The 72089-nt window shown below is 35.6% G+C and overlaps 4 protein-coding genes across 10 annotated transcripts; 1 reads left to right on the plus strand and 3 right to left on the minus strand.

Moving 5' to 3' along the window:
• Positions 1-436: 436 nt before the first annotated feature.
• On the minus strand, positions 437-1681 carry LOC132601283 (uncharacterized). The gene is made up of 2 exons (XM_060314382.1): positions 1185-1681; positions 437-977 (listed from the first exon to the last, which is right to left on the minus strand). The coding sequence occupies exons 1-2, from the start codon at positions 1679-1681 to the stop codon at positions 437-439; spliced, it is 1038 nt and encodes a 345-aa protein (XP_060170365.1).
• Positions 1682-15641: 13960 nt separating this feature from the next.
• Positions 15642-29735, minus strand: LOC132603135 (uncharacterized). 4 transcript variants are annotated; one of them, XM_060316048.1, is made up of 10 exons: positions 29458-29735; positions 27679-27746; positions 26664-26701; positions 26388-26537; positions 25125-25301; positions 24587-24799; positions 20105-21705; positions 17098-17160; positions 16732-16801; positions 15642-16372 (listed from the first exon to the last, which is right to left on the minus strand). In XM_060316048.1, the coding sequence occupies exons 1-10, from the start codon at positions 29649-29651 to the stop codon at positions 15725-15727; spliced, it is 3222 nt and encodes a 1073-aa protein (XP_060172031.1). In that variant the 5' UTR covers positions 29652-29735; the 3' UTR covers positions 15642-15724. The 4 variants fall into 4 exon arrangements, with proteins under 4 accessions (XP_060172031.1, XP_060172030.1, XP_060172032.1 ...); XM_060316047.1 differs by having other exon boundaries at positions 26388-26538; positions 26641-26701; XM_060316049.1 differs by having other exon boundaries at positions 26388-26538; positions 26641-26688; positions 29458-29483.
• Positions 29736-39516: 9781 nt separating this feature from the next.
• On the plus strand, positions 39517-45474 carry LOC132603137 (probable galactinol--sucrose galactosyltransferase 6). The gene is made up of 6 exons (XM_060316051.1): positions 39517-39732; positions 40981-41809; positions 42106-42595; positions 43585-43794; positions 43889-44023; positions 44484-45474. Exons 1-6 carry the CDS (start codon positions 39535-39537, stop codon positions 45172-45174), a joined length of 2553 nt encoding a protein of 850 aa, XP_060172034.1. The 5' UTR covers positions 39517-39534; the 3' UTR covers positions 45175-45474.
• Positions 45475-46021: 547 nt separating this feature from the next.
• LOC132603138 (uncharacterized) lies at positions 46022-52930 on the minus strand. Of its 4 annotated transcripts, XM_060316054.1 has the most exons (10): positions 52837-52854; positions 52251-52310; positions 51501-51760; positions 50582-50666; positions 50333-50459; positions 49505-49618; positions 47985-48183; positions 47854-47899; positions 46967-47042; positions 46022-46496 (listed from the first exon to the last, which is right to left on the minus strand). In XM_060316054.1, the coding sequence occupies exons 4-10, from the start codon at positions 50636-50638 to the stop codon at positions 46201-46203; spliced, it is 915 nt and encodes a 304-aa protein (XP_060172037.1). In that variant the 5' UTR covers positions 50639-50666; positions 51501-51760; positions 52251-52310; positions 52837-52854; the 3' UTR covers positions 46022-46200. The 4 variants fall into 4 exon arrangements, with proteins under 4 accessions (XP_060172037.1, XP_060172036.1, XP_060172039.1 ...); XM_060316053.1 differs by lacking the exon at positions 51501-51760 and having other exon boundaries at positions 52837-52930; XM_060316056.1 differs by lacking the exons at positions 50582-50666; positions 51501-51760 and having other exon boundaries at positions 52837-52894.
• Positions 52931-72089: the final 19159 nt, after the last annotated feature.

The following is a 72089-nucleotide window of genomic DNA, read 5'->3' on the forward strand; positions in this document are numbered from 1 at the left end:
ATTAACCTTCTAATTAGATTAATAAGATGCTCAGAAAAACCCATCTTCCTTAACACATGCATTAGGTATTTCCATGATACTCTATCATAAGCCTTGGCCATATCCAATTTTATAACAACATTTGCAGGCTTACCCCTTATTCTGATATCTGAGACTATCTCTTGAGTTAGTAAGATATTCTCAAATATACTCCTTCCTTTCACAAAGCCTGACTGATTTGAGGAGATTAAAGTAGGGAGAATACTTTCCAACCTGTCATGTAGAACCCTTGAAATCACCTTGTTGATGAAGTTAGATAAACTGATAGGCCTCATATCTGAGAAAGTATGTACTGTCTGTTTCTTAGGAATAAGAACCAGATTAGTATGAGTAATAGATTTAGGCAATTCTCTAGTATCAAAAAAGGCTAAAACTATAGCATGAACATCATTTCCAACTATATCCCACACTGCTGATAAAATAAGCCTGTAAACCCATCTGGACCACTAGCACTATCTCCACCTAATGCAAAAACTGCCCTTTTGACTTCATTCTTGGAGGGATAAGAACAAAGGGCAATATTTTGTTCATGTGTAACCATGGATAGGACATGCTGAAGAAGCTCATAGTCCACTGTATCTCCTTCCTGAGTGAACTGTTTTGTGAAAAAATTCACTGCTTCCTCTGAGATTTGATCTATTGAATCCAACCATACACCATTGCAATCCTGAATTCTTTTTAGTTGTAACTTTTTCCTCTTGCCATTCACATGATTATGGAAAAAGTTAGTGTTTCTGTCTCCTTCAGTGAACCAGGAAAAACCAGCTTTCTGCCTCCAATATTGTTCTTCAATGTTTAGATACTTTTTCAACTCTGTTTGTGCCTTCTGAAGCACAATTTTGTTGATTATGCTAGGATCTTCTTCAAATAGTTGCTCCTTCACCCTAACCACTTCCTCTCTGATAGATAATTGCTTGAAGATCTCTCCATAAGTGTATCTACTCCATTTGGATAAAACCCTCTTTAAATTCTACAATCTTTGCTTGAAAGCCAAGAAAGGAGTCCCCACAAATTCTGTCTGCCAGTGCTGCTTCACCATATCCTGAAATGACTCATGTTGTGTCCAAAAATTCAAAAATCTAAAAGGTTTCTTAAGACTGGCAGCTTCTTCACCACATGATAATAACAGGGGGGGATGGTCTGACCCTGTTCTTGTCAAATGTTCCACTTCAATATGTGGAAGAATTTCCTGAAATAGGAAGTTTACCACAATTCTGTCCAATCTTTTAAAAATACAGTCCTCTGCTGCCCTACCATTCCACCATGTATATGGACTTCCTTTAAAACCCATGTCAAATAAATCACAAGAATTTACACAGTATGCAAAATCTTCACATTCAACCAATGTGACAAGTAAGCCTCCCAATTTCTCCTCATCTGATAGAATAACATTAAAATCTCCCCCAACCATCCAAGGCAAATTCATAGAATTTGCTAATTGATACAGATTATCCCACAATACTAGCCTTTCTTCTTCATCACATTTAGCATAGACAAAAGTAGCAATAATGTCTTTCTCTATGTCTTGGTGATGGATCTTCAAAGTGATTTGTTGATCTTCATCCATTATTACTTCCCATTGGACTGTAGCATCCACAAAAACCCAAATCTTCCCATTCTTGTTTGAAATAGCAGCCTCCATGCCAAGTCTTCTTTTGTACTTTTGCAAGTGTCTACAATTCTGGAAAGGTTCCAATAGAGCAACTATGAAACACTTGAGTTGATTTTGTAAATTGATGAGTCCCTGAAATGCCTATTGAGTATTAACAGACCTAATATTCCAAATTAAGGCCTTAATCATCATTTACCCTTTGAAGAAGTTGTCCTCTTTGAAATTCTTTTGGTCTGTGGTATCTCTTGGATTTTATGTTTTTTTCCACTCTTAGCTAGAGCCTTAGGTGATAAACCAACTTCTCTAGCTACTTTATGGATGTTGTTGGCCCTGTCCTCCATTTCATTATCCTCCTCAATTTGTTGAACCCTCCCTGAAGCTTCTTGGATTTCTGTTTGAGAAACTTTATGAGCTACAATGTCTTGTAGATCAGCATTAGGATGTGGAATCCTGTTTTTTTCTGCTAACTGGCTCTGATTTATATTCTTTACTGCAGGCACCTGGTTCTTTTCAGCACTATCAATCAGCAGCTGTGATCCAGTGGGGGATGAAGACCTTTCTAGCACCTTTTCATTTAAATCAATCATTATATGCTCTTGTACTTCATCAACTATGCTTGTATGTATTTCCACTTCAGTGATTTTTTTACTAGATGCTTCATCATGATTATTAGTATTTAGTATGTCTTCTGCCTGACTGCTCTGTTGTATGTTAGCATCTGTATTGTCAGAATCACATGTTCTTACTGCCTCTGAATTACTGAACTCCTCCTCTATTTCCCCATATGGTGGCTTCTTTTCAGGTAGATTATCTCCTTTTGCCTTCAAACTATTTGTCTTTGCAGGCTGACCCTCTATACTATCTGATTCCTTGGAAGAAGATTCACATGTGGATACCTCATGTATGTTATCCACAACTTGTTATTTGCTCTCTATATCTGCCCCACTCTCCATAGGTAATTCCTCTTGTTCCTTCAGAATTGAAGGATCTTCTTGTGTAATTTTATCCTCTGTCTGTTCTTCTGAACCAGAACCTTCAAGGTCCTCCACTCTATCACCCCATTTATGTTGCTCATCCCCAGTCTCTGGTACTGTATCAAGGACTTTGCCAAAAGTATTTGCCACCCATATCTTTGTACCTTTTGTCTCCTGCTCTTGCCCTTGCTTCTCTGACTTTTTGCTTTCATTTTCATTTGATGCACTCCCTGATTTGTTGTTGGTGTTTCCAGAGTCTTTCTCTATTTCCTCATTATTTGCATCATGCTCTTCCTTGTTCTCCTCTAACCCCTCAGTAGTCAAAGCGTCAAACTTGTTCTAAGTTTGAATGGTTTTACTTGTCTGAGATCCATTTGTTTCAGTCTCCTTCCCTTTTTTTCTCTTCCGTAGCACTGTTTCTCCTGTCCTTCTTAGTATTCCAATTTTGTAAGTTTCCAACTACTTTCCCACTTGACAAAATTTTAACAGGTCTGTTAATCCTGTTTCTTTGCTGCTGGTTGGCTCTTTTATCTTGGACTTTAGCATTGGTTGTTGCATCAGTCTTGTTCCTCTCTACTGGAGCTTCTTCCTTGTGGTCATTTGTAGTCTCATTCTGCCTCTCCTCCTTATCAAACCTCAGTTCAGGATTCAAAATTCTACATTCCTTCTCTTCATGCCCTTGTAATCGATATTCAAAGCAGTATTTAGGTAAGTAATCATACGTAATAGGCACTGCTTCTGTTCTCTCCTTTCCAGTAGCTTCATTTAAAATAACCATCTGAACAGACTTAGGGAGTTCATCATTTAAGTCCACTAGCACCTTCACCCTAGCACAACTTGGGCGAGTTTTGTTAATAGTTGCCTGATCCAAGTGTAGAGGTTTGCCTACTGCTGAGGCTAGTGAAAAAAGAGACTCATTTACAAAGTATGTGGGTAAAAGATTGGGGAAAGAGATCCATGCCATAACTTTGGTAGTCTCTTCCTCAACTTTAAACGTCGGATCATATATTAAAGGTCTCATTTGATAATAATATCCATCTTTCGAGTTGATAAAATATGATCCTTTAGATGTGAGATTTATAAAATCTTCCATTAGAGAAAGTCGTATCAAAATATGTCGAAATCTCAAAACACCAATATTACATTCTCCCTTAATACCACACTGCGATGGTATTGCCTTTCTTAGTTCATCAATGTCCGGCCATCCATAAGAAAATTTTCCTACAACAACGTACTGCAACTTTTCAATAGCATTCATTCGAAAAAGTTCATCCTCTGTCCATTGAACTCTAGGAACCCCATTAACATAAGTGATAGGTTTCTGTTCAATTGGATCTACTTTAACAGTGTTTTGCATAATATCCTTCAATAAAACTGGTTTTTGAATAGTATCCTGGATAATTGCCAATTGGCTGGTGTTTTGATTATTCAACAAAGGAAAATCTGATGTGGAAGCAGTATTCAAAGGCTGAACAGTCCCCGGAGGAGGCTGGCCGCCGACCATCATGGCCATGTCGACGGCTACTGTTGCTAGGATAAGGGTTTTTAGTGCATGGGCTAGAGAGAATACGTTAGATTGGGCTTACCTTAGCAAATTAATTTGAAATGAGGGGAAAATCTTAAAAAAAGAAGGAAAAAATAAAATAAATGGCCTTCTAGCACATAGAGATGTGTCACATTACCTTGTATATGCCATAGTTATTTCAAATATGCACCATCTTCTTGGACACTTTTTTATTTGTATAAATCTCTTCAATGTTTCGCTTTACTGGAAATCACTTATTTTCTCAAATTTCTCTTTCTCAGTTCTTCAAACAGAAATACACATGCTAATTAAGTTACTTACGTACTTTCAAAAGTTTGAATCCTTTGGATCTTTCACCCTTAAACACCTAATATCAGATTTTGCTACTTTTATAGCAAATCAATTTAAAATGAGGGGAAAATCCTAAAAAGGAGGGAAAAAATGAATGTCTTGAGCTACCATTAATGCCCTCTCAAAGCTTTTCAAAATTTCCAACAATTTTCTCTCTCGTGTCCCTTCACTAAGAGACTATTTGGATTGGCTTATTGCAGGTGTTTTTAAGCCAAAATAGTTCTTAAGCACTTTTATAGTGTTCGGATAAAATTAAATAAAAATGCTTTAAGCACTATTTTTAAGTCAAACTAATAGAAATAAACCAAAAGCTATATGTTAGGATTCCTAATTTATAACTTATGTTTATAAGTGAGCTATTCGTAGTAATGCCCTTATTTTGGGGTGGTCTTTAATTTTGCCCATCAAAATGAAAGTATTGAACTTTTGCCCTTCGTTTAAAACCTCAGAATTCCGGGTTCGAACCCCTGCTCAGGCGAGAATTGCCTACAAACTCTCCCCATTGGGCATAGTTTGCCTGCAAAACTCTACCTTAAGGCAGAATTTGCAGGCAAATTATGCCTGATAGAGCAGAGTTTCCCTGCAAATATACCTTAAGGTAGAGTTTTGCAGGCAAGCTATACCCGATGGGGAGAGTTTGTAGGCAAGCTCGGCCTAGCGATTTTTTTTTAAATTCTCGCCTGAGCAGGGGTTCGAACCCGGAATCCTGAGGTTTTAGGCGAAGGGCAGAATTCTGCCTTAAGGTAGAGTTTTGAAGGCAAAATTCTGCCTTGCGAATCCAAGTTACACTTGGCGAAATTTTTAAAATTTTTTGACTGAGCGGGGGTTCAAATCGGGAATCTAAGAGTTTTAGGCGAAGAACAAAAATTAAAGACCAGCAATTTGAGGGGCAAAAATTAAAGACCAGTGCATTTGAAGGGCACTCCGCACAAAAAAATATTTATAAGTCATAAGTTATAAGCCCATCCGATGTAACGACCCTCCCGGTAGTTATGAGAAATGTAGAATCACCCCACCAAATAGAACCTTCCCAAGGGTAGAACGAGCTAATAGAAACTCTGTTGTATAACTCTAAGAACTGAAAATTCAACTTGTTTGTGATTGTTGTTTGATTTTGTTGAGTCCATCGGGGTGACGTAGGTAATTAGAACTCCGTTGGGAATTTCGAGGCCACGGGTGGGTTCGTATGATGTTTTTATGTCTATGTGCATGTTTTGTTTGCGTTTGTGAGGCCTCAGATAAAATGTTGGGTGATAGGATGAAAAACTGGGAAAAACTTCGAGCTTACTGCCCAATTTGTACCGCTACGGCGGGGTGTGTACCGCTACGATAACACCACTATAGCGGTGAACCTCTCGCCGCAAGCAGTCGGCCGCTGTTCGTCTGTCCGCCGTGGCGGGCAATGTCCCGCTATGGCGATGTCGCTATAGCGGAACATGGCCGCCATAGCAATGGTTGGATTTCTCTTGGTTCGCTATAGCGGGCACTTGGCCGTTATAGCGAGACTGCTGCAGCGGTAAATTGACAGCTGCAGTGGTCAACGGGGGGCAGAATACCTTGTTTTAAACGCTTAGTTCCACATTCTTTATTCATAAAACTCCAACACAGTTCCCCACAAACACCTAGGGTGAAATTCCAAGCTAGGGCAAGAATACTCTTGGGAGGTAAGTCTCATCTATCCCTTTCAATCATTCCATATCATCTTCATGATTATCATCCCTTTTATGGGTTTTCAAAGGTAAAATTAGTAATAGTAACCCTAGAAATTAATAAACCTTCTATACTTGATGGGCTATGATTGTTATCACTTATTTATCATCTAATGGCTTGGGTTAACTCCTCTTAATCATGAATTAAACCTTTAGAGCCATGAACTAAGTGAATTGAGACTTAGGGTTCCATAAAAATGGTGGCTTGACCATGGAAACTGCTTGTAATTGAAATGTTGATTAAATATTGTTATAGTTGCTGGTTAGTGATTACTAAGGCCCTTGTTAGGTTATTTTACACCTAGAAATCATCCATCCCTTGGAATGGGGCTAAAGGGAAGGGTGTCTTGCATTGATTTTGTGACTAGAATAATTGTGACTCATTGTGCATTCTAATTTCTAGACTTTGAGCGTTCTGAGGCTTTACGGAAGGGAAAAGCTGTAGCAGAGTGATTCGAGTTGTTCCAGCTCTACGTTTGAGGTAGGTTACGATCTACTTAAGTTAGACTTTCATTAGTTGATTGTATGTGTTGTGAATTCTGTAGGAGAAAGCATGTCTAGTCTTCATGCATGATATTGTGTGTTCGAACTCCTATATGTAAATGATTGAGTGACTGTGTAGGCTTCGTGCCCCTATTCGTGTGTTGAATCTACAGTTGATGTTGTTGTGATGAGAGGTTAATGTGATCTTCTCGGTGAAATTGTGATATGGGATGATGATTCGAGCATTGATAATGAGAGGGTAAGAAATACGGTTATGTATAGATATATGGAAAGGCACAAATGTGACCTAGATTATGGGCTCGTGGTCAGATGTTCGTTCCAGAATAAGTGGTACATGGACACCATGGGTCCCCTGCAGGTCATGACTACTGAGCAATGACATCAGTTAGCATGTGTGTACAGTGAGTATGGTTATTGTGGTACACTTGTTTCCTTTTACACCCCGTATCTTCGAAGAAGCACTTATCACATTTGAAACATAAGTACGTTGAGTTATGGTTAAGTAAAACCACTTTGGAATATAAGCAAGCATTATTAAGTATATTATGAGTGAAGGATGCATATAAGGTATACCGGAAGGTTTTATAAGGAAATGAGTGGAAGAAATGGAGTAGTACGACTTTGTAGAAAGGATGGGTAACGTTTCGTGTGAAAATTTTGGTCCAACTTGAGGGAAGAATATCTCTTAGCATATGAAGTGTTTTGAAGTGAAACAAAAGCCTAAAATGAATTTTGTCGAGTCTAGTTTCCAACGCAACAAACCGCTCGTCAATAGGACATCGGAGTAGAGAATTATGGACGTTACAAGTTCGGCTGGCAGAGCAGAAATGCGTGCTACAGTACTGCTACAGTACTGCTATAGTGACCCCCCGAATTTGAACCTTATAAAAGGGGCAAAACCCTATTTTTTTCCACCAAAAATCAGATTTTAGAGCTCAGCACATATAGGGGTTTTTTGGTCATAAAAAGTTAAGAGAATTGAGTGATTTTAGCTAATCAAGGCTCGGATAGTGCGTAGTTATGATCACGGTATTATTTTGCGTTGGATTCGGCTTGGATTCAAGGTGGAATCTTGAAGATATTATCGTTTTGACAAGAAAAAGATATGAATCTTTCTCTTTTGGTATTGTTTAACGCTTATTTACGAAGATAAAACCGTTAAATTATGGTGTAGCGAATTTGTGAAGGGAGAAATGGGATAAACACCATGTGAGGTGTTTTATGGAATACTTTGATGTTACCAATGATATTATAGATGTTGGTATTGTTGTTGTTGTTGTTGTTGGTTGTTGAATTGAGATTTCGGGCTACAGGGGAGATGCTGCCCGATTTTCGGCAGGATATAGAACAGTTTAACTTGAAAGCTTAGCACAAGTACACTACAATGAGTCTAACGATAATGCGAACCCTCTTGGATGTAGATTGCAAGACCGGAAATAAGTGGAAGAGCCGAGACGTGAATTTTCAGGTATGTTAAGGCTCGTCCCTTTCTTTCAAAGGCATGATTCCATAAATGTTTCCATAACCTTCCTACTTCCGAAAGTTAGACGTTCCTGATTCTTAATAAGTTTCTTATGATACCAAAGAAGAGATTTTTTCTATGATGATTATGATGATTTCATGTTTAAGGGTTCCAAACTTATGGTTTCAATGTGAATATGAATATGAGAATGTTGAACTATTTCTTGATCCTCAATTTTATTTATTGATAATGAATCCTTTTCAAAAGGTTCCAAAGTGTATAATTTGACGCTTTATGAGAATTATGATCATATTCTATGTCTTCCCTTGATGTTATTCTTCATTGATAGTCTCACCTCATAATGCTAGTGTAACACCCCGTAAACTTGAACTAGGTGTGAGTATGTAAATATCTAGTGTTAAGATGATATTTTATCTATATGAATCCATTCTTGATGAATTCGGGTGGAGGATGGTCGTTTTGAAGTCAAACCAACTAATGAAGTTCTTAAGGGCTCTTAAATTCGCCTAAATTTTGATAGGTCTGCCTTCTAGGCGATTTTCGTGAAAATCTGTTAAGAATTTGGAAAATATTCCTCAAATACAAGTTGTAGATCTTTGAAAGAGCTTTCCAACGGTATATTATGGGTCTTGAACGGAGCTATGTACAAAAAGTTATGACCGTTTTACTGAAGCCTGTCCGCACTGGAAATTTGGTCTGCGTTACGGACCGTCCCTTGGGGCCGTAACACAAGTTACGGACCGTCCCTTGGGGCCGTAACGTCCCAAAAATTTCCAGAATCTCACTGGAAATTTTCACCAAGTTACGGGCCGTAACACGTGTTACGGACCGTCCCTTTGGGCCGTAACTTGGCCCGTCAAGTACGTTTTTGGCTGATCTGACTTCGGGAGGCCATAACCCCGTTATTTATTGAGAATTTGGGAAACCTCAAAGAACGAAAGTTGTAGATAATTGAAATACCTTTCCAACCATAGGTCGTGGGACTCCATGTGACATCGGGATAAGGAGATATGAACGTTTTAAGACAGAAAGGTCAAGTTGTTGGCCCAACCCAATTCAAAACCGGGTCAGGCCCATTTCCCTTGGTATTTAAGGGAAATGTTCAGCCCTAGCAGCCACATTTCCCATACCAAACATTCAGAATTTTTAGAGAGAGAGATAGAGGATATTTAGAGAGAGAAAGTGGAGAATCGATCAAGTTCAAGGCCCCGAATCCCGAGGCTCGTGAAGGATAAAGTGTAGAACAAGTTGTTGCCGTCGTTCTAAGCTAAAAATTGAACTTGGGTGATGTTGTTTTCGTGGTATCTGCTCATATAAGGTATGCCTAAGATTTTAATGATGTTTTTATCCTTATCATTGATAGATTTGACGAGTTAGAATAGAGAAAATGACATTGGAAGTTCGGTTATAATTTTTGGATATCAATTGATTTGTGGGCTGTTTTGGTATGATTAAATGGATAGGATTAGTTGGATATTGATATATAATAACTATTGATATTGTTGATGTTGTTGATAAGTTGTTGTTCTTGAAATTGGGAGAATAAAGTGTATGAAGATATTGTATACAAAGCGTATACCGAGCTGTTTTGTGACGATATTTTGGGGGGCTGTTTTATATGATTTTCGTGGTTGTTTTGTGATGATATTGTGGGGACTGTTTGGTGGTTGTTATGAACTGTTTCGTGGGTTGGATTATCGTGGGATTGGATGTAGTTGTTGTTATTGTTATACTATGGATATACGGAAATAAAGAAGTGTATACAAGCATTGGCATATAAGGTATATTGGGCTGTTTTGGAAGTAATTTAAGTATGGATTAAATTTCAAGATTCTTTAATGAATGAAAGGAAAAGCAATCTTTTCATGTTCCTTGAACTCTCATTCATGTTTAAATGGTGGTTAATGTGTGTGAGGGGACAAACCCACATTTAACCTAGATTGTAACAAACCCTATATATGTATGTGATATTATGAACGTTTTCCTCTATAAGATATGTTTAATGATGATGGTTAAGGGTTGGTAATGATATTATCATTGATGATTTAAAACATGGAAACCTTTCGTAAAGAAGTTATACGTTTTCAAACATTGGTTGGAATAACTTATCCTTTCAATATGGCATAATGGTCCGTAATGATAATTTTACTATAAAGATGATTTCTTTTAAACAAGGTCATGCGTGCGTAGGGTCAAGCCCATATCGAACCTTACACGAACTATATTACTTTGTGGAACTCGCTTTTTCCCCATTATTGGATTATTGATCTTAATATTCTAAAGGTTGGACCTTCAACTTGTTTTGTTGTAAAATGGGTTTCTTAAACGTGAAATTGAATAAGATATTTGAATAAGATTCTCAATCGGTTGTAACTTGAAATGCCTCTATTTGAGATGATGACTTGAGAAGTGAGATTCGGCTCTAAGCCATGATTGATAATTTGGTAATATGACATGATTTGTATTTTGTTTGTGTTTTTGGGCCTGTATGGGAAAGTTGTGCTAGTTCAGAGGACGATTAGCCTCCGTGGTTTCCTAACCAGGGTATCGATTGATTGATTAATTTGCTTATGAGTGGCTTGCTTCATATCTTGTTTCCTGTGAGTGGCTTGTGGTGATATTGGATTCGTAAGTGAAATGTTTGGCATGATAAATGGTAAAAATTTAAGTTGATATGTCTTTCGTTGATCGATATGCGTAATGAACTTTAATGTTATTGATGGTATGACTGCTTTGAGACAATTGGTGAATCGGCTTCTATGTCGTGGACTTTATTGTTATGTTTATGCCTAGCCATTCGGGAAGATGAGTGGTCACCGAGGTTTTTATATTCCGGTGTGTTTGCCTTGCTATTCGGGAGGAAGAGTAGCCACTATGGATCCTAGTGTATTAATTGTCTTGCCATTCGGGAGGAAGAGTGGCCACTTCCGGGTTCGTTACCTGGGGTGCATTAATGGCCTTGCTATTCGGGAGGAAGAGTAGCCACCGTGAATCCATACTCCGGTGTATTGCGCAGTGTGCCTTGCTATTCGGGAGGAAGAGTAGCCACCGTGAATTCATATTTCAGTGTATTACGTAGTGTTGTTGATATTGATTTGGGCTTATACGGGCGGTTATGATATCCATCCTTATTATGGAACTAAGCATAATTGCAACTGGGATTTTGAAATGACTTGATAAACTGTTAAACAAATGATATATGTTCATGTGTGGTGCGCTATGCGCGATGTGATTGATTCTTGGGCCTGTGTTGGCATGTGTAATATTCGTAATATCTCATGGAACTGTTGTTGACAATCATGATCACTTGAAAGGCATAATTAAAAGTTGTAACTTAATAAAAGACTTCATAATCGGTTTTGATAATTCTTATGGAGATACATATGTTGAATACTTGTTTATATATTGATTAATGGATTTGTAAACTGTTTAATAAATGATATTGAGAATCACAAAGCGAAATGACTGTTTTATGCTATCTTTTTCAGAACTGATTTCTTTATATATTATTATATTTTATTTTCATAACACTTGTTGTCCCCGAGGCACTCACTGAGTACGAAAGTACTCAGGCATACCATTGTTGTTTTTGATGGTATGTTAGGTAACGAAGAAGAGCAGGTTCGTGATACTTTCGACGCTTAAGAGGACTTGCTACTGCTGTGGATTTGGTGATCCCACATTCTTGTTCATGGGACACTTCCTGTTTCGTTTATTATTCTGGATTTCCGGGCTGCGTCCCGAAGTTTGACGATTGTTATGTCTCTTAGAAGCTCCATAGATAGTTGTCAGAATTGTGGGTAGATTGTCAAAGTCTCGTACGACTTAATGGGTGTTTGCCACGTTTATGACTATGACTTATAAAGACTTCCGCTGATTTAATTCATGTGTTCATGATGTGTTGCATTTAATTTATAAATTGTTGGAGGCGAATGTTGAACCTGGCGGGTTCAAGTATCATTATTGTGTTGTTTAGGTTCTTCCGATGTTGTTCGTGACGTCGGATGCCGGTCACGTCTAGGGTGGGTTTTGGGGCGTGACAACTAGGTCCTTCAAGGTGAGACATGACGGTCACGATTATTCCATAATATAATCGGAGGTTACCGACCTTACGTCACTCTGATAGAGTCATAGCTTTTGATTGGGCTCTTATGCATGCTTATGTTATGATGATTACACCGCGCCTATACGGCCGGGCAGCACCACTACGGTGAGCGTAGTGGGCGGCTTATGGATGATTACACCGTGCCTATACGGCTGGGCAGCACCACTACGGTGGGCGTAGTGTGCGGCTTATGGATAATGATAGTAACATCGTGTCTATATGGCACGAGCAGCATCACTAGTGGGCGGCGTGAGATGATTACCTCGGACGCGGACTAATGATGTTATTTGATTTAAACAGCTTATGTATGTATGTGTAATACGTTTAAAAGGTAAAGGTGAGCATGCATGATTCCGCCTTAAGAGGCAAGCAATTACAGTTATACTTTCTTCCTATGTCTTCTATACTTCCTCATTATGTATCATACATTCCTTACATACTCAGTACATTACTCGTACTGACGTCCCTTCTTGTGGACGCTGCGTTCATGCCCGCAAGTTCAGAGAGCTAGCCAAGTGAGCCAGACCAGTAGGACCTCTTTCCAGTTCCAGCCAGCAAGCTCCATTTGGACCAGGGCTCTAGCCCTTTGGTATGCCTTTTGACATGTACATATATGGGTATGGCAGGGCCTTGTCCTGTCCTTTTTGTAGTCTATATTCCATAGAGGTCTGTAGACAGTGTATATATAGTGGGGGTCGTCAGGTGCTTTCAGTTGTCCCTTAATTTTGGGGAACAGTATATACGGCGACCAAGTTGGTCTGCATTGTCATCCTCTGCTAGTATGCTTACATATACATATCCATATGCATGTTTCGTGGAATTCTGAGATAAGATCTATCGTATAAATGCTACCGCGAACGGTACCAGTGGAATATCAGTCAAAGTAGGCCACCAAGTTGTTTAGTACAGAGTGGGAGTGAGTTTAAGGGTGCTCGATCAGTAGTGGTCGGGTGCTCGTCGCGGCTCATTGGTTTGGGTCGTGACATTTCCGTTGTGTGGTTTCCGTTGATTGAGTTCTTGATATTTTGGATGACTTGATTGGTGCTTATCCTTGGTTGACTTGTTGTGGTTTATTTATTTCCTGTCTGTTGGCTGGCTTGTTTATTCTATTGACTTTATGAGATATGCATGATACTAATCTTAGTCGGCCTATGATATCCACTGGTACATAGTGTTTGTACTGATACTACCTTGCTGCATTCTTTTGAGTGCAGATTGTGATACAGAGACTGCTACCTCCCTCACATCTAGCGTTGAGGCCGTTGCTAACAGATTTAGGGTGAGCTTCTATCCATGCCAGGCCGCTCGAAGATCTTCCTCTTATGATGTCTATTTCCTATTCTGGACATTATGGTTATTTGTTAGACAGATCTCATTCCTTAGACATGTTTTAGATTAGAATCCTTGTACGATGACTTTCGGATTTTGGGAAATTGTAATAGTTAGGACTTCCGCATTTACTTCATTATTTATGGTGTGACTTATATTGATTATCTTATGCTTGAATGGATAATAACTGATTGAATTGGTTAATATAAAGATAGACTTGAATGATAGATGACTTGTGTGTTGGTTCGCCCACTAGGAGTTAGTGTGGGTGCTAGTCATGGCGGATTGGGTCGTGACATCCAAACAGGCTCTAAGAAACTTTCTTGCACTATAGAGCTGCCATGGCCCATGGGGCATAATTTCACTGTTGACCAACTTTTCACTAGACAATTGTCACTTGCCATAGCAGCTAAATGCACTGGCATCCCCCAATCCTGAAATATGACATTTTCTTCAATTTTTTTGTTATTCCACATATTTAGACACTAATATACACTTTCAAACCATAGCATCAAATAAATGATGACTTTAATTCAACTATTTTACACCACGTGGGCCCTCTTTGGCTCATGAAGTAATGAATTTGAGCTTGTTGCCCTTGTAATTAATCCTTAAGACAACTAGAAAAATTATGGGCGCTATAACATCGAGCTTAAATATCTTAATGGTTTGCATGTAGGCATTGCAATTTCATCTAACTTCACCTCAATTTTATTCTTTTTATGTTAACTAAACTCACAGCACATATATCCAATTATACTTTTATTTGTTCTAAAACTCATACTCTCTGGAGTGTTTCTATATAGCATTTTTAGTTGAGCGCCACTTCATTGCACCAAAGTCACTATCTTTTAATAATAAAAATCACTCAAATTTGCTTAAATATTATAGAAAATGTCTCCTTTGATTTCTCTTATTGACTTTTAATGATATTTAAATAAAATTGAATGATTTTTTTGTTGCAAAAATATAGTTTAATGACTTTTTATGTCACTTAAATGATATTGAGAGGCATTTTCATTGCAAAATATAATTTAAAAACTGAGCGACTATCCATGAAATTAACCCTGTAATACTCCATTAAGTTGATCTTTCTGCTCTTCAATGGATCTTTCTCGTGCAAATTCGAATAATCTGACTATATGATTTGGAATACTTAGGTGCTTAAAGGTAAAATATAAATGAAACATTAATTAACTAATTAAAGAGGTTTGCGTACACTCTACCCTTCCCAGACCCCACTTGGTGGGATTATAATGGGTATGTTGTTCTCATTGTATAGAGGTTACAACTTACAAGTTAACAAACATATTACTTCATCGAAAAGTCTTTTATATTATGGAATTTGGTGTTTTGGACGTTTTGCTTTTTCTTTTTTTCCCCTAGACATTTTGGGTTCAAATGTTGTTCTTCTTAGAAATTGAAGATTTTATTTCACTAATCATACACAAGTGATAGGCATGAAACTTGAATTGATGAAATCTCCTATTTTGGTGTCAAGTTCAAGGAAAGAATTACTTGGCAATTTTAGTAGTAAATTTTCTGAAATTCTTTTAATTACTTATTTGACTGAGAATTAATTAGATCTTTTACTATTCTTGTTGTAATGTTAATACTTACTATCTTGTTCTACTCTTGTTTAGGAAGTTTTCATGTACAGGCCTTGAGCCCTTGACCCAGTGAGTCATACAGTGAACTAAAAGACCGATTTCAGAGCACCATGTTGTTCGACTTCAACTTCGCGACTACTTTGGTAAAATGAGTTTGACTTCTATACACCGACAATGTAAAATGAATTATACAGTCAGGTCGCCTAAAAGATAAAAGACCGCCTAAAATTCAAGAACGTCAGATTGAAAAACCTTAACAGGACAACACAGGATTGAAGAATGTTGGTGCAACTGATGAGCAAATCTTGATGAAGACAATTTTCATAGCCGAAACTCTTAATGAAAATATGTAGAGAAAAGAATAACAGGTCGGAGCCGGAATGAAGTAGCTTCAGAGACGAAGATCAAAATACATATATATATATATATATACAAGCATTAACATTAAAGTTACAACATTGTATAAAGTTGAACTAAAGTTTTTTAATTAAGTTTGCGCAACATTTCCAATATGGAGTCTGCATCTCTAATGTCCTGGCTTTCTTGTGATTCTTCATTTCCCTGAGAGAAATCAACACTGGTATATGTCCTGATTCCTGGACCATGTGCGCTACAATCCATTCCCCGACCTTGCTGTGCTCTTCTCACTTCTTTTTGATGCTCAGTCAGCTCAGTATGTCTTCGTTTTGAACTTGAACACATTTTGTCATTCCCCTCCATGAGTTCAACTCGTTTTGAGCACCTACGCAGTGTTGTTGGTGCCTTGTATCTATTAGAAATGTCCTTACCATTGGCTGAAGGGCTGTTTTTGCAGAGTTTTAGTTTTCCTTTCCTTGACAGCTTGTCGAGGATTGAAAGTAAGCTTTGAGGGTAATCTAACTTGATCTGTTCTCCATACGTAGAATTCCAGAAGTTAATAGTAGAGTTGGAAATGATGGGATCCGGATGATCAAGAGTTTTCTCGAGAAGAGGCTCTTGGAGTTGAAGAAAAGAGGAATTGAATTTTATTATTGGTCGCGTTTTCTGCAAACAGTTCAGTGTTTGAATCCATAACTGTTGAAGTTGATCTTTGCAGTTACTGTCTTGAGCTTCGGAATGTGACAACCACAGTAGCAGAGTACTGGTCATAATCTGATGAGAGAAGAGTGATAAAGAAATTAAACCTCTGTACTACCAGAGAAACGCACTAAAACAAATTACGTAATAGCTTTGTACTGTTGCTAATCGTCTCTATTTCCTTCTGATCATCCAATTGTTAGAGTGCACACATACTGGAGAGATAATTAGAAGATGGAATGATGATGCATGGGATGACTTGCAACCTTAGAATGGAAAGGAAGAAAATGGAGAAACTATGGCAAAGGCTCTTCACAATTTGAGAATAACATATCAACATAGTTTATAGGAATAGTGTATACATATTTTCCACCTCAAGAATAGGATCTAATGGCACCATAGATGTATATACAGAAGAGAGTCTAAGTACAAACCTCAATGAATAATGTTATATCCTTCTCCAGGTGCAAGCAATCAATAAAGTGAATCAGTGACGATAGCAGCCTGAAACTATCATAGTTAGCACATATGGTACACATCTTTGGAAATCACCTAGTAAAGTCAGCTTTAAGAAAAATGATTCTTGAGTCTTGAAAGGAGTAGCAGCTCAAATACCAGAGGCTTTTCCGGTGAGAAAAATGACTTTTCTGGCTAAAGTGATTTTGTGGGATATAACTCCAAACATGAGTTTTTATTGTTATCAGAGATATAGAAGTGACTTTACTAGGTAAATTTCAATACTTGGATGACCATACAAGTAATTAACTTGAAGAAACTAGTAAGATAGGAGGAGTCATTACCTTGAGGAAATGAGGCTGGTTGATGCATTAATTTCATCCTTTACCCAAGATAGCTTCACGAAACTGCAGAAGCAGTGGATGCATAAGAAACATGTAGATATTTGAAGTGCGTGCAGAATAAAGCTTATCTAAGCCTACTCCACAGTTTTCAATTATCAAATAAGTCACTAAATGCAGGCAAATCCTGATCTCCTACTCTTTCATCAACTGTCTTCTTGCTTAAGTTTATTGATCGACAAAAAAGTTTTTTTAAGCAGATGGTACATGACAGTGCCGTTTGTATCACTTTAACAACAACAACAACAACCCAGTGAAATCCCACATCTTGGGGTCTGGGGAGGGTAGAATGTACGCAGACCTTACTCCTACCAAGGTAGGATGGCTGTTTCCGAGAGACCCTCGGCTCAATAGAAGCATAAAAAAGGGAGTCAGATAAGGTTAAAAGATTCAAAACGATATTGTAATGAAATAATGCAAGCGACACAGTAAAACAAGATAATCAAAGAATTCAAAGCGATATGGAAATGCAAATAACGAAAGCGGCACAGATAAAATAGAGTAATCAAAGTACAGAAAGTAGCGAATAATAACATAAATCAGAGCACAAGAAATTATAATGCGCTAATGCGCCTACTAATAAGGAAAGATAACGAGACTTATATACTAGCCTTCTACCCTAATGCGGGTCCTCCACACCTTCCTATCTAAGGTCATGTCCTCGGTAAGCTGTAACTGCGTCATGTCCTGTCTAATCACCTCTCCCCAATATTTCTTTGGCCTACCCTTACCTCTTCTGAAACCATCCATGGCTAACCTCTCACACCTCCGCACTGGGGCATCTATGTCTCTCCTCTTCACATGCCCAAACCATCTCAGTCGCATTTCCCGCATCTTGTCTTCCACCGAGGCCACTCCCACCTTATCCCGAATAGCCTCATTTCTAATCCTGTCGCTCCTAGTGTGCCCACACATCCATCTCAACATTCTCATCTCGGCAACTTTCATCTTTTGAACGTGAGAGATCTTAACTGGCCAACACTCCGCCCCATACAACATAGCCGGTCTAACCACCACTCTGTAGAACTTGCCCTTCAGTTGTGGTGGCACCTTCTTGTCACATAGCACTCCTGAAGCTAGCCTCCATTTCATCCACCCTACCCCAATACGATGTATGACATCATCGTCAATCTCCCCGCTGTCTTGCATGATAGACCCAAGGTACATGAAACTACTTTTCTTTTGGATGGCCTGAGCACCAAGCCTAACTTCCACGCCAACCTCCTGGGGTGTCTCACTGAACTTACACTCTAAGTACTCTGTCTTGGTCCTACTCAGCTTAAATCCTTTAGACTCCAAGGTATGTCTCCAATCCTCCAGCTTAGCGTTAACTCCGCTACGAGTCTCATCGATCAGGACTATGTCGTCCGCGAAAAGCATACACCATGGCACTTCACCTTGAATTTGTCGCGTCAATCTATCCATCACCAAGGCAAATAAAAACGGACTAAGAGCTGATCCTTGATGCAACCCCATCACAACTGGGAAGTGCTCTGAGTCCCCTCCTACTGTCCTTACTCTAGTTTTGGCTTCCTCATACATGTCCTTGATCACCCTAATGTATGCTACAGGTACACCTTTAGCCTCCAAACATCTTCATAGGATTTCTCTTGGAACTTTATCGTAAGCCTTTTCTAGGTCGATGAATACCATATGCAAGTCCCTCTTCCTCTCCCTATACTGCTCCACCAGTCTCCTCACAAGATGAATGGCTTCTGTAGTTGAGCGTCCCGGCATAAATCCGAACTGGTTCTCTGAAATAGACACGCCTCTCCTCACCCTCATCTCCACCACTCTTTCCCACACTTTCATAGTATGGCTTAGTAGCTTGATACCTCTATAGTTTTCGCAACTCTGGACATCCCCCTTGTTTTTGTATAGAGGGATCATTACGCTCGACCTCCATTCTTCGGGCATCGTTGCCGTCTTAAAGATGACATTAAACAACCTAGTCAGCCACTCCAAACCTGCCGAGCTCGCGCTCTTCCAAAATTCCCCAGGGATCTCGTCAGGTCCGGTCGCTCTTCCCCTGCGCATCCTACGAACAGCACCCTTAACCTCCTCGACCTTAATACTCCTGCAATACCCAAAATCGTGACGCCTCCCTGTATGCTCCAAATCTCCCAACACGATGTCTCTCTCCCCTTCTTCATTCAAGAGTTTGTGAAAATATGACTGTCATCTCTGTTTAATGAGAGTCTCCTCTACCAATACTTTTCCATGCTCATCTTTAATGCACTTCACTTGATCCACATCGCGCGCCCTTCTCTCCCGCACCCTGGCTAGCCTGAACAATTTCCTATCCCCACCTTTCTCTTTTAGTTCAGCATAGAGGCGTTCAAAAGCTGCCGTTTTTGCCGTCGAAACCGCCGACTTCGCCTCCTTCCTCGCTATCTTATAAAGTTCCCTATTCGTCCACGTCTCCACCTCATCCTTGCTTTCTATCAGCTTCGCATACGCCATCTTCTTTGCTTCCACCTTCATCTGCCGTTTGTATCACTTTAAGACTGGCAATATTTTTTTTCTGACATGAGTGATATTTGCCGAGGACACCATTAACAACTTATCCCCAGACATGTTATAGTGTTGTTGGCTTCTACTCAGAAAGCAAAGGTGCAAAGAAAGAAAAAAAGAAAATTGGTCATTTACTTTAACAAAGTAATGGAGGAAAACGAAAAATAGAGTTGCAATCAAACTCATAAGGCTGTCAAACTCCCAAGTGTTCTTTATGAAGCACATTGGTCACCTGTTTTTCAACCAAATCATCTCACCTGTAGAGCTTCCAATTGCATAAGCACATTTTAATGAATTTGTAAGTTCTAAGTTTTCTATGGAGAAGCATATTTTGACTTGGCAGGAGAACTTTGCTGTTACTAAACTATCAGTCCACCTCAAGAGCATCATAGTAATTGCTCCAGTAACTAGAAATTTTATAGTAGCATGTGCTCACCAGGAAGCGAATTCCAAGCTACTCTTGATATTGCCGGATCTCCAACTTTCACTCTCTTTATCTTTAGATTTTGCTGTCAAAGAAGCTTGTTCTACAGCACATATCATCGCTTCTCCAAACAATAAGAGAGCACCAATATCCTGACCCTTTACACTTGACTGAGGTTTAGTGACAAGATCACCATTGGTCAATGTTTCATTGAAATATGAACAGAACATTGAGTACAGGTCCTCAGTAAGAGTAGGAAAACCAATTTCTGATGCCCCCCTAAGAGAAACATAAAGTGGTCTCCATACTCCAATAACTTGCTGAAGGCTGAAATGCACATTAGAGAAAGAAGATGCAGCAAATGGATAGCACAGAAAATGTATTATTGTAGCATAACCAGGTGAGAGAAAGCTATTATTATCTAAATAATCTTTCAGACAACTTGCCAGAGCTACCCAGATCTCAAAGCATTGAGGCATCTTCTCTGTGTATAGTAAAGTAACAAAGAGATGGAGAATTTCCAAAGGTTCGTATGAAGATAGCAAAAACTTGACATATCTGTGTATCCCTTCAACTATGTCATAATCAGGTGCTTTCATTGTTGACTTGGTCACTGCATGGAAATACAGAAAAGTAATATATGCAACTGGTGATACCTTCTCCTTATAATTCATAAAGCAGATATCTGGTATCTTCGCACTTTTGAATCTATAGACTGGCTCTGACGTCTCAATATTTAAGTCTAGTGCCACCTTGTAAAGAGGGGATTGCAATGTTGATGGTTCTAATTCTTCAACGAAAGCCTCCAAAAGCTGAAGTAAAAGTGGTAGCAGATCATCTATACCACCATCCCTTGAATGCATCTTATCATATATACTCTTCAACAACTTTAACATCATATTCACAGATAAGATAACCTCGTCATAAGTTAAAAGGTCAGACTTCAGGAAATGTTTAACAGATGTCAGAAGAGATCGAAACAAACTTGAGGCAGCATCGTGCATCACTGTCCTGACTTCATGGGATAGAATAATATTTGACCCTTTCGTGATCAGACGATGAATCGTGTTTAGGAAAAACTCCAAGTTACCAAGATCCAAAGGTGACCATTTAATTGGATAGTACTTCCATGAGCATTTTGCAGATTCTGGAAGTTTCGCAATGGAACTTATAAATAACCGATCAGCTTTCTGATCAGTTAACTTACTATTTACATCTTTGTTTCCTGCTGAAATAAAATTATCGAGCAGCTCAATGCAGAAACTCCATGACCATATATTTTTATTGACAGGTCCAACCTTGATGACAACTTCCAAGATGGGCTCCCAAACTGTTTTAACCACCAAACCGGAGCTGGCTAAATTGTCGAGCTTATACAGAAAATAAGACCATGTATTCAGACAGGATACATGGACAGATGCATCACAATTACTAGACATGATTCCAATCAGGGGCGTCATCACAAGTTTAATCTTTTTGGAAAACCCATCAGATTCAGTTGGATTACTTCTTTTGAATACCGTTTGATCCGTAGAATTCTTTACAAGTGCATTGCTTTCTGGAGCATGAAGTTGTGAGCAGATTAAAGCATCAATGAAACCTTCCCAGGCAACCTGCAGAAATAAGGCATCCATTTTTAAACATACCCCAGTTTTTCAATAAGTTGAGTTAGCGGAAGCACTCTATTTGCTTTTTCTTTTGAAAAATAAAACAATTAGGAAAAATGGCACAAGGTGCTGAACTTCCTGCAACGAAAAAAAGGCCAAAACCATCGGGGACCCCTTGTGGTCGCCAAGATCTTTCCCTTAGACACCTCAACTAAGCCTTGTACCCATTGAGCACTCAGACTACATTGAATCTGTTCCGATTAGACACTTTTTTGACAATCAACTAAAATTACAAAGTGTGTGTAATACACTCGCGAGTGACGTGGCATAATGACTAATTAAAAGAGGACATGTGGCATTTAGTGCAAAATAATAATTTTAAAATAAATTATAAGAAAAAATTATTTAATATAAAAAATAAATTTTGAGTAAAAACTAATACTCCCTCTGTTTCAATTTATGTGAATCTATTTCCTTATTAGTCCATGCCAAAAAGAATGACTTCTTTCTATATTTGGAAATAATTTACCTTTATCCAATGATTTATAGCCACACAAAATATATGTGACTCATCTAACACCACAAGTTTAAAAGTCTTCTCTATTTTCTTAAACTCCGTGCCCAGTCAAATGGGTTCACATAAATTGAAACGGATGGAGTAGTTTTTTTAAAAAAAAAATCTATTTTCTAAACGCTACACATTATTACCACAAAAGGTGTTCTTCACCATTTTCATGTGTGTTCTTGTTCCAACCATGATTTCAATCCAAAATTTCAAGAAAAACTCCTCCAAATTTGTTATAACTTCATCTAAAGATTCCCCACAAAGACCCGAAGACAACCCCAACATTAATTTCTCAAAATTTTCATCAAATAAAGACCCATTTTAAATCTTCAAGCTTTCTAAAGAACCCATTAATGGTGTTTTGATGAACTCCTTTGATTTTCTTTTTCTTTTTCTTAGGAGACAGAGCAAGAAATTGGGTTTCTTAAAAATCGTATCAAAAGGTGCGAATAGTGGCAGCAATGAAGGTGAGGAAAGAAGATAAAACACATGATTTTAGAACCTCCGTTGAAGGAGTTTAAGCTTGGGGAAATGGTGGGAAAAAAGGAGAAGAAGAAGAAGAACAACAACAACAACCCAGTGAAATCCCACATCTTGGGGTCTGGGGAGGGTAGAATGTACGCAGACCTTACTCCTACCAAGGTAGGATGGCTGTTTCCGAGAGACCCTCGGCTCAATAGAAGCATAAAAAAGGGAGTCAGATAAGGTTAAAAGATTCAAAACGATATTGTAATGAAATAATGCAAGCGACACAGTAAAACAGGATAATCAAGGAATTCAAAGCGATATGGAAATGCAAATAACGAAAGCGGCACAGATAAAATAGAGTAATCAAAGTACAGAAAGTAGCGAATAATAACATAAATCAGAGCACAAGAAATTATAATGCGCTAATGCGCCTACTAATAAGGAAAGATAACGAGACTTATATACTAGCCTTCTACCCTAATGTGGGTCCTCCACACCGTTCACGCGCCACTAATGAGTGTATCACACTCACTATGCCAAGTCAGCAAAAAGTGTCTAAATGGCACAGTCGGGCCCTACCATAGGTGTCTAAATGAAACAAGGCTTAATTGAGGTGTTTAAGTGAAAGATTTTGGCGACCACTAGGGGGCCCCCATGGGTTTGGCCAAAAAGAAAAGTAAAAGACTTGATGGCACTATAACAAATTGAGTAGACTCCAAACTATAGCTAATAAAAACTGTATGGTATTCAGATAGCCCCTGATATGTGCTATAGGAGGAAAAAAATTCTTACACCAAACTTTTCATGTGACACTCAAAATACAAGTATGCTATTTAAGTAAAAAGTTGAATAACACAATAAGTAAATAGTAGAAGGTTAATTTAAAAGAATTTCAAATTCAATTGACGAACTCACTGTCTTTTATGATTTATCAGGATAATATAATAGAGTTCTTTCTCAAATCAATTATTAATGGCTGAATTTGCATTTACTCGTGAATTTTCTTTTTTTCTTTAAAAAAAAAAAAGACAGCCCGGTGCCCAAAGCATCCCTCATTAACACAGGGTCCGCGGAAGGGCCGCGCCCAAGGGGATGTAATGATAAACTTGATCACTTTTATGAAATTCTAGAATGCTCTCTCAAATCAATCATTCATGGATGGATTTGCAAACTGTACCTTGGTAAAAGCATTACTTAAAGTTGGTTCATTTTAATAGGTTTTTTCTTTTACTTCAACCGAACAAATCTAACAAAATCAGAAGAATTTATTTCTTAACGTTTCAATTTCATAAGCTTTTTATTAATTCGAGCAAGCAAATCTAAAAGATAAGAATTTACTTAACTAAAGAGGGCAGCCCAATGTACTAAGCTTATGAACGCGATCTAAGGAAGGGAGGTATCACATTGGATTATCTTCTTGATAGCTAAGAAATGACTGTAAGAACAGCAATTTCCAACTAAATAGAATAATGCAGAAATTTGGGTTGGCCACTTGACTGTTAACACCAGAACATAGGTAGATGCTAATCAATGTTCATAAAAGTTTTGTAAATATTAAACAATTATAAGCTAGGATATCAACATCATATAATGTTGATATAATCGTTTTAATATTAAGAGTCTGGTAGAAATGTTAACAGTGTCAGTGATGCAGTATTTGTAGTACAAACAAAACTACTGCTTTTTCAGCAGGTACTCATAAATAAGGATTGAGGATTGGACATATCCCATTAAGAGTCAGCGGCTATTGAATCCCATGATTAGAAATCAAATACTAGGACAGACTTTTGCTTGACCAAGTCGCATTAATTATCTGGAATTGATGTGTCAAACTTAGATGAATGAACAGCATACCAGTGAAGCACTCTGAATCTGTGGATCAAGGTCCGTAAAAGTTTGTTCTGGAATTTTAAGTAATTTGTTGACCAAATGCTTATGTTTCATTCCATAAGGTCCAAGTAGACGCATAAACCATCCCCATACTTGTAGAGTTTGAATCTTCAAGCCTTGGTTCAGCAGCTCCTCCATCGTCAAAAGCAAAGTTTTCTTCAAATCTATGACAAGGCCCTGTTTACGAGGCATAAGAAAAAAAGTTAGATAAAACATATCACCTAAGAGTTAACATGAATTATAGCCCTTCTACAAATAAAAATGTCAGCCTTTTATAAAAAGCCCTCATATTTTACGTATACACTTTTGACTGTGCTACGTGGATCAGTCATGCAGAATTCTACGAAAATGGTAAAATTTAGTTACTGATAGCTTTTTATTCTGTAGATTAGGTTGATATACATAATACTGTAGATGCACACTTTTTATCTCCTCAGGAAACATAAGAAACAAAGCAGATTAACACAAACAAGAAATATAAGAAGAAAATACCATCTGCTACCTTAGAGAGAATTTCTGGTGGAGGACATATCACACTAGAGATTTTTTGTAAACAACGTTCTGACATGTCTTTTTCCCTTTTATCGCCGCTGACAAGTCTTCTATAGACTGAAGGAGCCCATATGTTTGACATGGCTCTCATATTTTGAGCTGATGTGCTCGCCAACTTCATTACAGCCTATAGTAGTATAATCACAGAGAATAACCAGACATGACATGTACCAGTGGTAATGATTTATAATTGAGATAAATATACACAAACACACACTCACATATACATACGTAACATATATATACATGTGTGTGTAGATACAGGTATTCAGCTGAAGGTTACATATTAAAAAACCACACTGTATTCTTACTCCTGATCATTCTTATATATGCATGAAAATCCAAAATTATCCGTCGTACATTTGACTTATAGACTATAATGTACAAAGAGTCCAGAACAATTTTTTTTCTATTGCAATTCTGATTCTGTTCCCCAGACCCCACTTGTGGGATCACATTGGGTATGTTGTTGTGTTGTAATTCTGATTCTGTTACTATTTAGGTATAAAACTATAGCTATCTCGTTCTATTTCTTTTATAGCTATCTCGTTCTATTTCTTTTCTCATTACAGTATCATGAGAATAATCCAAGCTGTATTCAACAAAAACAGACATTATACTCCTTCCAAATTAATAAAAAAAATGGGGAAAAGCTACATAGTTTTTGTCTGTTATTCAGTAAAAGAGAAGGCAACGACTCTTATTCAGCACATATGTCTTAAGAAGCAGTAAGACCATCCCGATTTCAAGTGGAAGTTTCTTCTGTTTACATTCTAGAAGAATTTTTTTTTTTTTTGATAAGTTAATATTTTATTAAAACAAAAAAAAAAAGTACCAAGATGGTACAGGATACAAAAGCCCCACTACCACCACTGACACGACAAACTACAAATCTCCTATCTCTTCTAGAAAGTTCATATATTGCTCCATATTTCCATGACACTGCATTTACACCAGATACAAATTCAAAAGACAACTATTTTTTATCCCAGATATATGTCTCTGAATAAATCCTGCTCATACAAATGTTTCATAAAACAAATGTTTGAAAGAGTTGTTCCTCCACTTCTAAGTTCCATGACTATTTCACAACCAGTATTGACGTGTATGATGTTGCAGGGAGTAGCAACAAGAGTTTGAACTCTCCTGACAAGATCCCGACTTTACACAGCATTAAGTTAGACATATCATTGCACAATGTATCCAGCTATACCTGCATCGCCTCAAATGTGATTGAAAGAGAACCAATAGGATTGTCAAGGGCATAAGTAATTGCCCTCAGCAAAGACTGGAAATTTGCATCTAAAAGCAATGAGTTAAACTGCTGCATTGATATACACCAGACACCCAAGTTGCAAACAGACTGCAATTAACAATAGCTACAAGTCAAATTCTCGAAGCATATTTCATAGCAAAGGCTGTCTTGCATACACTACTTTGTTGCCTCACAAGAAGTTCAGAATATTTTAATCTTGGTGGTTGTAATGACCTCAACGAGAGAATCAACAATAGCCCTGGCATCATCACCTAAATTTAGTCATACATTAGCTCCAGAATTCTGAATCTATCCCAAGAATACTTGCACAGTAGCACTAAATGAACAACTCATACATGTAGCTTTGTATGAATAACATCAGAAAAAGAAAAAAAGATACTCGTTAGCTTCAACATATTCGCCTTGCTTTATTTCTTTAATAAATTTGGCAAGAATTCAAGGTGAACTTTTTTTCCTTATATCTTGTACTTCCTTAAATTACTGAGGACATGACCCTACATAGGAAGGTGTGGAGGTCGTGAATTAGGCTAGAAGTTTAGCAGGTAGCTTGATTGTTTTTATTATTAGTAGTATTAGTAAGTAATCGCGTAGTTTCTTCTCCTCGCTATGTATTAGTAATCTGTTGTTTCATTTGCTTTTTATCTTACTATTATGTTGCCATATTTTTCTGGATACCATGCTTCGAATCTTTTTCTTTTCTTTCGAGCCGAGAGTCTATCGGAAACAGCCTCTCTACCCCACAAAGGTAGGGGTAAGGTCTGCGTACATCCTACCCTCCCCAGACCCCACTTGTGGGACTCCACTGGGTATGCTGCTGTTGTTGTACTTCCTTAAATCCAACTGATCCAGAAATAGAAGTTTTTCTCGTTTTAATCTCTCTCCCGAAGTGTTTGTCACTTCACACATTTCGATAGTCGAGTACGCTAAGTTTTGACCTCCTCTTTAATAATGGGACTAAAATTTTCCAACTTGTGGGAACTTTGTTGTGTGTTCTGTGTCATGAGGTTACTAAATCTCTAATCATTTTCAAAGAACAACTTTATCTACATCTAATTTTTACTCCTACAATTGGTCAATTTAAGCCCTGAAGTATAAAACATCCAGCATTTTGAAATGGAGGAACTAACCTAGGATGCCTCCTTTGAGAGTTCACATGAGCAACTACATGGGGTTTTTACTAACCAAAAACAGAGAATACTAAAAAAATAAAAAAGACAAAAGAAAGAACCTTTGATTGATTCAACTATAGATGGATGGTATATCATAAATCCCAAGCACTTCAAAGCCTGAGCAGCACTACAATTTTGAGGAACCAAAACCACATCAGCTTTTGAAATTATCAAAGCAAAGATGTAATAATTTAGAAAGAAACAAAAATGTGTCCAATTTTCATACACATGTCAATGTAAAAAAGACTGAACAATCAAACAACTTAATTCACACTACTAGTGTAAAAGTTAACTAATTTTTTAAACTACTACTGCCTCCGTCCGTCCCAATTTTATATGACATAGTTAGGATTTCGAGAGTCAAACTTCTTTATTTTAACCGTGAATTTGGACATACAATCTCTAAGCTCCCGTTTGGCCATAGGTTTTGAAGTTGAAAGTTGAAACTTGAAAATTTGAGTTTTTGAAGTTGTGTTTGGACATGCATTTTACCCCGAAAAAATTTGAAGTTTTGTGATTGGAAGTCCAAAAATCCAACAACTAGTCTGGACCAGTTTTTGGAACTTGAAAATATTTTGAAGACAGATTTTCAAAATATGATCCAAAATCTATGGCCAAACAGATTTTGAAGATAGATTTTCAAAATCTGATCCAAAATCTACGGCCAAACGCTAGCTAAGTTTTTTGAAAAAATAATTTACATATTTAGAAACTACATAAAAAGTACTCTCCTATGAATCACAATAATTAACAATTTAAAATATTTAAAGGTCACACGAATAAATTGTTGGCAAAGATTTTCTTATTTGACTCTCGGAATCCGAATTGTATCACATAAATATGACATAGTTCGAATTTCGAGAGTCAAACTTCTTTATTTTGAATGTGAATTTGAACATACAATCTCTAAATTTTTTGAAAAAAAATTTACATATTTAGAAACTACATAAGAAGTACTCTACTATGAGTCACAACAATTAACAATTTAAAATATTTAAAGGACAAACGAATAAACCCCGGTCAAAGATTTTCTTGTTTGACTCTCAAAAAGCCAAAAATGTGCTCCCTCCAGTTGAAAAAGAGTGTCAACTTAGCCTTTATTTTTTGGTTTAAAAAAAGAACTTACCAAATCAAGAAAAAATTAACCTTATTTTTTCAGATTTACCTTTATTACTCCCTCCATTCCATAATAAGAGCCTGTTTGGATGGGCTTATGCTTATAAGCTAAAAAAAAATAAGCTGGGGTAGTCTAACTTATTTTTTTTGGCTTATAAGCTGTTTTCAGCTTATAGCTGTTTTAGATAAGCTAAGTCAAATGGGCCCAATTATTTTTTTAAGCTTATGTTAAGCACAAAATGACTTTAAGCTGGCCAGCCAAACACTCAAAAAAGCTGAAAACAGCTTATAAGCAACTTATAAGCCAATCCAAACGGGCTCTAAGTAACGTTTTAGATTTTTCATTTTATTTCAAAATAAGCGGTGCTTTATGATTTCAAGAAGAAATTGATCTCCTTCTTCCAAAATGACCCTTATTTACATAATCAAGAATCAGTAAGCTTTTCTTTTTCTAGGCATTTAATTAGGGTTAAGTTAGTAAAAATACTTCTAATTTTGTAGGAGTGAGCACTTTCTTAAGGGGTGTGCATAAACTTAAATAGTCACTTATTATGGAATGGGGGGAAGTAAGTGTTAAGCGACCAAATTTCAATACCTATTTAATTAGGAGTAATTTAGTCAAATTACCTATTTTAGCCTAGGATTTAGTATTTTCTTAAAGAGTGTACAAATGACTAAGCGGACAACAGGAGGGATTATCACATAAATTGGTAGAAACTCACATTTCCTCGTCGTTATCGGAGACGTCAACGACAATATAGGGCACGATAATAGAACACGAATCGGCTAGCAATCGAACGAGAGAAGGATCAGTGCCGGATTGTTGCTGGAGATGAAGCAACGAAGAGTAAGCTAACTGTTTATTTGATGATAAAATTGTTTCTATCTGCTCTAATTGCTCTTTGAAAGTTTCCATTTTTAAGGATTTTGCTAATTGAACTGATGATTTATTTTTTTTGGGAGAAAATCAAAGGTTTAGGGTTTGGATTTACGCGCCAAAAATCGAGAAATAAGGAGGGAATGAGAGGGACCTGTGTGTAAATAGGAAAGTTTTTCGAATTTGCTCCTATAAGTTTTAAAATGTGGCAATTTAGCCTTGTTTTTTTTTTAAGTGAAATTTCAAATGAGCTCTTTGGCTTTAACAACTTGTTTGACAGGGGCGGAGCCAGGTATGATGAACCCTCTTTGGCGAAAAACTATACTGTTTATATATGGTTAAAATCGGAGGCGGATTCAGGATTTTGAAATTTCGAATGTCATACTATTTTGGAGACTTGAGTTATTTTGAACTTAAGTTCGGGTTATTCATGTTTTTGGTGGAGGGCTTCAACTTGACTTTGTTTGAGCTTCGGTTCAGGTTATTTATTTTTTCAATTTAGATAAACAAATCCACTAAACAAAGTAAATTTAATAATTAAAATAATTTTGAACAAAGCATAAAATTTCAATAGTATTACTATATCAACAAAAATATATTATTCATTGTAATTGTCCTCGACGAATTTTCATATTCTGAAACTATCGCCTGACTCAATGATAAACAACTAAAACTAGAATTAGAACTCATTGTAGATGATGTTGGGAATTCAAAAGTCAAACTAGTTGTTCTTTGACTGTAATTAATCAAATGCCTTTTAAGTATTTTAAAAATTATTAATTATTGTAAATTATAGTACGTTTTACTTAATGTAAATTTTATTCAAAAACATGGTCAAAAAATTAAAAATTTGAATCTCGAAAAAATAAAAAAAATATCACATAAATTAAGATAGAAAAAGTATGAACTATAATACAGAAGCAAGAATTAATAAAATTTAATAAGTCAATAGCAACTCTTAAGAGAGAGCTCATAAGAAAAAAGAATTAGCGGCAAATAAAGAGAAGAAAAAAAAGAAGCAAAACAGAAAGAGAAAAGAAGAAACAAGGAAAAGTAAGGAAAGAAGAAGCAAAAAGGATATCGAATATCCTGTAATTAAATGTAGAAAAAAAAAACAGTTTTAGAGAACAATGGCCCAGGCGCTGTGGATGGATCATTCAAGCCTGCACCAGTGTCACCAAACAGCCATTTGCTATACTATGTGCCACTTTATTTATTTATACATTTTTCCATATATACACACATAATATATACAAGATTGTAATTGAGATGTGCGGGTGGCATGACACTCCCTCCCTCCTTAGTGGATCCACCCTGATTAAAATTATTTTTTATGTATATTTAGTAAATGTTGAACACCTTTTGTGAAATATTATTACTTCTATATATTTTGAACCCCCTTAGTTAAACTTTTGGCTTCACCACTGCTTGTTTGGATGGTTGTTACCTATTGTATTGTATTGTTACTTTAAATATAATGTTTGTATCTGCTCGAGTTGCTCGTTGAAGGTTTCCATTGAAGTGATGATTTTTTTGGGGGGAAATTTGATATAGAATGGAGAAAGATCAATGCTTTGGCCTAGACCGGAGAAGTAGTGTGTCTGCTGGATTTAGGAGGGAAAAAAGAGGGACGAATGTGTAAAATGGATTTTTTTTTGTCTAATTCTAAGTCCTAAAATGTGGCAATTTAGGGTATGTTTGTGTGATGGGAACTGTTTCCAGAAAATGTTTTCCTATTTTCCCTTGTTTGGTTGCACTAAAATATCTTGAAAAATATCTTCTCAAAATAGGAGAAAATATTTTCCTTAAAATTTTGAGGGAAAACAAAATAACACTCTATGTCTATTTGGAGAAAATATTTACCTGGAATGGCCCATATTTCTAATGTTATCTGAAACGACCCTTTTATATATTATTATACACTTTTATAGAAGGTTTATACATTATCTACAGTAAGGGTATATTGTTGTATATTGTTTGTATAAACACTGCCATGCGGTTGTAAATTTAAAATATGGTGACGTAGATGTAATATTTTATGTTGGATTGTATATTACTGAAATTATCCAAAAATATTTTCCAGATCAATAAAAACACACCAAAATCCCACCTAGTACATGCTTGCCCCAACAACTTCCACCCCCACCCCGCCTACCTCACTTCCGATTACCCCCACCACCAGAAGCTGCACTCTAAATTTAAAATTTCATATATGTAGTGTTTTGCTTTGAATATATGCAAATGTTCTTAAAATGACATTTTTAAACTTGCGTACCAAACACAAAAAAAAAAAATGAGTAGGAAAATCACTTATTTTCCAATAAAATATTTTTCATAGAAAACATTTTTCATCATACCAAACACACCCTTAGCCTTCTTGTTTTCTGAAATTTCAAATGAGTTCTGACTTGACTGATTGAACTCAATTGGAAGCCCTCAATTATACATTTGGTCCTCTTGAAATGTAATAGGGGGTAGATATATAATATTAGCTATGAGTTTAGTTTTATCTAATAGTTTTGATTCAAACTTTGTTTATGTTAAGAAATCTACAAAATATATATAAATATTAAAGAAAAAGTTACGTAAATATACCGTCGGTCAAACTTAATTACCGGAAGTAGCCAAATTACAAAACTTATACACTAATATGTATATTATATGTATAGCTTAAATATACAAAATCTATAAATTTGATGGCTATCTTGTAAACTAGATCACCAAGAATATTGGGCTGTAATTTTTCCAATATTAAATTGGGAAAATGACATAGGGTACCTACTAAGACTCTTTATTACAAAATATATAGGTAGTTTTTCTTATTTACAAAACATAACGATATTTTACTAAACATGATGGATTTTCATTTTTTTTAAATAATTTTTAAATTATAAAAATTAAAAATTTTATTTAAAAAAATAATAATTTAAAATTATTAATTTTTTTTCTCGAGGCTTAAAAAATTAACTCAATTTTTGTGTATGAAAGGTGTATGAAAAATGTATGAAATGTGTATATGTGAGCGAAATTTTAAGCATTGAATATTGTATGAAAGTTTTTTGTAGTTGTATTAATTTTCCAGAAACCTAATATGAACTTTAACACGAAAAATGTGAGCGAAATTCTAAGTCTTGAGCGAGATGTACACATTTCATACATAAAATTTTGAGTATAATGTTTAAACCTTGAACGAGATATATACATTTCATATATTTTTCATACACAAAATTTGAGCTAACTTTATAAGCCTCAAGCAAGATATACACATTTTATAACAAAATTTTGAGCGATTATTTTAAGTCTCGAATGTTGTATGAAAGTTGTATACAATGTTGTTTTAGTTGTATTAATTTTACAGAAACCTAACATAAACTTTATACACGAAAATGTAAGCGGAATTCTAAGCCTTGAGAGAGATACAAATTTCATACCGTTTTTATACACAAAATTTTGAGCGAATCTTTTAAGTCTTAAGCAGAAAAAAATATTTTTTATTTAAAAAAATATATTTTAAAAATAATTTTTTAAACAATTTTTTTTTTGTAAAAGTAAAAAAATTAATTAAAAAATTATTTTCCTTTTTAAAATTTTTTTATATGAAAGATGAATTTTTTTTTGTTCTGTCAATTAAAAAATTTCCTCATATTTCGTAAATTAAAAAAATATGTCATTCACCCTTCAATAAATTATGTATTTATATGTCATTCACCCTTCAATAATTGCATACTCGACATGCTCAAAAGCCGGAAATTGTATCAGTGTGTGGGCCCTTAGAGGATATTATAGAGAGATTTGCGCTGAGATATTTTGGTCTTCAGTCTCAACTCTCAAACTTGAGAATTTAACCACACACGCGCACCATTCGCTGACTGTACATTGTTTGTGATGTTTAAAGTGGTCATTTCTGCAAAAATATATCATTGCCATCGTGTCACTTGGCTTTTCCTTTGAATAAATAAATATGTATTTGGAATCATTTTATCAAGAGTCTTGATTCGAAAATTAAAGTTTATAAGTTTTTATATTGATTTAAGGTAATATTATATTAATAATAACTGAGTGTATAATTAAATTTAAATAAATATTTGTTCCTAAAAATATTAGATATATATCCAAAGTCTGAACAAGAATTACTAGGTTCACATGAACTTGTAAGTAAAACTGTGAACCCGCCCCTAATTTAACATCTTATTTGGCTGAACATGAATTTTTTAAAATATATATAAAAAAAATTATGATTTTAAATATATCATGATATTTTTCTGGCTATAAAAATATTTTTTTATTAATAAGAAAAGAGAAATTGAAATTAAATTATTTTTAAATAAAAAAATATTATTCCTTTTGAATAAACCAGAAATGAAAGAATATCATATAAACAAAACGATTGAATTTGTGTGATTATTAAACCTTAAGAAAAGAGAAAAGAATAATTAACATATAAAACTGATTTGAAGAGTGAAAGTAAAGAATAGCATCTCGGATAATAACAATTAAAACTAGAAAATGAAAGTAAGTTGAGAAAAAAGATCAATATGATAGACAGTAAAGGCCCTATTACATTTAATCAAAAGTCTTGGCTTCGACATTTTTAAGCATTTCTGTATGATTTGAACTTCTAATATTTAATGGTTAAGCAAAAAGTTAAATTGATCAAATTATGTTGCGTGTAAAAATAATTTCTACTTATAAATAAGGGGAAAAAAAAATACTTTTTTCAAGTCACTAATAATTCATCAAGTTGCTGGTTTTCTCGTTATTTTCTCTTGCCGAAATCGGCAAATTATGACACTATTTCCTGCAATTAGGGAACCAGATTTCTTGGAAATTGTATAACGCCCACGGCCAATTTTTGTTTTTATTATTTATTTTTTTCGTTTTAATTCTTGCCAATGAACAGAGAGTTTTCTTTCTTTTCCTATCTTTTTAGTAGCAAAAACAAAGCTACTTGTCAGTAGCTTATTTAAAAATAATATTTAAGTTAGTGGTTATAAATAAAAGACTAAAACTGAACCACAATGATTACCATTCGTAAGATTGGTAATAGACGCGCCAGGTGAACTTATTTTTCTATTCATATAGCCTCAAACGTCATGTGAAACTGTGTTTTAATTTTTTCAAATGACTTGATAAAAGCTCAACAAAAATCTATTTATTCTAACAATTTCTCCAATTTAACAAAGTTTCATTTTTTTTCTAAATTTTAACAAGTTGTTTTTTTAATACAAAACTTTTTGACACAACAATTTGACAAACAAAATAACTCTGCTCGCTTGTGTAAACAAATGAGTTATAAACTAACCACAAAAGAGTTACTCCTATAAGATAAACTTCAGAAGACAAACTTAAGAAAACATCAAAATAAATCAAAATGACCTGTTAAATTAAATAGCTGCTTCAAAATAGTTCGATATATGCAACACAAACAAACATTATAGACTTATTATAGTATAAACCAAAAAAACTAAACTATAAACAACTGATATACTTGAAGATACTTTTGAATTTGGCAACAAAGTCTGATTCGTGTATGGTGATTACACGAAGACTTTTTAATAAACAAAATATTAAAAAGATAAGAAGACTTTTAAAATTTGTGATATGAAATGAACCTTAAATATTTGTGTGATTATAAATTATTTTACTAAGAGCAAAAAGGGAATTAAAGTCAAGTTGTTTCTAATTATAAAAATGTGACATTCTTTTAAGAATAAATTAAAATAGAAAATGGGTCACATCAATTAAGACAGAGAGTAATTGCTAATGAAAAAAAGGGAGACAAATGTTCGAGGAAAAAAAGATGTAAACAGTGAAGAAAGTCAACCAAGAAATAGAATTATGAAACTATGCTTGAGTAGTGTAGAAGGCTTTTTTTTTTCCCTTAAAAGGGAGGGGTGAGGTCGTGCAAAAAGGTATAGAAAGAATTAAGCAAAATGATGGAATCCGATTTCAAACTCCAGACGTCAATTAAATTGAACCCGCTTGAACCACTGCGCCACAATCCTCAGCTTGGCAAGAGGGTTCAATCTTTATTTAGTTATCTATTTTTTGTTTTCTACAGATATTCACACATACAAAAATGTAAAATATTTCGACGAAGCGGGTTCAATTGAATCCGCTTGCAACCACGTAGGTCCGCCTTGAATATATGCATGCGTATATCTAAGAAACCTAATATTTAAGAGTGGTTATAAATAAAAGCATGCAATACAATATATGTATTTGTGTATATATAATAAAACATACCAATATTTAAGTGAGTGGTTAATAATAAAGCAATACTATGTGTTCAACCAAAAAAAAAATAAAAAAAAATACTATGTGTGTATATATAAAGAGACCATTCAGTGAGTGTTGCAATGCTTCCTCTCGATCTATTAGTCTAATCCCTTGTGGCCCTGTGTGGATGGTTGTTTCCGTGGTTCATTATTGTATTGTTCATTAATACAATACAATATAATCCAATATTATACTATACCATATCATGTTGTACATTGTGAAATCATGGGTAACGACCATCCAAACGGAGGCTAAGTGATACCTTTCAATTAATTGGAAAAAGTGAGAGAGAGAAGACAAATATAAAGTTTATAATCAGACAATAATGCCATATATAATTAAGTTGGCTAAGGTTCAATGTTTTGATGTGTCACTTTTTAGTTTTCAATTAATTGGAAAAAGTGAGAGGGATAAGACAAATATTATAAAGTTTATAATCAGACAATAATGTCATATATAATTAAGTTGAATAAGGTTCAACGTTTTTATGTGTCACTTTTTAGTTATAGCTTACATTAACATCATGAAAACACCACTCGCTAACATCACTTGCCTTCACGAGAGGTTAGCTCAAAAATTCAAATTGTTATGATAAAGACATAGAGCTTGGGCCTAATAATTCGAATTGTTATGATAAAGACATAGATCTTGAGCCTAATTCAATCTCAAGAGTTAGTTCATGAAAAAGAAGAATTGCCCAAAATCATATAAAGAGACCAAACACCTATCCCACAATCTACGCGGGAGAATCAACACTTGCAATACACAAACTTTCTATAAAGGAACGCTTTAGGTTAGAAACGTTTTCAATATGAATATTGACAAATATAAATACTTCACGATTAACGTAGTCAACAATCGATGTCATATTCATGACAAACGATTTCTTCTTACCCTTATCCTTCTGAATCTTGATGGGTAAGTGGAAAAGTTACAAGTCCGCAAACTAGGACCACCACTATTGATATATTCTTATTACAGACAAAGACACAGTTTGCAGTGTATTGCAACAGCCCTATGTTAATAAATGTACTTTTTTTTTTATTTAGGTCAGTGCCCCATAGATATTAATTTTGTGTCCAAGGGATCCGTATTTTGTTTAACCAATTTGACACGTTAGACAAAGTTGATTAACCATTGGGGAAAAAAAGAGGGTAGAAATATGATGGCGTGTGCAATCAATTACATAACATTTGATCCTTATTACATGCTTTATTTGCTCTAATGTATGCGACATATCTAATTAGATACTAAATTAGTAAATTTTAATAAAAAACGAAAACTTTTAAAACTTGTAATTTTAAATATGTCATAATATTTGTGTAGTTAGAAGATTTTTAATATTTGTGTATCTTAAACATGTCATAATATTTGAGTGGATATAATTTTTTTTCATTAAAGATAACATGAAACGTACAGATGAATTATTTTTTACATTTAGAATGAATCAATAAGAAAATAATATTACATAAACTGAAACAAAAAAATATACAATCTACGGTTGCTATTAATCTATATACTCATTTCATTTTATTTGTTGATCTTCTCTACATTATTAAATTGATTTAAGGGTTTTAAAGTTAAGAATCATTTCAAATAACGATGCCTTCAAACGTGTAACATTTTGTATATGATTGTAGGACTTTTGGAAAAAGCCATTGTGCCACTTCTCTAATCTTCATTTTTTGTTTAAAAATGTTAAAGAAGGATAATTAAAGTGTAATGTCTTCTAATTTCTAATTAATTTTGGCTAATTTTACAGTTTGATTTGGTTTGCAATTATTATCTTACATTAAAATTTATATAGTCAATTCACATGTATTTTGCATATATTAAATTGCAAATCTAGGGGACATTGCACTAGATAACTTTTCTACCCCCAATAATTATGATCTGAGTTAGGTCTTCATCAGATCCAGCTCAGCACTTTGACTCCAATAATTAAGGATATTAAAAACAATTAAATCCCATCTGTATTCCAGGCGTTCATTTAATGATTGTACTAGTGGGCCCATTCTGTCTAATCACTTCCTTAAACGCAAGATTTTTTCTCCATAGTCTAAACTCAAGAATTATTTGAATTATTCAAATCCTCTCACAATAACCAGTTGTCAACGATTCAACAATTCCAATTCAGTTGCCAAGAAAAAATAGATGCACTTTGCTTCACTTAATCACCTTGTCAATTAATTAATTAACTACAATAAGTAATTACTACACAGTTTCTACATGATTTATATCTAAAATACATCTTCTTTCCAAAAAATGGCAATTTTAATTTTGATCTTTCAAAATTTGCTTATCTGGAATTGTTTTTTTTTTGTCAGAAGTTTTTTAGAAAAGTTCTTACGGATGATAATAATTTGTGTTTAATTAATCAATTTGAAAAATACTTTTAATAATAATAGATCAACGATTTGTACTTAACCTAGGTTTCAAAAGTAATTCGGGAAAAATATCTATTTTTTCAGCTTCTAGTAAACAATTTCAACTACTACTAAATTATCCGGGATTATAATCCTCAAATTATATTTCTGTGACTAACTTATCCAATATTTCATTTTTTCTCACGAGATTGTCATTTTCCTATTCAAGTTGGGCACAAGTTGCTGAGCCGGAAAATCTAGGTCCAACGTGGCGGTCTCATCCACCGTCACTTAACGTACCCGTCTCCCCCAAACAATTGTATATCTTTTTTTCTTTATTGGTTCATTGCACCTTTGGTCCTTTAATTATTGATGACTTTTTATTTTAGTCGTCATAATATTGGAGTAAGCGTATTTAACTTTCAATCAACTAAAATATATTCCCTTCATCCCAATTTTTATGATACTCTTTTATTTTTAGTCAGTCCCAAAAAGATCGATACATTTTTATATTTAGTAACAATTTAATTTTAAATACACCTAATGAAATGATTTATAACCACATAAATACCTATGACTCATTTTAGACTGCAAGTTTCAAAAGTGTTCATTTCTTAAAATCCGTGTCAAGTCAAACACCCTTATATAAACTGTGACGGAGGGAGTATATATTTGGTATCTTTATATAGGAAACATGTGATACGTGGATTATCCCTAAAAGGAAAAAGCATAAAATTTGCCCTTCAACTATGTGAAATTGAACAAATTTATCCTTCGTTGATAGTTGGAATCAAATATACTCCTGCCGTGACTAAAGCACTCTAAATTTGCCCTTATTTTCAAACGACAGAAGCTTAACATCCAGTGATACTACATATCCCGCAATTGAGAATTAATTTTTATAAACGGAGAGCAAATTTAAACCTTTCGTACAGATCAAAGTCAAATCTGACCCTTCTCCCTAATTTTGAATTTTAAATTTATTTACCCTCAAATATGGAGTAACTGTAAAATCATAATACATCAGTACTTGGATGGTTTAGGACTTAATAAATTAGCTAAATTTGTGAAGATTCACAAGGAGAGGAATCAAAAGTGCACATATCAATTTGTTGAAAGCTAAATGACTTAATTAATAACAAATTATAAGAACTAAACTTTGAATTCATCTATATTTGAAGGACTAAAAGTGAAAATTTCATATATTTTTTTTCTTTTCTTTTAATAGAAGAAGAAACCAATAGAGGCAAGGCTGTGGCAGACCAAAATCACCAATCATGTTTCAATTCATTTCTATTTCTAGCCATCATCTTAATCCCATAATCACTATAAATAGCCCAATCCAAAACCCAATAATTCCCACGTCTTTCTTTTCCTCAAGAAAATCCTATTTTTCATATTCTTTCATTAAACCCATTAATAATTTTCCTTTTCGTTTCTCTGTTTCATTACCACCTCCAATTCTTGCTCACAAAGTAAGTCTATTGCCCTTTCTCATTATTTCTCCTTAGCTGTAGTTTTGTTTAATTACTTTGTTTCTTCGTTATAACACGTGGAACGAGAATTTTTAGTTTATGAGTTCTGAATTACAATTCATTTTACTTATTGGATTCCGAATAAATTATACTGTACACACTAAATGACATAAATATACAGTTTGAACTAAAGTTACATATACGTGGAAAATAAACTGCAAAGATAAATAAAATATGAAGAAATAGAAATATTTTATTAATAAACAGTATGCGTATAATTTTATTTATTCCCTTGGTTCTTTCTCTTCTAATTTTTTCTGTGATTCGAGGGCTATTAGTGGCGTGTTTTTATCGAACAAAGATGATGTGGACCTCCTTGGATATTTATTTCGTGAATCTTCTTGAAGTATTTGATTGTCGAGAAGAGTACGATCACATCTTGATCTCTTTGTGAATATTCCATGAGTTTATGGAAGTTTTGAGATAGATTTGTATTAATGAACTGTAGAGTTAAGCATTTGATAACTTATAGATCATGGGTTCAAAATCTGATATTGAAGAAAGCTAATCTATCAGATATTGAACATTAAAAATTAAATCTTTTAATTTTGGTTTTAACCCGCAAGGGTGGCTCAGTTGGTTGAGCATGGGGTTTCATAACGGAGGTCTCAGGTTCGAAACTTCCTGCCTACGACAGTAGGGGATTTGCCTTCTGGGTCGAGCTCGTCGCACCGGGCTTGCCTAGTGCGGGTTACCTCTTCTGTGTGGTTTGCGAGCTATTGCACAGAAGCTGGGTTTACCCTGTGCGCACCCGAAGGGTAGCGGCTGCGGGTTTCCATGTCATAAAAAAAAATTAAATCTTTTAATGAACTCTTATTATCTAGGTAATAATTAATGTCTTCTTACTTTAGTTCATGATTCTGCTTAGCAATAAATTCATGACTCTGATCTGAAATTATTTGGTTTGGTACAAATAGTTGCATGCCTAATCTTTCTTAATTTAGCATGGTGATAAAGATTGTAATTGGAAAGCAGTTGAATAATCTTCTTATTTTAGCATGGGTATAAAGATTGTAATTTTAAGCCGAGTGTCTATCGGAAGCAACCTTCCTACCGCTGTGAGGTAGGGTAAGGTCCGTGTACATCCTACCCTCCCCAGACCCCACTTGTGAGATTACACTGGGTATGTTGTCTTTGTTGATAAAGATTGTAATTTGGGTTTAAATTTTATTTTTTGTTGCTTTTCAGGGAAGTGAAGTTGAATTTGAGAAGGGAGTTGAGGAAGAAGAAGAAAAAGGAGTAGACACCATGACGATCACTCCAGCGATAAGAATTTCCGACAGGAAACTCATAGTAAAGGACAGAACAATACTAACAAATGTACCTGACAACATAATCACCACCTCAGGAGCAACATCAGGTCCATCGGAGGGCATATTTCTCGGTGCAGAATTCGATCAAGAGAGCAGTCGCCACGTCACACCACTCGGGAAATTACAGGATGTTAAGTTCTTATCTAGTTTCAGGTTCAAATTATGGTGGATGGCTCAAAAAATGGGTGATAAAGGAAGTGAAATCCCAATGGAAACACAATTTTTACTTGTCCAAACCAAAGATGAATCATCTCACATCGACGACAACAATGTTGTTTACACGGTTTTCCTTCCGTTAATCGAAGGTTCATTTCGAGCTGCTCTTCAGGGGAACTCTGAAGACGAGCTCGAATTGTGCCTGGAGAGTGGTGATAAGGAAACTGTCAGCTCGGCATTTAAGCAAACAGTTTATGTGCATGCTGGATGTGATCCGTTTGTTGTTATTACAGAGGCGATAAGGGCGGTCAAATTACATCTCAAGACTTTCAGGCAACGGCACGAGAAGAAACTCCCTAATATTGTTGATTATTTCGGGTGGTGTACTTGGGATGCTTTTTATCAAGAAGTTACTCAAGAAGGAGTCGAAGCCGGCCTCGAAAGTCTCACTGCCGGTGGCGTACCGCCGAAGTTCGTCATCATCGACGACGGCTGGCAGTCGGTTGGTGGCGATCCAGAAGTTGAAAAGCCACTAATGAGACTTACAGGTATTGAAATGGGCTAAAAAGCGGGTCATAACTTAATTGCCCCATTCTTAGGCAGCTTCGATTTCTTTGTTTGTTCTTTTATAGTCTTTTAATACTTAATAATTTTTTTTCCTTATTATGGTTATATATAACATATAAGATAAAAAATTATCTTTTTGAAAATATTTTGACAAGATTTTGCATACATATTAGTTCAATTTTTTATGGGCTGAGCTAATAAATGGCGGGAAAATAACGAGCCCAAACTTGGGCACATCATGTTTTCATGAGCTAATTTTCACCACCCCTACTTACAGGAATCAAGGAAAACGAAAAGTTTCAGAAGAGTGAAGATCCAACGGTGGGGATTAAGAACATTGTGAACATAGCTAAGGAGAAATACGGGTTGAATTATGTTTATGTATGGCACGCGATAACGGGTTATTGGGGCGGGGTCCAACCTGGAGTGTACGGGTCGGTTCTGAAGTATCCAGAGATTACAAAAGGGGTGATGGAGAATGAACCAGGTTGGAAAACGGATGCGATCGCGGTTCAAGGTTTGGGTTTGGTTAACCCGAAAAGTGCTTATAAGTTTTATAATGAAATGCATAGTTATTTGGCATCAGCTGGGGTAGATGGATTGAAGGTGGATGTGCAGTGTATATTGGAGACCCTAGGGGGTGGTTTAGGGGGTCGGGTTGAGCTCACTAAACAATATCATCAAGCTCTCGATGCTTCCGTTGCTAGGAATTTCCCCGATAATGGTTGCATCGCTTGCATGAGCCACAGTACTGATGCACTTTATTGGTATGTTCACTTTCTATTTTGGTTCTATTTTTGATCTTTTTATTCTAATTCATGGTTAGATCTAGTTTACCATTCTTAGGTGTTTTTAAGTTTAAATTATTTTTGTTTATGTCCCCTCCAAGAAGAAAAAAAGGAAACTTTTCTTGATGATGTAATTCAAATCTCATCAGATGAAATTTAGTTATTGATAAGTTATTCATTTGATGTCAGCATGATCTGTATTTCTCATGTTATCCACTTTTTTTTTTTTTGGTAGTTTCTTGAAAATTTTGAGATTTTTGTTGATTTTGGAAAGTAAAGGCATATTAATTAGAACATGTAAAGATCTGATTTTCAGACTATTGTTTTGGTCTTCAACAAAGTAAATTGTATTACCATCTAAGTGTTCCTTATTTTGTTAAAGTTTGTTTCTTTTTTTCATAAGAATGATCATTCTTTGGTTACTAGCGTACAAACTAGTGTAAAGTGCATCATGTTGGTTCTGGTTGGCCTGCTATGCCAAATGAAAATACATTAGATGCCGTGGATTCCTCCAAAAATGGCTGGAATTGCTTATAAAATTAATTTTTTTGGCAAGTTGACATAGGGGTGGCCAAGATATTTTCTGCATTGATAATATCAGTAACAGTCATGGCCCATGTGTGTCTTTTTAATTTCTCAATGTCAATCATATATAGTCAGACCTCTCTATAACAGCCATCCGCTATAACAATATTTCACTATAAGTCCATTTTTTTTGACCGATTTTCATGTTATGTTAATTATATGTTCTCTATAATAGCATTTCGCCATAGCAACCAAAATATATTCAGATAAACGACGCTGTTATAGAGAGGTTTGACTGTATGTGAGTAATGTGATAGTAGAGTCTAAGAACTTTATAACATTTAGTGTGAAACTACTCTACATATTTTGTAACTTGTTTTAATATTTTAATTTTGATCTATACTGAATTTGTTGCTGTGTTTGAATCATTTTCAATGAAACAGCTCAAAGCAGACAGCAGTTGTAAGAGCATCAGATGACTTTTTTCCAAGAGATCCAGCCTCACACACAATTCACATTGCTTGTGTGGCATACAACAGTGTGTTCCTTGGAGAAATTATGCAGCCTGATTGGGACATGTTCCACTCCCTGCATCCTGCGGCCGAGTATCATGCCTCAGCCAGGGCGTTGAGTGGTGGACCTGTCTATGTTAGGTAAGAAATTTATGTCCGACGAGTTTTGTAATGACAAATTATTATGTGGTGATTCGTGACAAGTTGCTAATTTTTGTTATTTTCTGAATGATAGCGATGCACCCGGCAAGCACAACTTTGATGTCCTGAGGAAGCTTGTTCTCCCAGATGGTACAATTCTTCGTGCTCGTTTGCCTGGTCGACCTACAAAGGATTCCCTTTTCAATGATCCTTCTCGTGATGGTGTTAGGTATGCGTTTCATTTTCACCATTAATGCTATTTCTTGAATGTTCAGCTTAGGTGGTCCTCAATTTTGTAGCTTTTGAGCTAGAAGGTTGGTTAGTTCCAGGGGCGGAGCGAGAGTGTCAGCTACGGTTTTGGCAAACCCAGTAGCTTTGGGTCAAACCTTGTATTTTGTCTTAAAAATTCATTGAATATGTACTATTAATTTGGAACCCAATAACTTAAAAAGATTAGGATCCAGAACCTATAAGGTTCAAATCCTGTCTCTGCCTCAGGTTAGTTCAGAATGGGAAAAGTAAGGATATTGAAGGATAGAAAAGGGAATTTGTAGTGTCTTTTAACAAAAATGTGCAGTTTAGACTCTCTTTTACTTCTCCTTTTTCATGACTATGGTAAGATTCTGGGTGGAAATGGGAAGTGAACTATTTTGGTGAGAATTGTGTCTAACTAACATAATGATGTTCAGCCTTTTGAAGATATGGAACATGAACAAATACACTGGTGTTCTTGGAGTATACAACTGCCAAGGTGCAGCGTGGAGCACAATTGAGAGGAAGACCACGTTCCACAAAACTAACTCAGAGGCAATAACAGGCTATATCAGGGGCCGTGATGTTCATTTCATATCTGAAGCTTCCATTGACCCCAACTGGAGCGGAGACTGTGTTCTTTACTCTCATGGAAGCTCTGAACTTGTCGTTCTCCCTCACAATGCAGCAATGCCCGTATCTTTTAAGATCCTCGAGCACGAGACATACACTGTCACACCTATTAAGGTCTTGGCACCTGGTTTCAGTTTTGCACCATTGGGGCTCATTGACATGTACAATGCCGGTGGGGCAATTGAGGGACTAAAATACGAGTTGAAGGCAGGCGCAGAATTATCTGAACTCGACAGTGGATATCAAGGCGAAGGAAATCTTGTGGCTGATGATAGAATCGAAAACTTGAGCACTGAAGCAGTTGCAGTAGTATCGATGGAAGTAAAGGGGTGTGGTCGATTTGGTGTTTACTCATCTGTCAAGCCGAGGAAGTGCAGTGTGGGTGGAGATATGGTTGATTTTGCCTATGACTCAGAGTCCGGTTTGTTAACTTTGAATCTTGATGATATGCCTCCAGCTGATCAGAAAGTGCATATTATTGAAGTTGAAGTATAGATATGAGGAAGACATTGTTTAGCTAGATATTAAGAAGGGCATTATTTGGGGACTCAAAGTGGGATTTGGGGCTTAGATTTATAGTAATTCCCGTACTAGATTATGATCCCTAGAATGTGTCCCCACTGATTTGTATCACCATTGAATAGTTTAGCTCATTTGCTTTTCATTCAATGAAAGGCATGGCAGAAGCTGATGATCAAGAGAAGGGAGAGAAATATCTATGTAGTTCTATGTGGTGATGTCCATTTCTGATGGAATATGGATATCCTTCAATAATGTGATGATTATGTTTGACCATTGCAGTCATTCCATTCCATTCCATTCCTTTTTTTTTTTTTTGGATTAGCGTGGGAGTGAATTTGCGCACACCTCGACTATTTTATCGGGTACTTGTTATTTCTCACCAGCGAAGGTGCTGCTTAACTCTGTCCACCAAATTTAAGTTGATGAAAATAAATCACGTAACATTGTATTTATTTCTGTTGGGATAACAATGGCTTCATTCTTTCACTCTTTTTTCCAGTTAGAAGCAGTTAAAAGATATCAAATGATGATGAACTAATACAATTAGAAATTAAACCTCTTGCTTAGCAAAATGACGCAACACTTGCTCAAATCACTAGGAGGGATAAGGTTCTCGAAGGTTCTTCTCTCTCCACTTATTTCCTCGTTTAGAGACTTCTTAAAGTTACCACACGAAATCTTTGGCATCCAAAAGAGAGAAATAAACCGCCTTTTTCTAAATGAGTTCAAGGTTTATGTATTGATGATGTACAAATATTAGCACACAACCAACTTTTGGACCAAACTGAAGTGCATCAACTGAACTAGTGAAGGGAAGAAAAACAACAAAAATTTTCATCTGTCTACCATTTCTGGAGCATGTTTAATGTACAAAACAGTCTACTGGAACTGCAAGCTCTTTCATAGTTAGCTGCGAACATCATTTACAAGCATACTTATAATTTAGCGATAAACCTTCTAGAAATTTATCCATTTTCTAAATACAAAACTAGTTTTCCCCTATTCGTCGAAGTCAAAATCGTTCTGCTCAGACAATAACACTTCTTCTAGTTCCTTACTGAAGTCGTCATTGCCATCTTGCTCTTCAGCCACTTCTTGTTGGGAGGACTTTTCCTGCTCTTCTCGCACAGTATTAAGTGAGTCTTTGACAGGCTGCGGATGAATGCCTGTTTGTTGATAAAATAATTCCTTCTGAGCTTTCCAGTCATCAGCAGTCTTCTCAAACACGTCTCCTATCAATGTCCGGTTTTCTGTTATGTGCTTTATACTTTCTACATCCACCATGTCACCAGCCCCTTTAAAAAAACCAAGAAAAACAAGTCAAGTGATGTCGTCCTCGACTTTATTAAAGGGAAAGTTAAAATTTTGGATGCAGAAGAGACTTGTGGACTTTAATGTGTCCAATTGCTTGACAATCATGAAAACTAAGCTTAAGAAGCTCATCGAGGTACCTTTAATACTACATATGCCTTACTTAAACACATAATAGTGCTGATAACATATAGAAAATGACCATAATATATTTCTGATAAAAGCTTAGGAAGCTCATCGAGGTACCTTTAATACTACATATGCCTTACTTAACACATAATAGTGCTGATAACATATAGAAAATGACCATAATATATTTCTGTTCAAAGCTTAGGAAGCTCATCGAGGTACATTTAATACTAAGTATCTTTTGCTTAACACATAATAGTGCAGATAACATATAGAAAATGACCAATATATATTATCAATTAAAAGTTTAAGCTCATTGAGGTACCTTTAATGGCTAGATCTTTGGCCCTTGCATATTCTTCTGACTTTTGCCTGAGCAAATCCACCTCAAGCTCCGACCCCTACGACAAAAATGGGAGGTTAAGTCACAACAGACCTAATAAAATGATTTGCATCACTAAAGCAACCTCCCACCAATGCTGATCAACTCCAACATTCAAATATTCCAATTAGCGGAAAGAATGAACCATATGTCCAAATAACTTCTAACAAGGTATTTGATTTTTGCACAGACCTAATAAAATGATTTGCATCACTAAAGCAACCTCCCACCAATACTGATCAACTCCAACATTCAAATATTCCAATTAGTGGAAAGAATGAACCATATGTCAAAATAACCTCTAACAAGGTATTTGATTTTGGCACTATTTACAACTAAAAACCTGCATTGCTTTTGTCCTCTCCCAAACAGGCAATTAGAAAGGAAAAAGAATCATAAATAACACTTAACAGGCGATTTTGAAAATACTTGCAATATTAAATTTATAAAAACACAGCAACACCAACATAAAAATAGAAAAAATTAACCTATTCCAGCAATCAATCTGGATCATAGTTTGGATGGAAGCACTTCCAACAAATTCTTTTTTGAAACTGAGAAAAAAAATAGTTGCTGTAAAATAACAAACTACTACTTATAATTTTAAATTTGATGATGTTGTCACCTGATTATTTCATTGCAATCAATAAAAGTACAGGTCTACTATATATTTCCATTAAAATGGTGCTTGAGTTCAACTAATCCTTGTATCCCACATTAATCCATGAGACTGTACGCAAAAGCAAATAGCTGGAAGCATATTCAAGAAATGAAAGTTGAAAAAATCCTTTTTTTTTTATTATTTATAAAGACAAAGTCTACAAACATACCATATCCAAGTGGGTGAAGTGCTCAATCCGGCTGTTTGAAAATAACCTGGATCATCCAAGGAAACAAGGTGAGGGGACGTTTAGAGAAGACTGAAACAACAAACTGTAGCGAGAAAGTATCAGTAACATACTTTTTGCATGCTATTCGGATACTTGCATTTTGTACTTCTGTCAGTTCATCTAATCTCTCCGCTGCAGAGGCTTCATTCACATCCACAAATCCAAAAAGAAACATGTTCCTATCTAACATACGTTTAGCTAGAGCTGGGACTACTTTAACATCTTTGGCCTTTGCCTCAACAACAAGGTTCCTAAGATTCTTTAACTCTCCTGTCAAATGGAACAAAAGAAATATCGTCAAATTACAGCAATATAGATGTATCAAAAGCAAGTCACCATTACACAATAAACTAAACTGGTAACTCAACACTAGCAAAATGGGCAAACAAACACTAGCCAAAGTAGAAGTTTCAAACCTTCACATACCAATATAAACAGAATCCAAAGAAATTAATCAGATACTATAAATCCTGAAGTGGAACCCAGATGAAGCAAAAAGAAAAATTCGTACTAATATAGCATTATCATCCAATAGATTGTTGGGGCTTCATTATTGATCAGCTGATTAAGAAGGTCGCACTGCAAGATAAAAGTAGATGGGCTAGGCACCCACAGAAACACAACTTTTTTTTATATCCTCATACATCTACAACTCAAGGAATTGTATAGAATGTCGTAATTCATTTATCACAAGGGTGTGCTGCATATCACACACTGAATTATGGTGAACTAGTCTAGAAGTGTCAACTAACGTATACTGTATTTGCAGATGATAGTTGAGACCTTAACTGTTCATTAGGGTATTTCTGAAGCTGAAGATGCAGATGCAATGATTTCTCCTGAATATATAATTGCCAAAAGTTAATTTGAGAAATGAGAGAGAGAAAAGGAGATCATTCAGCATCTAAGGAACATTTCGTAAGAAGTCCTAGTGAGTTTTGTTCTTTAAATGAAACACAACTTGTCCTTCATATGATAGTGAAACTACCACTCAAGAGCTTTTTTGTGAAATTATAGCGTAAGCTGTGTACTGTGATTGGTGTTCTCAGTAACACCAACTTATTCATCAATCATCACACATATTTTCATTTTTCATCGACTATCCAAGAATTCCTTGATTTTTTGCTTCAACTATTACTGTAAGAAAACTGAATATTGTATTGACCCACCTGTGGTTTCAATTATGCAGGTTAATGTCCTCTAAGATAGACCAAGAAAAGGTTTAACATCAGCCGAAGCAGCAATTGTGGACACCTAATACTAGTCCAAATCCATTCACATAACCTGCAAAATATCGAAACTTGATAGTCCAATTACATGTCTGGAGAACTCTCCTAAAGCAACCTACGTAAAGTATGAGTCATGAAGCTATGAATCAAAATCCTCACACTTCACTTTACCATTGTTCTAAAAGATGATATAAGGAAAATAAATGTAGATTTTACTTCAAATGTTTTTATTTATTTATTAAGATTTCATTGAAATGTTAAGCGTCTCACCTCCTTAGACCAGAATTGCACCACAAAGAGAGAATCGTCACATAGAAAGCACAGTTACATGATATATCATTTTAAAAAGGTTGTATTTATACCCAGAGATATATAAATCTTGAAAGGAGGCTTGAATGGCTGTGTCTCATAAAGGCAATATAGGCAATATAGGCCACCCAGTCTACTCAATAGAGAATGAGTAGACACCATGTAACCTGCAACATATTACATTTGGTTAAACTACTGCAAGAAAATATCAGTCAAGATGAAAGATGAAAATCTTACTGTATGACTGCTCCTTTCACCGAAACTTTAAGAGAAAAACAGAGCTTTTCTTAAGAGTGCCATGACTTTACACTATTTTTTAAAAGAGGGAAAGAATGTTAGCATAAGTTGAAATTGACTTGGAAAAATCTTTTAAGATATATATCTCCAAATTTCTCTTAAGTTTGTGATATGGCTATTAGTCCGTGTTTTCCACATTCTTACTCATTGACCAATAGACCAAGTAAAATTCGGTTAAAGTAGCACATGAAATGCATCATATTAGCAATCCAATAAATTTACGACCATTATATTTGAAAAACGAAACCACATATATCAAATAAATTAATGATGTTCCCTTGAACACGAAATTGATTTGAGTTCTATTTAGGAGAAAAAGGCATAGGCATAACATTTTCCAATAGTCTTGTAGTACCGTGCACCTCATGACGGTCACATTTCACATCAAAGGTTAGAGAAGATTATATATCTGGGTGGTCGTACTTTCTCTTTCCTTTTGTTTGGGGTGAAGTAGATGATTGCTAATACGTTATACATTTTAGTATGCCACAGTAATCAGAATCATTCTCTCCGGAAGAAACTAAAAATATGTTGCATTAGGCAAAACTAACAGAAAGTCTAAAATAGAAAATATTTAAACATACCAGTGCAGTAGGCATAGAGTGATTGTATAAAGCATGCCTGATCTTTAGACGGACTAGCCTCGAAAATATAGGAGAACTTTTTAGAAACCCATACTCTCTTCATTTCGGTGAAAGTAGGAGATCCACCCTACAAATCACCATATTACCAGTACGAACGATCATGAAAAGTGCAAGATAAATAAACAGAGATTGAATATCTACAGTACACGTAAACTGAAGAAACAACAAGCACAAACAAGTAAATAGTACCTTGGCAAACTCATTTATAAGCTCATCAATGTCTAATTTGAATGGTTTAAGGTCCATGTTTCTAATCTAGACTTCTCTTTATGGCCTACAAGAAGAAAATTTCTTGATTAGGCTGGTGGAAAGAACATAAGGAACTATAAATGCAATATCATTACGGTTAGAACAGATGTTGACTAAGAACATACAGTAAAACCCATAACAGACCTTTGTTCGCTAAGTTTGAGTAGTTCCATTGCTTAGTAAATCAACATATTTGCAGGTTCATAAAGCAATAGCCTAATACTAAGATTTTTTAATAGAATATCATATATATCTTATTGAAACATATTTGTGGATAATTACTTGTTAAATACCAATGGTTGGTTCTTGCAAGAAATAATCAGCTACAACCCTACTTTTCAAGTAACAGCAAATTTATTCCAGTAACGGTAGCCATATCAAGTAGCGGTAAAGACATCTCAAATAACGGTAAGAATATCTCGAGTAACAGTTCGATACAGATCACCCATATGACGCAAAGGACTTGTGCCGAAATACCAAATGTGTCACTACGAGTAATTCATCAACTTCTTAACCTATCTATTATCACAAAAAGAATCTAAGCATTATCTTTGCGAACTTCCAATATAATCAATTCATTGTAACCGACCCTTGTGGTTCATGTCTGACCCTCAATTCGTCCGATCGTGTTTGCCCGTCTGTGGGTAACTCAAACAAATCAATAATCTACCAATTACAACCCATGCGTATCATTTAATTCATGAAAAACTCCATAGATTCTCTTAATTTTCCTAACCCTAGTATCAACTATTAATCTCATCCCAACTTTTCGAAACAATTCATAATTTAGTTTACCCATAGCATATAAAAGTCAAATCTATAAACTTTGGATCAGAAGCCAAAAAAAAAAAAAGATTACCTTGAGATCTTCCTTTGTTTTCCCCCAATTTTCTCCTTGCAATTTCCCAAGTTCACTTTTGATACTTTAAGGAAATTGATGGCAGTAATGCCTAAATCTTCCTCCAAATCCTTTATATCCCCGTTAGATGGGTCTCGGCCCATCTATTTCTCTTGTTTCTCTTGTTTTTTTGCTAATGACTTAAATTTCCTTCCTTAATGTAGAGTATTACATACATTAACTACATAAAACACTTAATTTTTCGCCATCCAAACGCAGACCTACAAAATTTATCCCTTTAGAACGACAACTTCCGTAATTATTGAGCTCATATACCATAAGAAAGCAATCAAAGTCCAACAACAATGCCTTTTCTGATTCTAAAATTTTGATGTCATTAGCAGATAACTGAATTATCAGCAAGCAACAAATAACTACAACAACAATACCTTATATGGAGTTTTTTTAATGACTTAAATTTCCTTCCTTAATATGGAGTATTACATACATCCTCCATGTAAAACTCTTAGGGGTCGTTCGGTTATACATGCATTAAATCCTGTATAATTTATACTGTACCATGTTTGATAGCATTCTTTTGCTATGTATAAATTGGAACACATTAATACGATGTTCAGTTTGCAATTTAGAAAAATCTCTATATTATTTTATGCAGGATATAAGATGGAATAACTAATACATGAATAACTAAATCTCGCATAAAATAATACATAGATCCCCTCAAAAAACTAATCTCTGTGTTACTAATACCTGCATAACTCTAACCAGCAACCAAACGACCCCTTAATTTTTCGCCATCCAAACGTTAACCTACAAAAATTAGTCCTTTAGAACCACAACTTCCCTAATAATTGAGCAAATATACAATCAAAGTCCAACCAACAATTATAATTCTGATTATAAAATTTTTGATGTCATTAGCAGATAACTGAAATATCAAAAAGCAACAAAGAACTATTTGATTCTTGAATATGTACTATAATTTGCAGCATACAAATTGCAAAACTAGAATTAGGGAATTAAAAAAAAATGAAACCAAAAGAAATTAAATAATTTCTTTAGCTACACAAGATAAAGAACTTTCACTTACACAACAAAAAAACAAACCCCAGTTGGAAGGAAAAAAAAAAAAAGATGAAAATTTTCAAAAATATGCAGCTTTTGAAAATTATTACAGCCCAATATACAATATAATACAACATTATGCTGCTGAAAATTTAAGCCTCACATACAATTTGTCAACAATATTTTTCGGTATTTATGTATCAACTCAATTTGTTTTGCAGTTAAATTCGTAAACTATAGAGTAAATTACTAAATTTAAGAGATTAATTACCTCTTAATGCCAGAATCCAAAAGTTTCAGAAATAAGAACTTGGAAGAATGAGTTTTGGTCTTGCTCGCTTTATATTTGGAACTTTTTTTTTTTTTTTTTAGTCAAAATTGTCCGATATTAATTTAGAGCTATCAAAGCGGGCTGACTCAGCCCGAATTGCTGGGCCACACGGGCTTTGAAATTGGGAAAAGGACACTGTGTATCCAACGGCCCAAAGTAATGCCACATTTGGCCAACATTTGAGCCTAATCCCGCTAGCTGGCCGGTCCGTCCAAAATAATGCCAAGCACTGACCGGCCCAGCTCAAAGCAACAACCAGATTTTCTGCCTCTTCCCCTTCCCTTATGTTTTGGGCTTTTTATACAAATAATTCCAGAACATGTATAATATATGTATATTTAGTAAGAAATATCCCAAAATATATATAATATGTGTATATATTAAGTAAGTATGTACAAGAATGATACAGTTTATATACATATGCTGGAATTATATATACACTTTCTATACAAGAATGATACACTTTATATACATATGCTGGAATTAATTACACATAAATTATACGTTAATTATACATTTATTATACAATAATGATACAGTTTCTATACATATGATATATTTTCTATACATATACAGTAGTGATACATATTATATACAAAAATGATATGGTTTCTATACGTATATGTATGATACATTTTTTATACGTATGATACACTTTCTATACCAGAATGATACAGTTTATATACATATGCTGGAATTATATATACACTTTCTATACAAGAATGATACAGTTTATATATTGTATATGTATAATACATTGTCTAGACATAAGATACACTTTCTATTCAAGAATGATACAGTTTATAAAGTATTGGCTAATGGATGAGATTAGTTTAGTGGGTATAATTTGGGTTTAGAAGAACTTTGGCCACCGGGTGGAATAAGTTTCACCCGGCTGACCAATTATGTCCTTTCCCCTTTGAAATTTGACGGGGCAGGCTGTGCTGGCCCATCTTTTTTATGGGCCTTAAAACATCCAGCCCAACCCATCACTATGTGGACTGCAGATCTGGGCGGTCCAACCCACCTTTTTTTTAGAAGAATATTTTTTATAACTCTTTTAATTTAAATTCTAATTTGAAATGCTAATATAAATATTTACAAGACAATTTTACATGCTATTACTGTCATGCCCCGAACCATGGCTTGGGCATAACACGACATTTGGTGCTTGTCTGCATGTGACCGAACGAACTAACTAGTTGGCTGGATCAACATGTAGTATACTGATATCTAAGTATGATAAACACATGCTAATCGAGTGAGAATAACTGACTGAAATATATCTGTGCGGAAGTAATAGTAAAAGTCTGCAATACTGAATAAGTAGTAGCCAAAAGGGCTAACTCAATAATCCAACAAAATACTGAAATATCTGACTGACTGTAATCTATGAAGCCTCTACTGAGTAAGGAATTACTGACTAACTACCGGGACAAGGCCCCCGGCATACCTTAATACTGAAATACTATCTGCTAACTGACTGAATATAAAGATAAAGATAGGGCCTCGGAGAACTGAGGCTCACCACTGACTAGCTGAATCTGAAAGCCTCCTAGCGAGTTGTGTTTGCACCCTATATATCGGTATCTGCATCATGAGATGTAGGCCCCGAGCAAATGGGACGTCAGTACACTGGAATTGTACTAGTATGTACAGTAACTGAATGCAATAATAAGCTAAACTGAAAACGAAACTGAAATGATGATAACTGGACTGAACAGAGAAGTAAAGATATGGATACTCCCTGTCCTGAGTAATGAATAACCTGTTTACTGTCTGTGACCTTAGGTCCAATAATAATAATATGCATGCAAAATTTGTGGCATGATGCCTAAGTATACGTATACATAATCTGTGACCTTAGGTCCATATCTGTGGGCCTGATGCCCTAATACAGGTATTCAATAACAAGCACTGAGACTGAGATATAATTGATTACATGATACTGATTACTGATTATGAAGATAAAATTGGTAACTGTTTATAATAATTCTAAGTATTCATACTGAGACTCATGAGATACAATTCATAAGTCTATATTGATTTCGTACTGAGTTCATGATATTCAAATTAATCACCATGAACTAATTCTGAAACTATAAGCCTAGAAGATAACAGTTCTACAACTATTCAAGAAACTAGAGCTAAACTGGAGTCAATTCATTGATAAGTGAAGAATGAGGCGTAGGGAGAATCATGAACATTCCCTAACGTAGATAGTTAGCCTCACATACCTTATTTTCTTTACAATCTTCAATCCAAAAGTCTGAATTCTGAGAAGAACCCAAAAGCCTGTGTCTCAAACCTTATTTGTGGGTTTTCATGAAAACCCTAGGTTAAGAACAATGAATTCTATCTTAGATTATCTAAATACATGATAGAATTTGATTGGAATGGGTAGAACTTGCTTACCTTAGAGTTCTTGGGGTTGGAGAGGAGAAACAAGTCGTGCTAGGGTTTTAAAAACTGGTAAAAATAAAATTAGAACTGAAACCAGGTATTTATAGGTTCTGGTGCGGGCTGAGAAATACGGACCAACATACGGTCTGTATTCTGAATTGCGGTTCGTAAACTTGGACTGTAATTAAGCATGTTCAACGGACAGAAACACTGTACAACTTCTTACCAAATACGACCATCAAATACGGGCCGTATTTCAAAATACGGTCCGTATTTAACTATAAATTTTCCTGATCCAATTTCTAGAATGCACAGTGATTTAGGCGCTAAGTTACGATTTGGTATACGGGCCGTATACTGAAATACGGTCCGTATTATGAGGCGTAAATCCCCATCTGACAACTGAAGAGAAATTTTCAATTCCCATATTCTTTATCTGGTTTTCTAAGTCTAGAATCACGGTCAAAACTTAAGTTAAAGGTCTGAGGTGTTACAATTACTACTTGCTAACCAAGTCTCAAATAGTGTTTTCAAAGACGTTTTTGGGGTGAGGCTTAGGGCGGGCATTAACAAAAATGCTCTGGAGCGCTAATGAAAGGTATAAGGCGTACGCCCTAGAATTCGGGGCATAAGTCATGGGCGCAAGAGCGTAAGCTTCAGGCGTAAAAGTGTATGTCTCGGGGATTAAATTTAATTTTTATTGTTTTAATAGTATTTTTTCTATAAATCATATTTTTTATTATTGAGGTAATGATATTTATACCCAACATCGCTCAAGCCCAGGGGCCGACCCAACCTAGCGTCGCTCAAGCCCATGAGCTAGTGGGTGTTTTAGGCCTGGCTAAAAAAGCCTCGTTCTTAAATGGATTCCAAAAATCTTAGCCCAACCCTATCAGATCACGGGCTGGGCTAGGTCAGTCTAACGGGCTTAGCCCATAGTGACGGCTATATTTTTATGGGAGTATTAGTCCCTCAAATTTGCAGCAGACAAAAAAAAAAAAAATTCTTTTATCTACTATGAGTTACAGAAGAGAAAGAAGAAAACTTTCACTAAAGGGCAATTAATCCTTTGGCCATCTCGTTTACCAAATATGGCCGAAGTACACTTTGGCTATATATGTTGTGCATATCCTATAGGTATGTATGGTATATGTATATTTAGTATAACATATACATTACCTATACATTGTGTACATATTTTGTTAACTATATGGACGAATGGTATTTAGCTGTAATTTTCCCATAAAACAAACCCCATTAGGGAAGAAGAGCGAGCAACTCAAGCAAACACCGAAAATAAAGGAGACGAGCTGAATGAACACCACGAGAAGTAGTACTCAATTTATGTGAATCTATTTCTTTATTAGTCCGTGCAAAAAACAAATGACTTCTTTCTATGTTGAAAACAATTTACCTATTTATAACTACACAAAATACATGTGACTCATTTAATACCACAAGTTTAAAAGTCTTCTCTAATTTCTTAAACTCCGTATCAAGTAAAAAAAAACATGGAAGACGTACCGATTGTGATTATGATTGAAAGAAAGAAAAGTTGTTGCAATTGTGATTTTGTGAGTATGATACACAATTGGACGCCTAATCAACATACTACACATGGGACTACACGTGGGTTGCCACATCAAATGCCAACTAGATCGAAATCACATGTTTTGTGCTTCACAGATTTTGGTGGGAAAAGTGGTTATTTCGATTACAACCAATTTTGGCTCATTTGAATTCTACATTTCTGCATTTCCAAATTTCTTTTAATTCAGCAAGTATAAGTAGATGAATTGTAATAGTGTGTCATACCGATCCATTTTGGTATCAATTGGTATCGGAGCCACAGTTCCTGTCCTCGATATGGATCCACGTAAAGCAATTGAACCTGCTTATGAGAATCCTTTCGCAATTGCACAAGAGCAGTACGAAGATCTCGTTGCTCAACAGTTGGAGCTTCATGTAGCTATCGAGTAGAAGCATCAGGAGATGCGAGAAGAAATGGATCGTCATCAAGCTGAATTAGTTCATGTGGTTAACTTTCTAAAAAATTCAGTTGATGGCATTCATTTCCAACAAAAAGCAAAGAAGACAGACGCGACTTCAGCTTCTAAGGATACGAGTCATTCAACTGGTAATGGTATTCTAGGCCCAAATTCTTATTCTACGAGAAATACTCATGGACACAATTTAATGTTTCCTCGTTTTAATGGAGAAAATATGAAAACCGCCGCTGAAGCGTTAAATGTGCTTCTATTTAGCAAATGGAGTTTCACTGGTTATATAAAATTGAACAATACTTTTCTGTGAATGATACGCCTGTCAATCGATGATACGCCTGTCATTCATAGAATCAAATTGGAAACTATTAATCTAGAAGATGAAACACACTAGCCTGGCATCAGTCTTATTTGAAATGTAGGGGGAATCTAATGCTACCTAGCTGGGATGAGTATTTGTCAGCTATAACTGAAACATTTGGAGATGATTTTGCTAATCCTATTACAGAATTGAAACAGCTGAGACAGACAGGAACAGTGAGAGAGTTTCAATTTGCATTTGATAGAGTACTAGCTCAGTGTAATCTAACAAATGAACAAGCCATTTTCTATTTCTTACGTGGGTTGAAGGAGGAACTGATTGGTACTATCCTAATGCATGAGACTCAAACTCTCTCTAAAGTGTACAAACTAGCTAGATTAGCTGAAGCAACTATGAATGCTAATACTAGAATTCAAAAATTTACTAGTGTGCATACTAGTACCGTGAGAAGGGATAATATAGCGCCTAGATCTGCTAATTTCAATTACCAGCAGAACTCTAGATTGGCTTTACTAGCTGCCACTACTAACAACAATTCCAGACCTAGGAGGACTATATCTCCAGTAGAAATTCAAGCTAAGAGAGCTCAGGGCCTTTGTGTTTGGTGTGATGATAAATATATTCTTGGTCACAAATGTAATTTACCAAAGCAATGTTTGTCTTATAATTAGAAGAAGGTGAACCAGAAGATATTGCAGTGGAGTTAGAACATCCAGAAGGTGAGAAGAATGTTGAGTTTTTGCCAACTACTGAAGGAGAAACTCCTATGATCTCCTTTTGTGCATTAACTGGGTTGCAAGGGGCTCTAACAATTTATGTTGTTGGTTATAATGAAAGGAGACCTATACAGATCTTATTAGATGGAAGGAGCACCCATAACTTTATAGATGTGTATGCTATGAAGAAATTGGGTTGTGCAATCATTCCTACCCCACCAAGTTATGCTAGTTTGGATAATAGTTCATTAGAGGCCACTTCTGGAATAGTCAAGGATTTTAAATGGATGATGAATGGCACTACTTATTATCTTGACTTGATAGTTTTTCTTGTAGGGAAGTATAATGTGGTTCTAGGAGCCTTGTGGATGAAAACTCTAGGGTCAGTTACTATGGACTATAATGAATTAACAATGACATTTGACTATTAGGGGAAACATTATGTCCTGAAAGGTGTAGATGAGAACTGCAAGTTGACTAGTTCTAAGGCTGTCACCAAGTTGCAAGCTGGTGATGTTCAATTTTTCATGTTGCAACTACTTCCCAACCCAGTAGAGAAGGAGGTGCACCATCAATTTAACTCTTTACATTTTCCTAGAACTACAGAGACACCTGAATTAGTGAGTAGCCTCGTCACTGAGTACCAATAAATTTTTGCAGAACCAACCTCTTTACCTCTTCAAAGAGGAGCTTTTGATCAAAGAATCCCTCTCCAACCAAGAACTCAACCTATTAATAGAAGACCTTACAGGTACCCTGCTATGAAGAAGGACATTATTGAGAAATTAGTGCAAGATATGCTGCAACAATGTGTCATTCAGTACAGTAACAACCCATTTTCTTCTCATGTGGTATTAGTAGGAAAGAAGGATAGGAGTTGGAGGTTGTGTGTGAATTATAGAGAGTTAAACCATTGTACTATCAAAGATAAATTTCCCATACCTATCATTGATGATATGTTAGATGAACTACCTGGTGCCACTGAATTTTCTAAGGTGGATTTAAGATCAGGTTACCACCAAATTAGGATGGTAGTTGAAGATATTCCTAAAACTGCTTTCAAAACTCATATGGGTCACTATGAGTTTTTGATTATCCCTTTTGGTCTTACTAATTCCCCATCATCTTTTCAATTCTTGATGAACTATGTTTTCCAACAGCATTTAAGAAATTTTTTTCTTGTCTTCTTTGATGATATTCTTATCTATAGTGTAAACTTACAAGACCATCTTGTACATTTGCAAATAGTGTTTGACATTATGATGTAGCATCGGTTATTGGCTAAACACTCCAAGTGTGTCTCTGGGGTGCCAAAGGCTGAGTATCTAGGTCATTTCATATTTACTGAAGGAGTTGCCATAGATCCTAAGAAGATTTTGGCAGTACAGGACTGGCCAGTTCTAACAACACTTAAGCAACTGAGAGGATTCCTTGGCTTAGCTGGGTATTATAGGAAGTTCATTCAAGGATATGGATTCATTAGTAGGCCACTGACTAATCTCCTTAAGAAGGAAAACTTCGTGTGGTCTGAAGATGCTGAGAAGGCTTTTGGAGTTTTGAAGGTTGCTCTTACAACTTCACTAGTATTAACTTTACCTAACTATTCACTACTTTTGTAGTTGAAACTGATGCAAGTGGAAATGGTATTGGTGCTGTGTTGATGCAAGCTAGTCACCCCATTACTTTTATTAGCAAAGGATTGTCTGCTACACATGAAGCCTTATCTGTGTATGAGAAGGAACTGCTAGCACTTTGGTTTTTGCTGTCACTAAGTGGTCTCACTATTTATTAGCCCAACATTTCATTGTAAGGACTGATCATAAGGCCTTGAAGTATTTGTTAGAGCAAAAATTAAACACTGATTCTCAAATTAAATGGTTAGCTAAGTTACTACCATTTGATTTTGAAATTCAGTACAAAAGGGGCAAGGAGAATGTTGCTGCTGATTCTCTTTCAAGAATACAAGGTACTGAGTTAATATCTTTGTTAGTTTCATCTGTTTAAACTGATTGGTAGGATGAAATTAAACTCAGTTGGCACCAGGATCCTGAGTTACTTACCCTTATTGCTTTTCTCCAATATACTCATCAGAAGCACTTCTCTTGGGTTAATGATCAACTCAGAAGGAAAGGAAATCTGGTTATTGGCAACAATAAGGATCTCAGGCTCAAGATCCTCACCTTATGGAATTCTACACCTACTGGGGGCCACTCTGGCATTGATTCCACCACTAGGAAGGTACTAACACATTTCTATTGGAAGAGCATTAGAAATGACATTGTTGACTTCATTCACAAGTGTGCAACATGTCAAAGAAATAAGTATGACACTGCTGATTCTGGTGGTTTGTTGCAACCTCTCCCAATTCCTGCTTTGCCTTGGTCTAATATTTGTATGAATTTCATGGAAGGACTGCCCAAATTCAAGGGTAAGACAGTTATTTGGGTGATTGTTGATAAGCTAACCAAAGCTGGAATTTCATCACTTTGTCACACTCTTATATTGCACAGTCCTTGGCTCCTATCTTCTTGGATAATATTTTCAAACTTCATGGATTTTTCGGCTACTATCACCGGTGACAGAGATCCCATATTTTTCAGTGCTTTTTGGAAAGAATTCCTTACTATGCAAGGGGTTGTAGTGAAAACTTCTACAACTTACCATTCCCAGACTGATGGTTAGATTGAGGTTCTTAATAGGTGCTTAGAAACATATCTCAGGTGTTTCTGTGCAGATTCTCCTCATGACTGGGTCTCTTTTCTGTCCTTGGCTGAATGGTGGTATAATTCTAGTCCACATTCAACTATTCAATCTTCTCCTTTTGAACTACTCTATGGTTATCCTCCCCCTATTCATCTTCCTTACTTGCCTGGTGATTCTGCTGATGTACTCATTGAGGATATACAACTTCTCAGACAATTCAAGCTTAATTTAGCTAAGTTCCATCTTAGCAGGGCCCAACAAAGGATGAGGGATCAAGCTAGTATTCACAGAACTGACAAACAATTCCAAGTGGGAGATTGGGTGTTTGTTAAACTCCAACCTTACAGACAGGCTTCTCTTTCTATGTGTCCTTATAACAAACTTTCTTCTAGATATTTTGGCCCTTACCCCATTTTAGAAAGGATTGGAGCTGTTGTTTATAAACTTCTCTTACCTCATGAAGTTCTTATTCATCCTACCTTTCACATTTCCCAACTCAAATTCTGTCATGACATTCCTTCTGATATTGTTCACCCTCCTGTCTCGGATTTATCCAGTTCCTTAGGTCCTACTCCTGAGCTTATCTTGGATCACAGAATGATCAAGAAGGGTAACAAAGCAGTGGCACAATGCTTGATCAAATGGACTGGTTTGGATGTTGCTTATGCTACTTGTGAATCTACATCTGCTTTGCGTATGAGGTTTCCTTCTTTCACGCTTGAGGACAAGGGTGTGGCTTCACGGGGGGTATTGATACACAATTGGATGCCTAATCAGCATACTACACATGGGACTGCACGTGGGTTGCCACATCAGATTCCAACTAGATTGAAATCACATGTTTTGAGCTTCACAGATTTTGGCGGGAAAAGTGGTTATTTCGGTTACAACCAATTTTGGCTCATTTGAATTCTACATTTTCTAATTTCTTTTAATTCAGCAAGAATACGTAGATGAATTGTAATAATATGTCACACTTTTGATATGTTAATGATTGAATCTCTCATTTTCTCTGATTTCTTCTTCTTCTTTCACTCTCCTCTCTTCTTAATCACTCTTGTTTCTCTTCTTTCTATGTGAATTCCCTTGATACCGATCCATTTTGTTATCAGAATAACAATTGGATTTAATAATTGGGATTGGAATCTGAATCAACAGGTTCTTGCTTCACGAATTGTGATTTAGAGCTCCAATCAAAGCGGCTTATGAAGGGATAATCGGAAGTTGCCTTTTATTATGCTCTCATGCCTCTCACATACAAAAATAGGGAAAACTCTATGTCTATTTGGAGAAAATATTTATCCAAAATGGTCTATATTTTTAATAATACCCGAAATGACCCTTTATACATTATTATACATTTTTTTACAAGACTAATACATTGTCTACAGTAAGTGTATAATGTTGTATATCACTTGTATTTTTATACTATTGCAAAAAAAGTGGTTTTGCGGATGTAAATTAAAATATTGCTACGTGAAAGTAATATTTTATGCTGGATTGTCTGTTATTGAAATTATCTCTTTAAAAAATTAATTTGACTAATTTTCGTAGTTAAATTAAATTAAAATTTAGATATTTAAAACTATACAAAAAATACTACTATATAAATTACAATTCATCTCATATTAATATGATGAGAAAATATATCTTAAAAATGTTGATCAAAGGTCATAAAGCTTGACTCTCGAGAAGTAAAATGTGACAAATATTTTCCTTCTTACCAAACACTTCTTTGAACCTTTCATTCAATCCCATATGCTAAAAGTAATATATGTCCCGAAAAAAAATGTGCAATTTGAGTGGGAATTTGTGAAATTCTTTTGCTTTTGCTATGTATTGTTTGGTCAAATTCGTGACTTCATACTAATCTGTGTCATTGTTTGCAAGGACCAAATCCAAGGACAATTTGTTTTAAACGAGAAAATGAAGGGATATGAGGTGGTCATCGTGACATTGAAGAATTCTTTTCGAATTTCAGGATCCACAATCTGCTTATGTGGATATTTGAAGAGTAAAGAGCAAGATCCAAGATAATTAGAAGCCAAAAAATAAATAAAAAAAGACTCAAGTTTTTGATCTTCAATTAAGAGGCCCTAAGTTAAAGGTAACTTTAGTAATTTGCTTAGATTAATGAACCTAGTATAAATAGGTTATGTAACGACCCAGTCGGTCGTTTCGAGAATCGATGCTCTAGTTTGCGTGTCGTCTATTCCAGAAGCTTCGTTATAATTATTTTGACTTGCTAGCCAAGTTTGAAATCAAACGAATATCATATGCTTCACTTCGAGAGAAGGTTTCACTTTGAAAATTCCAGCATTCAATTATTTGGATAAATTGTTTACTCTGGGAAAATGTGCTCTGATTGTTAATCTGAAGATTCCTTTAGATTTGAAATATTAGTTATGATCTGTGGAAATTGACAGGGCTAATTTTAGAGTTCGTCTGGTTGGTTTTTGACAATTAAGTCAGTTAATGTTTAATATGCCTATTTATGGTGAAAAGACGGACACGGGAAAAAATTAGACCCGGATCCGAGATTTGTTGTTTCTGTTAGCCATGTTGTGATTTTTATGACTTGTGGGGATGGGTAACTCCATTCCCGAGGTGATCGGATGAGAATCGAAGAAGAAAATCTAAGTTTTGGAATTTTGAAGTCTTAAGTTTGAGAAGTTTGACCAAAAGTTGACTTTGGGTAAACGTGCCCGTAATTGAATTTCGATAGTTCCATTAGGTCCAGAATGTCATTTATGACTTAGTCGAGTCGTTGGTTCGATTCCCGAGAGGTTCGGGTGTGATTTGAGTGGTTGGTTGAGAAACTAGCTTTTGGTATGATTTGGAGTTGACCACGGTCAATATCGGGTCAAGACGGTCCTGTTTGGATGTTTTGAGAGTTCGAGCAGGTTCGTATGATGATTTTGGACTTGTCCACAAATTTTTGTTAGATTCCGATGAGTTTCAGATGTGTTTGGGTTGCATGGTGTTTGTTTTTGGTTTCGACGCCGTTATGAGCAAAAAAGATACCATAATAAGCAAACGAGCTTTGATTTGTGTTTCGATTGAACCGTTAGATCCGTATCGTAATTTCAAAACTATAGCAACAAGAATCGTCGCATTTCGCCATCGTATGAGGGAGATATGGGCATTTTACTAAAATTTTGCTGTGCAGATTTTTTTGGTGTGATTTTTGCTGAAAATTATGAAATTGCCACTCAGATCGTCCTTTAAATTTTTGCCTTCTTCTAAAAATTGAAATCACCATATCTCACTCGTTTTAAGGCCAAATGAGGTCATTCAAAAGCCTAACTTGAGTGAAATTTTGCAAGGAATCTATTGGGGTTATCAAAAGTGAGCTTTGGTATGGTTTCTTGGCCTGATATCCTGCACCTCGCGTTCATGATATCTACATGGCACAATATCGCGAAGTGGCCGCCCTTGCTCAATTTGGCTTAGACCTTGATGCACAATTCTGAATCTTCAACACTTTCTTTTTGATGAATTCGCGCGCACTACAACTATTCCTATCAATTAAACCTTGGACCTACTCATCGAATAATGCCCAAACTCTTTGATAGAAGAAGCTTCAAATGCGCAGTTAGGACAAAAAGTTTGCAAGAAGTAGCTGAGAGAATGCCCTAAAGCGACCAACTCGGTGAAAACGAACCCCGTATTCCATGTGAGTCAGTTGACTTCGATTAGACCAGACCGCCCAGAGAGGAACGTGCAAGCGAGGCACCACACCCTTCTCCGTGGGCTTTAGGAATCGAAACCGGACCAAGCTCGTTCTAGCACCAGATATGGGTCGGACAATTGGGCGTTTTCGTTATTGTTATAATTTGCTTGGGGTTTCTCACAATCTTAGAAGCTCGATTTTGGGAGACTTAAAGAGACTCTTTCAAGAATTATCATTTGGGTAAGATTACAAACACCTTTTTATGATTATTCCATCATTTAGTAGGGTTTTTCATGCTAAAATTCTTGAATTAAAGGAGGAAAATTGGGGATTTGAAACCCTAGGCTTAAACTTGGTTTTTCTTCAATTAAACATAAATTAATGGATGGATTTCACTCATTTTTGGTATATAGGCTCCATAAGTAATGGGTAAACCGATTTTGAACTAAATTTCCTATTTTGCCCTTCATGGCTCGGATTCCTATTTTTGGAGACTTTTTGGGTTCGGATTTAAAGTATGTCAATATGGTACCATCGGATTCGTATGACTTCCTAGATTAATAATTTGACCTTATTGAACCCCATTTTCTTATGAAATGACCATTTTGCCCCTTGAGGTTAGGAATGGGTTTTTGAACTAACTTTTTTGTCTGAAATTCTTCTAAGACTATTACGAGTATCCTTCGAATTCCCTCATTTTCCCCATTCCATGAGTTAGGGTTTGGGAATTGATTAGGAATATGGTTATTTGGGTTTTTAATTCTTGATTCTAATTTCATATCCGGATATGGTTAGACTTTCATTATCATGAGGCACAAAGGAAGGACAAGACCAAGGTTTTACTGTTGAAGATTTGCTGCTCGGCTTTTCAGGTAGGTTACGGTTTACCCTATGGTGAGATTTCGATTAGCGAAACATATATTTAGATGATATTGTTGGAGAATGCATATAAACCTTCGGGTATGAAGTTGGGTTAGATTTTACCTTAGGTTAGGCATTGTTATATGATTTGGGGCTTGCCACCCCGTTGTGTTGTGACTTATCTTGTTCTATTTGTTGTTGGCTCGTTGTCATGTGGAGATTGTAGATATTGGTGACTAGTGATATATCTTGATGATGATATTGTAGCACCTTACTAGTACCTATTTTGAGACGAGGATTGTGATTCTATTATGACTTATTATGTAGCTTTTTATTGATATTGTTGGTCTGCCCATGTGTGGTACTGTTGAGATTGATTTGATTATTAACATTGAACTCATACATTGCACGCATTCTCATCCTTCACTATATACTGTTGATACATTGATGATATACCAGGAAACACTGTTATGAGCTGGGCCTAGTTGAATGAGAGTGAAGTGAGGACCGATGTCCGATGTTTATCCCGGAATCAAGGTATGAGTGCTGGTAGAGATTGCTGACGTCTTTACCGAAATGGTGAGGATTGGTACATGGACTTCGCGGGTCCTTCATGGGTTATGATGCCGAGATGTGATGTTCCATAATCGGAGTACATGTGTATCGGTGCATATGCATTGCATCCATATTTCATACATTATTGCATTGCATTATACCTTTGGCTTCTTGTCATATTCTTGGGATATACTTGTGATATACGGATTCAGATTCGATATACTGAGACTTGGCACAGTTGGGTTTAGATACTATAACATAGATGATGACTTGTACTTGGTTATTGGCTCGTGTTGACTTATACCTTGTTGATTTACCTGCTTATCTTATTTTATTGTCTTGATATACGTTAGCTAATCTTAGTCGGCCTATGCTACCAACCAGTACGTGTTGTTTGTACTGACCTGCACTTGCTGTATTATTTTATGAATGCAGAGTATCAGGTGGGATCGACGTCTACCCCTCGCGGGCGAGAGTTCGAGGCTGCTGATTCAAGTCTGTTGGGGTGAGCATGTGGACTCTTCGTCACCCGAAGGCTCTTATTTTATTATGTCTTACTTTGCTATTCTGAGACATATTTGAGACTATTGATGTATTATTACTACTTCCAGACTTATAGATTTTAGTTAGATGCTCTTGTATGACCAGACCAGATACTAGGGTGGTTTTTGATGTACTTCCGCATTTATTATATATTCATATGTCAGACTTATGTTACCTTAATATTTTCCGCTATTTATACTGTGTTTGTGAATGTTGGGTTAAGGGTTCGCCTACCGAGGTGGGATAGATAGGCGGCTGCGCGAATTTGTGGAATTGGGTCGTGACTGGTTATTAGGTCTTTCTTTGAGAAAGATTATTTTTGGATGATGACTATAGGTCAATCTTTTGAGAGTCGTGAATTTGTTTATACCTCCTCTTAAACTACAACAAGTTAGTAACTCGTGTATGAGTTCATATCTCTTCCCCTTGGGATTGTATCTCGTATTTGAATGTTAATTTAATTATTTCATAAATTCTCTTCATTATTTATTGAGTTAATTGATTGCATTTCAATTCTAGATTAACCATTTCTTTCTTCATATCCACGATCTAATCATGACTATTGATTCTATTTACATATGTCTAAGGTAATTAATCACTTGTGTGAGTATTTACCCTAACAATTGTCTTAATCTTCATATCCTTTTATTGCTTTCATAATTGATTTTGGTGTTCATATGCGGCTGAAGAATTCGTCTTCAATTTCTTTGAACTCCCGAGCCCATTTCATATCAAATACTCCCAACCATTTACCATTTAACGCAGTGCGGCAAGAGCAGACAGGAAATTACAAATTTTTCCTTTGAGTAACTCCCTCATTGGAAATTAGGAGAAAGAAAATGATACAAGATTTGAGATATTAACTATTATAGTGAGTGCTTTACTGATTTTTACTAGCTAATTTGTGTTTAAGAAGCATCTCGTGCCTTCTATCATAACCAAGATCTAAAACATGAACTTTTGCGTTCTAGTATGTTGTTAGCAATTATGACTATTGTATGAAAATTGCTATGCTATGTCTCTTAGGACGGCTTCCTGAAACGGCCAACCCCGACGCAGGGGTGGTCAAGGGTGGTCAAGGGTGAGGCTAGTAAAGCTTTTGCTTTAGGCCACCAAATTTTTTAGGCCCTAAAATAATTTAAGGATGAATTTTATGATTTTATTTTTCTCTTACACAATATTGAAGATTGTAAAAAGAAATACAAATTTAATATAATAAAACAAATAAAGAAAAACTATCTACTTTTTAAGAGAAATATATTAGAACTTTAAACTAAACTACCCAATTATTCATACTGTTAAATCAAGTTTTCACAATAACATCCAAGGTAATGTATTTAAAACACATGGCTAACATCTTATTAACATGGATTAGTCATCACTATAGTAAATATTAGTGTTACTATGTGAAGTAAAATGCAAAAAGTATGAAAAAATAAAAAGGCAACACTAAATTTTTTAAGTATATGTATAACTTAAGGCTTCAATTAAAATTTGGCTATAGGCCATTAATTTTATTAGAGTATTACTCCTTATTCTTTAATATATTTAATTCCTAATTTTTAGTACATAATAGAAGTAAGCAATTTAGAATCCCGACTTTTTTTCAAAACCCTCTGAAAAACCCTCCCAATTCCGAGAATTGCGAGCGTTAATAATGGCGGACCACAATGCATTAAACGAGGGGGAGGTTGTTGCAAACCCCGGGTTCATGCACCACCTATAAACTAGGCAAATGAGGGGGTCATGCAAACGAGCAGGGTAATGAACCATTAGATGGGGATGTTCATGACCTGTTTCCTGAACCATTAAATGAGCAGGCTCCAGCGGCATTAATACCCCCCCCCCCCCCCCTTTAGAGATGAAATCTGGACTGCATTAGTAGATTGGAGATAGGATATGTATAACAATGCCCCATTTATGGTGAATACCCATGATTTGATTCGTTTTTTCTCTAAAACCATCATCCCAGTTAGTGATATTCCTCCCCCATGGAAATGAAGCCTTTGGTCGTGAGATTAATATCAAATGAAGATCAATCACTCCATTTGATTTATTCCTCGAATCCCAAAAATTGGTAGCTTTTAATCAACCATTAAATTTCCTTAGATCAAAAAGAGAAAATTTTAATCAACTTGGCGTTGTGACCAAACCGTCTATTACGTCGAAGAGATCATGCGTCGGGAGTATGGCTGGAGATTTATCGGCAAGTTGGGCATCCGAAATATTCCTAAATCAGATTTCGATTCGTATTGGTAAGTTTCTGGTTATTTGGTTGTGTTTCTGTCCTTAATGTGCATTTACTGATCGTTGCTATTTTGCTTTTCAGTTTTTATTATTACAGTACTGCCGCTCGCATTACCGAAATCAAACTCCGCTACCGAGGTCTTATAACTAAGGCGGTAAGTTTCTTTATGTTCTGTTGTGTTCATGTCAATTTCTCTCTTTTCCTTTTTCTCCTCATCGTTTGGTTATTTGACTCATTCTTGTTTAATTCAGGCCACTAAGAAGGCTAGACTTGATTTTGATGATCTTGAAACCACCACCTATGATAAACAATATAAAGAGTTTGTGTGGACTTGCATCGACAACTTAATCCGACATTGGAGTGAAATTGATATAATAAGATTTGACCTATCCTTCCTTAATGACCTCAGGGTCAGTGAAGAGATTGACCCCCTACTTACGAGCGCCCAACATAAATTATGTTGACATTCCGCATCAACACAACTTGGAAACCATCGATGCGAGGAAGAACTACTTGGATGATCTTGTTGGGGGTACCATTTCTTAATCAGATGGAAATGTTGTTTGGCGTAAATACAGTTTTTCTCATCGAGCAAGTCACTTCAGAAATGCTCATTTAAAGAGAGAGTATTTCGCAAGGATTAAAAAACACACAAATCAAACTGTATTTATCAAAATCAAATGAACCCCCCATTTAAACGATTGGAATACTAGGAAAAGAGATTTAATAAAAAGAGCAAAACCATTTTGGTTTTTGAGATAGACCGATATAAGACAAGAGACAATTAACAACTTAACGAGGGAAATGATGACTTGGACCCTAAAGTATCCGCGAATTCAGTCATTAACCGCTACACAGTGATTGTGAACTCTGTAAAAGCGATTCAACTTAAGAAATACTATTGTCAGGTGTTTTGGCCTACTTTTGGATGTCTAGTAATTCATGGTTCTTTGTTGTACTACCTTTCTTACTACACCTATTGTTATGTTAAGAAAAGGTGTACTTCACCTCAGGACGTGCAAGCTATTTGAGAAATATAGATGGAAAGGAAGCTATCGAAAAATGTGGCTTCCACTTTTGAACATTAAAAAGTAACTCTTTAATTTAGCAGACTGCCTAATTTACCTTAGCACTTTTAATTAGTTTTAATGGCCTCGTTGGAGTATTTACTACATGTATTAGTTTTAAGATATTATATTTTCTTTGTATGTTTATTCAGCTATATGTTTTGCTTGATATGACAAGTACTTTTGATATAATCTATGTTGCGCAATCTGACAAACTATTGATATTTTTATCAAAAACAATTGAACTCTTATTTTCAATGTGATTATTGAAGTATTTCACCATCAAGCTACCACAATGGCGGAGCCACAGCCCAGCAAGGGTGTTCAACCGAACGCCCTTCGCTGAAAAATTATACAGTGTAGACATGCCAATTATTACGTATTATGGATATATATTACATATTGAACACCCTTAATATATAGGTTATATAAATTCGAACACCCTTAACAAAATTTTTAGATTCGCCACTGAGCTACCATAGATGTTATGTCTAGTGATATCATATATATATATATTACATGTTCGATGACACTAGAATTTTGTTGTTTTTCATATGTGAACTATTGTCTTAATGACTGTTAATCCAATATGTGAGTGATTAATTTAGGTTTTTTATTTTATACAGAGTTTAAAGGTGACTAAATTTCTAATGGCAACAGGACACCTTCTCTCTTTGAATTAGAGAAGCAAACACTTTCTTTCAAACTTACTTATTGCCATCAGAGTCAATATTGTCGAAATGTTCAAGGATATACAACCTCAAAATAAAACTAAACTGGATCTAAAAAGTCATGTCCTAAAAGAATAAGAAATCCCATTACAATCACCACCAAAATCCTATCAAAGAGTCAACTAGAGTGAGATTACCATCAACGCAGACATTAATGTTCGGCACATGTAGATTTTCCACTGGAGATTGCATACAATGAAGGAAATGTGAACACACATAAGTAACCCTCCATGTCACCAAAACTGGCTTGGTTGGTTCCCCCTTTATCGCATCCCTACAAGTATACTTGGTGCCTTGAGGATGAAGTTTTTCGGCATCCTCACTTTTCTCTACATGTTCTATCATGATTGACATTGGGTTGAAAATGTTACCAAAGCTTTTCCAAATCTTGAATCCACATTGTTGGGTCCCTTTTACAATTATGAGAGGGATGTTCCCTTTGAATTGGAAACAATCTCATCTCTTAGTTGCTTGATTTTCATCTGCAGTCCAAATGACTGCTTGTTTGGGCCATGTCCAACGTAGTTGCTATTTTGGTGTGTGAATAGGACGATGCACTTGGAAATTATATATTGAAACAACAATCAAGTAGCCATCTAAAGTCCAATTCATATTATCCCACTTAACAGTAATTGTACCCCGGGATCAAGTGCACCACAAGAACTGTAGACGAAAAGCACATGAGAGAAAGCAAGAGATTCCATCAGGTGGTATTTAGATATAAATCCACATTTTCATTTGAAAACAAATATCTCATTATAAGTTACAATATTTACAAGGTAATTAGAATTCTATAGAGGTAATAAATAAAAAAAAGTCATTAAGGAGGTGCCAAACATCACTAAATTTATTTAGTACGCTTTTGGCTATAGGATTTGGGATACCAATTTCAAGTTTTAATTTGAAATCACTGTGTTTTGATGCGGAGTATTAGGATATTCCGATACCTTGTTTATGAATTATGATTTGCTCATTTGGTTAGATTGTATAAAAGGTCGGGAAATTTTGATAAACAACAACCTACGCAGTGTAATCCCACCAGGTGGGGTATGGGGAGGGTAGAGTGTACGCAGACCTTACCCCTACCTTGTGAAGTTAGGGAGGTTGTTTACGATAGACCCTCAACTCAAGAAAAGATGCAAAGACAACAATAATAATAGGCACTAATAGCAACAATATAATAAGATAAATGAAGTGAAAGAAACAATCAAGTTGTATTAGAGATCAAAATAATTAAGCAAATGTACAAAGATAATAATACTCCTAGTACGGAAAAGAAATCCGCACGGAAACCTACTACCCTCTACCCTGATATTCGACCTCCACACGCTCCTATCAAGGGTGATGTCCTCAGTAAGCTGAAGATGC

Source organism: Lycium barbarum, chromosome 7, assembly GCF_019175385.1.
Source record: "Lycium barbarum isolate Lr01 chromosome 7, ASM1917538v2, whole genome shotgun sequence".
Taxonomy (NCBI): domain Eukaryota; kingdom Viridiplantae; phylum Streptophyta; class Magnoliopsida; order Solanales; family Solanaceae; genus Lycium; species Lycium barbarum.

What these genes read in the sequence shown, in the direction of transcription:
- LOC132603138 (XM_060316053.1), bottom strand. Translation starts at nt 50,638, where the DNA reads ATGGACCTTAAACCATTCAAATTAGACATTGATGAGCTTATAAATGAG. An exon ending in ACTCTATGCCTACTGCACTG is followed by an intron (nt 49,619 to 50,332) that starts GTATGTTTAAAT and finishes AATATGTTGCAG; the next exon opens with GTTACATGGTGTCTACTCAT. An exon ending in ACTTCACCCACTTGGATATG is followed by an intron (nt 47,043 to 47,853) that starts GTATGTTTGTAG and finishes TTTTTGTCGTAG; the next exon opens with GGGTCGGAGCTTGAGGTGGA.
- LOC132601283 (XM_060314382.1), bottom strand. Translation starts at nt 1,681, where the DNA reads ATGGAGGCTGCTATTTCAAACAAGAATGGGAAGATTTGGGTTTTTGTG. An exon ending in GAACATTTGACAAGAACAGG is followed by an intron (nt 978 to 1,184) that starts GTCAGACCATCC and finishes CAAATGGAGTAG; the next exon opens with ATACACTTATGGAGAGATCT.
- LOC132603137 (XM_060316051.1), top strand. Translation starts at nt 39,535, where the DNA reads ATGTTTCAATTCATTTCTATTTCTAGCCATCATCTTAATCCCATAATC. An exon ending in AGTACTGATGCACTTTATTG is followed by an intron (nt 42,596 to 43,584) that starts GTATGTTCACTT and finishes TCAATGAAACAG; the next exon opens with CTCAAAGCAGACAGCAGTTG. An exon ending in CCTTCTCGTGATGGTGTTAG is followed by an intron (nt 44,024 to 44,483) that starts GTATGCGTTTCA and finishes AATGATGTTCAG; the next exon opens with CCTTTTGAAGATATGGAACA.
- LOC132603135 (XM_060316047.1), bottom strand. Translation starts at nt 29,651, where the DNA reads ATGGAAACTTTCAAAGAGCAATTAGAGCAGATAGAAACAATTTTATCA. An exon ending in CACCAGAAATTCTCTCTAAG is followed by an intron (nt 24,800 to 25,124) that starts GTAGCAGATGGT and finishes CCTCGTAAACAG; the next exon opens with GGCCTTGTCATAGATTTGAA. An exon ending in AGCTTGGAATTCGCTTCCTG is followed by an intron (nt 17,161 to 20,104) that starts GTGAGCACATGC and finishes CTGCTTCTGCAG; the next exon opens with TTTCGTGAAGCTATCTTGGG.